Source organism: Phyllobates terribilis, unplaced genomic scaffold, assembly GCF_046119375.1.
Source record: "Phyllobates terribilis strain yellow unplaced genomic scaffold, ASM4611937v1 Scaffold_46__1_contigs__length_10046794, whole genome shotgun sequence".
NCBI lineage: Eukaryota > Metazoa > Chordata > Amphibia > Anura > Dendrobatidae > Phyllobates > Phyllobates terribilis.
Genome location: NW_027362806.1, coordinates 5,271,448 through 5,343,536, shown reverse-complemented (window position 1 = coordinate 5,343,536; position 72,089 = coordinate 5,271,448). Strand labels below are relative to the sequence as shown.

The window sequence follows — 72,089 nt, the reverse complement described above, 5'->3', positions numbered from 1 at the left end:
AGAACCGAACAGAAGCCCTCTACTTTTCGGCCTGGGATCCTCCCACTTGTCTTGATCTTTTTGCGGTCTTTTACAGACAAATTTTCTTTTATGAAATGAGTGTCTATAGGTAGACATGGATAGATTAGGGAATCCCTTTTTCGCATAGCTTGCTTTGTCCAAAATTTCATCTAGAGCCGGCCCAAAGAAATGATCTCCCTTGCATGGATAGAGCACAGTCTCGTTCTGGCCTGGATATCACCCGGCCAGCACTTGAGTTATAAAGCTCGACGAGCCGCATTGGACAGGGCAGCCGATCTTGCTGCCAACATGGCTGAATCTGCCGAGGCGTCCGCTAGGAAAGCAGCAGCTCCTTGCATCAGTGGGATGTTAGACAATATATCTTTCCTAGGCATCCTATCTTTCATATGGAATTCAAGCTGTTCCATCCATATCATCAGAGACCTGGCGGTACCTGCCACAGGTTCCCCATCAAGGACAGGAAGCCAACTGAGGCAAAGAGGGTTGCCGCCCTTTTTAAGCCTGTAGGTTTCCTGTCCTTGATGGGCGGACCCTCTCTAGTGGTGCTGTCATGGTTGACCAATAAATTACTACTAATGACTGATTGCTTAGTGAAGGCCACGAGAACGTCATCATCTATCTCTTTCTTATACAATGCAATGAGGGATGTGATGTTGGGAGTAAATCTTGAAATTTTTTTCAAACACTGGGAGAAACAATCTAATGATCAAGGCATTAGAGTAGACTTAAGAGAAGGTTGGGAAAAAAACCCTGAAAAGCAATAACTAATCAGATATGGAGGGAAACCCATTTTAAGATCATTCATAAAGGAAGATACGCCTTTGTTCTCCCCAAAACGCCCCTTAAACCTGATAGAATTACTTATTGTCCTAAATGTAAAACCCCTTCTTTAGACTTATTACATGGGCTTTCGCTGTGTCCAAAATTTCGCATCTTCTGGTGGGCTATTCTATTCATTGAAAAAATGTTGAACTTTAAAACACAACTCCCTCTTATGATGATATTGTTTCAGTACTGGCCTAGAGATAAATGAAGAACTTCCTTTTTTCGTTTTAAGATCCCCCATTATTATATGTTTTGGTTCTGTTGATTGGAACCTTCAATCCAGAAAAAAATAAGAAACTCACGAGCAAATACTTTGTGAAATGGAAAACTTTTATTGAAAAACACTGTAATCAAGAAGAAATCACACATATTGTAACGTCCTTTGTTAACTCTGTTTGGTATCACACTGAGAAACTGAGAGGGTCCCTAGGAAAACCCCTACAAGACCCAACAGTTGATACTGTAAATATTGTATGATACATAACAATCTATTGGGAAAAGTAATTAATATTAGAACACATAATGAGAAACCAACTTGCATAAAGGTGTGAAATGGTTAGACAAAGATTATAGCATGTAGATCAGGGAAAGGAAGGAGGATGAGAATACGAACAAATTAGAAAGGACGGATTGGTATGTGTAACAACGTATGGCTGAAAGCTCAAGAATCAACAGAAAGACCCATTTGGATTGATTTTTTCTTGTGTTTATGGTTGGATGTGTTTTGAATTATCTTTACAATAAAACCAATAAAATATGTTTAAAAACATAATAATAATAATAATAATGTGGGATGCCATGAAGGCGTATGTTATAGGAACACTTAGGAGATATTATTAGATACAAAGCTAAAAGTAAAGAATTCATACAAGATCTCCAAAATGGGGAGCAACAGGCTGAGGTGCAATACATCCTAAACCCATCAGCTGGTAATGGGCGAGAGCTGGAAGCAGCTCAGAGATTATTTCATGATCATCTTATCTCTAAGGCGGAAAACACGCAGTTCTTTACAGAGCAAAAGTATTTTTAACAGGGGGAAAGTGTGGAGCATCTTCTTTCTACCATAGTTAAATCACAGGAGGGTCCATCTGATGTCGCTCAGTTGATTATGGAAAATGGAGATACCATAACGGGAAACAATAATGTGCTCAATGCCTTTCATACTTACTATTCTAATATTTATGAATCAAGATTTGGAGCTAATGAAGATGAACTTGGATGGTTTCTTGATGATATAAAATTACCTAAAGTTTAAAGAGGAAAGTAGGTCCTACCTAGAAAACCCACTGACAATGTCTGAACTTGAGGATGCATTACAGTCCCTTGCTAATGGAAAGGCGCCCGGCTCTGATGGACTGTCATGTGAATTTTTTTAAAAATATAAGAATCTCCTAATCCCTAAACTATTAGATACTTTTAATCAAGCATTAGAATCGGGTCACATACCAAAATCTATCAATGACATTATTGTAGTGGCCCTTTTGAAACCAAGGAAAGACCCGCTGCACCCCGAGTCATATCGTCCCATTGCTCTTCTATAGGTAGACACTAAAATAATTGCAAAGGCCCTGGCAAATAGATTATTTCGCATTATTATGGAGATTATTCATCAGAATCAATCAGGCTTTATGCCAGACCGGTCCACAGCAAAACATTTACGACGGCTTTTTTTTGAATATTCAGAAATCAGATGTAATAATGGGGCATAAAGCTATTCTTTCTCTCGATGCGGCTAAAGCATTCGATAGCGTAGAATGGAAATACCTTTGCGAGGTTCTTAAAAGGTTTGGGGTCGGTCCCAAATTCCTATCATACATACAGGTTTTGTACTCTGGACCTCAGGCTAAAATAAGAACAAATGGTCTCTTATCTGCTTCAATCGTGTTGGGGAGGGGCACACGGCGGGGATGTCCCCTGTCTCCCCTCCTTTACGCGATCGCCATTGAACCTTTGGCCTGTATGTTATGTGCTGGTCCGGATATTGTAGGCTTTAAATATGGTAACTTAGATGAACAAGTTTCACTCTATGCTGACGATTTACTGATATATATACACTGTAGGTGATATCCAGAAGTCTATTGAACCTATTCCGATCATTATTGGAGAGTTTGGTGAATGGTCAGGACTGTCCATTAATTGGGATAAGTCGGTTATTCCACCATTTGATGATATCCCTAATTCGAGCATATTAGAACATACACGAATACAAACGGTTGAGAAATTCTAATACCGGGTATAACTATAACAAAAAGAACTCCGGATTACATTGCACTGAATCTATTTCTTCTTCTGGAAAAGTTTAAAAAGATAATCGATGCTTGGTGCAGATTACCATGATCGGCTGTAGGAAGAGGGAACGTATTAAAAATGATATTGATGCCCCAACTCTTATACATTCTGCATAATGCCCCTATTTGGATCCATAATTCCCATTTTCAGAAAATTCATAGTAAGTTTCATTCTCTTATATGGAAAAATAAATTGGCTAGGATAAAATGTGAATATCTACAAAGTGACAAGGAATCTGGTGGATTGGCGATTCCTAATGCACTAATATATTATACTGCAGCGCAACTGCAACATTTGGGTGGGTGACATAGCGCTGCAAACCCAAATAATATTAAGGGGTTAATTACCTCAGGAACACCGTGGAATATTCCTATTCATATAGTTGAACTGAATGACCTCGAGCACAAGAAATCAATATACCCTACACCTGCTCTACTCTCTACAAGGTCTGGGATAGGGGTAACCATATAATGGAAATAGGAGACTGCAGTGAATATACACCTACTAGCTATTGAACCTGTTCTACGCCCGGGTGGCGAGCATTTTTATTGGTATATGGTCTCCCATGCTGGTATGTGCTGCCCCCCTCCTTGTATTTGTGCTGCCCCCATCCTGTCCCCACCATCCAATCTTGGTATGCGTGGTACCCCTCACCCCCAATCCTCTTATGCGTGACACCCCTCACCCCCAATCCTGGTATGCGTGGCACCCCTCACCCCGAATCCTGATATGTGTGGTACCCCTCACCCCCCAATCCTGATATATGCATGGTCCCCTCACCCCACAATCCTGTTATGTGTGGTACCCCTCACCCCCCAATCCTGGTATATGCATGGTCCCATCACCCCACAATCCTGTTATGTGTGGTACCCCTCACCCCCCAATCCTGGTATATGCATGGTCCCCTTACCCCACAATCCTGTTATGTGTGGCCCCCTCATCCCTTTCACACTGTACACACATACAAAAAAAATAAACAGTTATACTCACCTCTCTTCTCTGTGCTCCAGCGCTGCTGTGTCCTCTTCTGCCGTAGGCCGGGGGAGGAGTGCGGCGCTGGAGCACTGCAAATGTGTCTTCAGTAAAATGGCGCCGGATAGTGCAATGCGCACGTGCCGGTCCGACGCCTTCACTCCGCCTCCGGTCCCAGCGAAGAGAGGCGCCGCGGCAACGCTCCTCCCGGTCAGGTAAGTATGTAAGTATGGCGCCGGAGATCGCGGTATACATTCAGTGTCTATGCATACCGTGATCTCCAGCACCATATACTCCTCTTACCTGTAACGGCTGGATGCCTGCTTCTCTCTGGAGCCAGACTGCGAATCACGCATGCGCAGTCTATAGAGGCTTCAGACAGAGACACGCATCCCGCCTTATATTATAGATATGGTTTAATAATAAATATGCTGAGTCCTATAAATTAGAGGGATTTCGCAGTTGGATGGATAAAGGTATACTGTATTTTTCGGACTATAAGATGCACCGGACCATAAGACGCACCTAGGTTTTCGAGGAGGAAAATAGAAAAAAAATGTAAGCAAAAAATGTGTTCATGATGCACTGTTATGGGGGAGGGAGTCTGCTGCTGACACTGTTATAGGGGTAATGTCCCCCAATTCTGTTAATATCACCCACCCTGGTATACTGTATATGCCCCCCTTCCTATTATGCGTGACACCCCAATGCCCTATCCTGGTATGCATGGCACCCCTCCATCCTGGTATGCATCAGGGCTGTGGAGTCGGAGCCCATTTTGGTGGAGTCGGAATAAAATGGACCCGATATATAATAAATTGGGTACAGTAGTTCAATGCAGTTTGTGTGGAATATTTTTTCATAAGAATTTGGGAAAGTTATGAAATGTCCTATAAATGTCTGTCCTATTCCTGATCTAAGGGTCTGGACTTTTAGCTGAGATGAATCTGTGCTACAGTAAATTCATCACTTAAACATGAGCCATGTATGAGGGAGTCGGAGTCGTGGTCATGGAAATTGAGGAGTCATAGTCATGGAAATTGAGGAGTCATAGTCGGAGGTTTGGCTTACCAACTCCACAGCCCTGGTATGTATGGTACCCCTTCCTTATCCCTATCCTGGCATGCAAGGCACCCCTCATCCTGGCATGCATGATACCCCTCATCCTCGTATGTATGACACCCTCCATCTTGGTATGCATGACACTCCTCACCCTGGTATGTATGGCACCCCTCCATACTAGTATACATGGCACCCCTCATCCCCATCCTAGTATGAATGGCATCCCTCTTCCTGGTATGCATGGCACTCCTCATTCCCATCCTGGTATGCATGGCCCCCTCATCCCTATCCTGGCATGCATGGCACCCCTCATCCCTATCCTTGTATGCATGGCACCCCTCATCCCTATCCTGGTATGCAAGGCCCACCTCATTCCTATCCAGGTATGCAAGGCCCCCCTCATCCCTTTTCCTGGTAAGCATGGCACCCCCAGTCCCTCTTCCTGGTATGCATGGCACCCCTCGTCCCTCTTCCTGGTATACATGGCACCTCTCACCCCCATTTCTGGTATGTGTGGCACCCCTCATCCCTATACTGGGATGCATGCCCCCCCGTATCCCTATCCTCGTATGCATGGCACCCCTCATCCCTATCCTGGTATGCATGGCATGCCTCATCCCTATCCTGGCATGCATGGCCCCCCTCATCCCTATCCTCGTATGCATGGCACCCCTCATCCCTATCCTGGTATGCATGGCATGCCTCATCCCTATCCTTGCATGCATGAACCCCCTCATCCCTATCCTCGTATGCATGAGACCCCTCATCCCTATCCTGGTATGCATAGCCCCCATCATCCCTATCCTGGTATGCATGGCATCCCTTTTCCTGGTATGCATGGCATCCCTCTTCCTAGTATGCATGGCACTCCTCATCCCCATCCTGGTATGCATGCACCCCCTCATCCCTATCCTGGTATGCATGGTACCCCTCATCCCTATCCTGGTATGCATGGCACCCTTCATCCATATCCTTGTATAAATGGCCCCTCTCATCCCTCTTCCAGGTATGCATGGCCCCGCTCATCCCTCTTCCTGGTAAGCATGGCACCCCTGATCCCTCTTCCTGGTACGCATGGCACCCCTCATTCCTCTTCCTGGTATGCATGACCCCCTCATCCCTATCCTGGTATGCATGGCACCACTCATCCTTATCCTGGTATGCATGGCACCCTTCATCCCTCTTCCTGGTATGCATGGCCCCGCTCATCCCTCTTCCTGGTATGCATGGCCCCGCTCATCCCTCTTCCTGGTAAGCATGGCACCCCTCATTCCTCTTCCTGGTAAGCATGACACCCCTAGTCCCTCTTCCTGGTATGTATGGCACCCCTGGTATGCATGGCACCCCTCGTCCCTCTTCCTGGTATGCATGGCACCCCTCGTCCCTCTTCCTGGTATGCATGGCACCCCTCGTCCCTCTTCCTGGTATGCATGGCACCCCTCATCCCCCTTCCTGGTATGCATGGCACCCCTCATCCCCCTTCTGGTATGCATGGCCCCCTCATCCCTATCCTGGTATGCATGGCACCCCTCATCCTTATCCTGGTATGCATGGCACTCAGAATCCCTGTTGGTATGCAAGGCCCCTCTCATCCCTCTTCCTGGTATGCATGGCACCCCTCCATCCTGTTATGCATGGCACCCCTCATCCCCATCCTAGTATGCATGGCACCCCTCATCCCCATCCTGGTATGCATGGCACCCCTTATCCCTATTCTGGTATACATGGCACCCCTCATCCCCCTTCCTGGTATGAATGGCCCCCTCATCCCTATCCTGGTATGCAAGGCCCCCCTCATCCCTATCCTGGTATGCATGGGATGCCTCGTTCCTATCCTCGTTTGCATGGCACCCCTCATCCCTATCCTCATATGTATGGCACCCCTCATCCCTATCCTGGTATGCAAGGCCCCCCTCATCCCTATCCTGGTATGCATGGGATGCCTCGTTCCTATCCTCGGTTGCATGGCACCCCTCATCCCTATCCTCGTATGCATGGCACCCCTCATCCCTATCCTGGTATGCAAGGCCCCCCTCATCCCTATCCTGGTATGCATGGCCCCCTCATCCCTCTTCCTGGTATGCATGGCACCCCTTGTCCCTCTTCCTGGTATGCATGGCCCCCTCATCCCTATCCTGGTATGCATGGCACCCCTCATCCCTATCCTGGTATGCAAGGCCCCCCTCGTTCCTTTTCCTGGTATGCATGGAACCCCTTGTCCCTCTTCCTGGTATGCATGGCACCCCTCATCCTCCTTCCTCGTATGCATGGCCCCCTCATCCCTATCCTGCTATGCAAGGCCCCCCACGTTCCTCTTCCTGGTATGCATGGCACCACTCATCCCCCTTCCTGGTATGCATGGCCCCCTCATCGCTATCCTGATATGCATGGCACCCCTCATCCCTATCCTGGAATGCAAGGCCCCCCTCATCCTTATCCATCTATATATGGTCCCCCTCATCCCTCTTCCTGGTATGCATGACCCCCTCATCCCTCTTCCTGGTATGCATGGTCCCCCTCATCCCTCTACTTGGTATGCATGGTGTTAGAACCTTGCTCTTAGGTTTTTTCCTTTGCTGGTCACATGACCTTGTTGGCCTATTTAATCCTGCTCCGCCCTTCTGGCTTTGCTGGACTTCATTGTATAACTACTTTCTAGCTAGCCTGTGCTCTGTATCTAACTCTGTTAGTTTGCTTGGTCTACGGACCTCAGTGTTCTATATATTTTGTTTGTTTGTCTGTCTGCTACTATTTCTGTTAGGAGGTGTCCCATTTTCCTCCCAGTCCTTAGTACTTGTATGGATTCCTTCCCCACATCTATAGGTCTCCGTACAGACTAGCTTAGGACTTTAGCAGGTCTGATCGCAGGATCAGGTCCCCTGTTACATCGTAGGGATAAAGCTGAGTTCTATCGTAGGGACAGATCTCCTCTCTTTCCTTAGCTCTGGTAGCAGAACATAACAGTAAGTCCAGCCTGCAAATTCTCTAAGGAAAGATTTTTCTGTTCCATCATGGTGTCGGTTCAGGATTTGGCTCATCGCCTGCAGGGACTCTCTCTGGAGGTGGCCGAGCTCCGTCAGCACGTGAGTAACTGTCCTGGAGCACATTTCTTGGAGCCTAAGGTATGTTTGCCGGATTTATTTTTTGGTGAACACCGAGAATTTTTTTCATTTAAAAATGCTTGCTTATTGTATTTTCGTTTGAGACCCAAGTCCTCTGGGGATGAATCCCAGCGCATAGGGTTCATAATGTCACTTTTGCGCAAAGAGCCTCAGGAGTGGGCCTTTTCTTTGCAACCTAGTGATACATGCTTCAGATCAGTGGATAGTTTTTTTTCTGCTTTGGGGCTATTATATGATGATCCTGACCGTGTCGCATCAGCTGAGACTGAGTTGAGACGTTTGAAACAGGGATCAGGTAATGTGGAAAAATATTGTACTCATTTCCGTCGTTGGTCTACTCAAACAGGGTGGAACGATTCTGCTCTGAAAAGTCTATTTCTTGCTGGGCTCAATGAAAGGGTTAAAGACCTGCTAATTGCTTATCCTACACCTGAAGATTTGCAACAGGCTATGCAATTAGCTATACGGGTGGATAGGAGACTGCGTGCAAGGGTTAATGAGAGCAAATCCTCTATGTCAGTTTCTGGTTATGAGAATGTGTGTACTAACAGTGGTGAACCGATGGAGATTGGATCGGTGGCACCTCGCTCTCAAGAAAAAGATCGCAGATTTTTTGAAGGCTTGTGTTTCTATTGCGGAAAATCTGGTCATTTGATTAAAGGCTGTGAGCTTCGTATGAAGAAAGAAAAAAAAATGGTCAGTCATGCCCGTATTGCCTGTTTAAATTCCAAGGGTGTATTTTTAGCTGCTTCCACAATTGCTCAGGAAAAATTAATGGAATTTCGGGTGTTTGTTGATTGTGGGTCTACTCTGAATGTAATTGATGGGGGATTCTTGGAAAGACTCAATTTAAAACCCGAACCTTTATCATCCCCCATTGCTGTGGTTTCTGTGGATGGTTCCCCTTTGAAGAATATTACTCTCAAGGTCTGTGAATTTCCTCTCACTATTAATGGTGTTCACCATGAGAAATTGGATTTGGTAGCTTTGAATAACTTGCCTTCTCCAGTAATATTGGGATTGCCCTGGTTAAAATTTCACAATCCTGTACTCGATTGGTCTACCAGTGAAATTAAATGCTGGAGCCATAAATGTTATGACAAGTGTTGTAACGGGCGTATTGCAGCTTTGGATAGGGGGGAATTGCCTGTTCCTATTCAGGATTTTTGGAGAGTTTTTTCTGAGAAGGAATCGCAGGTTTTGCCTCCCCATAGAGACTATGATTGTTCTATTGAATTTGTCCCTGGAGCGACTCTTCCTAAAAGTCGTTTATTTAACCTTACTATTCCTGAGAGGAAAGCTTTGGAGGAATACATACAGACAAGTTTGGCCGCCGGTCACATTAGGCCCTCTAAGTCTCCTGTGGCGGTTGGATTTTTTTTTGTAAAAAAAAAGGACGGCGGTTTACGTCCTTGTCTGGATTTTCGTGAGATTAACAAAATTACTGTACGCAATCCTTACCCACTGCCATTGATTCTTGATCTGTTTAACCAGTTAATGGGGGCCAAGTGGTTCTCTAAAATTGACCTTAAGGGGGCATACAATCTGTTGCGCATGAAGGAGGGTGACGAATGGAAGACTGCTTTTAACACTCCTGTGGGTCATTTTGAGAATCTGGTTATGCCTTTTGGTCTTACTAATGCTCCTGCATTTTTTCAGAATCTTATTAATGACATCCTTAGACCTTTGATCGGCAAAAATGTGGTTGTGTATTTGGATGACATTTTGATTTATTCGCCGGATCTGGAGTCTCATTGGCGGAGCGTACGTGAGGTATTACAGTTGTTAATGGACAATTCGCTTTTTGCTAAGCTGGAGAAATGTGAGTTCGCTGTACAGAGAATTAGTTTCTTGGGTTACATTATCTCCAGCGAAGGTTTTGAGATGGACCCGGTTAAAGTTCAAGCTGTACAGGAATGGCCTAGGCCTATTGGTTTGAAATCGATACAGAGGTTTTTAGGTTTCGCCAATTATTACAGAAAATTCATAAAAAATTTTTCTAGTATTGTCAAACCTCTGACCGATCTCACCAGGAAAGGTGCTGATGCGGTTCAGTGGTCTTCTGAGGCCATTGAAGCTTTTGTGTATCTCAAGGAGAGGTTCACCTCTGCTCCCATCCTTATACAGCCTGATGTGACTAAGCCGTTTTTGGTTGAGGTTGATGCTTCCTCTGTGGGGGTTGGTGCAGTATTGTCTCAGGATAACGGGGATGGATTACATCCCTGTGCCTTTTTTTCAAAAAATTTTTCGGAGACTGAACTGAATTACGATATTGGTAATCGGGAATTATTGGCTATTAAACTTGCATTTGAACACTGGCGCCACTTCTTGGAAGGTGCGGAATTTCCCGTTCAGGTTCTTACGGATCATAAAAATCTGATTTATCTTGATGCTGCCAAGCGCCTGAATGCCCGTCAGGCTAGGTGGGCACTGTTTTTCTCGCGGTTTAATTTCTCCGTTACTTACATCCCTGGTACTAAGAATGTTAAGGCGGATGCCTTGTCTCGCAGTTTTTCTCCCATAGTCGGTGCTGAGAAAGAGGAGAACATTTTACAAGAAGGTGTTGTGATAGCTGCTTTGGACTCCGTTTTGGAAGATGAGATTCTTAAAGCACAGGAGAATGCCCCATCTAACACTCCTCATGGGAGGTTGTTTGTGCCTGGGACCTTTAGGAGAGATTTGTTTGTTGAGTGTCACGAATCTCGGTTGGCAGGTCATCCCGGAATCTCTGAGACCAAGAGACTGGTGGGTCGCAGTTTTTGGTGGCCTGGATGGCAGAAGGAAGTCATTAAGTGGGTGCGTCAATGTACTATATGTGCTAGATCTAAGTCCTCACATACTCCTGCTGCGGGGTTGCTTTGTCCTTTGGAGGTTCCCAGTGCTCCTTGGACACATTTGGCTATGGACTTTATAACTGACCTTCCCACCTCTGAGGGTTTTACTGTCATCTGGGTGGTCGTGGACCGTTTAAGCAAGATGTGTCACTTGGTTCCCTTCGTCAAACTGCCCTGCGCTAAAACTCTCGCTAAGGCCTTTGTCAAGGAAATTGTCAGACTTCATGGCGTTCCTACTGACATTGTTTCTGATAGGGGTCCTCAGTTCGTGGCTCGTTTTTGGCGTGCCTTTTGTGACAGGTTGGGAGTTCATTTGTCGTTCTCGTCCGGATATCATCCTGAATCTAATGGTCAGACAGAAAGGAAAAACCAGGATGTTGAGCAGTTCTTGCGTTGTTTTGTGGCAGACAATCAAGAGGGGTGGTCTGAGTTTCTGCCACTTGCTGAATTTGCTCTGAACAATCATACATCTTCTTCTGCTGGTTGTTCGCCTTTTTTTTGTTGTTCTGGGAGACATCCGTCGTTTGGGTCGTTCTCCAAGTTGGGATCTGCCGTGCCTGAGGAGGAGAATTTTTCCGGTGATTTGGAGAGAGTTTGGACGGATGTGCGTGGTAATCTTCAGGAGGCCAACAGAAAATCTAAAGACTACTTTGATAGGAAACGACAGGAGGTTTTGTTCGCTGTTGGTGACATGGTTTGGTTGTCCTCTAGGAATCTGCGGTTGAGGATTCCTTCTAAGAAATTGGGTCCCAAGTTTGTAGGGCCCTTTAAGGTGCTTCAGGTTGTCAACCAATCTGCTGTTAGGTTGGAGGTTCCTACCTCCTGGAGAATTAATCCGGTATTTCATGTCTCTCTGTTAAAAAAAGCTGTTGTGTTGGATGGTGACGCCTCTGCCTCTGTTCCTCCGGTGGTGGAGGACGGGGAATATGAAATTTCTCGCATCCTTAACTCTAGACGGTATAGAGGTAGTTTGCAGTATCTTGTGGCCTGGAAAGGTTTCGGACCCGAGGATAACTCTTGGGTGAGGTCAGATGATGTTTCCGTGTCCAGACTTATCAGAGCGTTTCACAGGAGATTTCCTGATAAGCCTGGTCCTAGGGGATCCGGAGGATCCTCTTAGAAGGGGGGGTACTGTTAGAACCTTGCTCTTAGGTTTTTTCCTTTGCTGGTCACATGACCTTGTTGGCCTATTTAATCCTGCTCCGCCCTTCTGGCTTTGCTGGACTTCATTGTATAACTACTTTCTAGCTAGCCTGTGCTCTGTATCTAACTCTGTTAGTTTGCTTGGTCTACGGACCTCAGTGTTCTATATATTTTGTTTGTTTGTCTGTCTGCTACTATTTCTGTTAGGAGGTGTCCCATTTTCCTCCCAGTCCTTAGTACTTGTAGGGATTCCTTCCCCACATCTATAGGTCTCCGTACAGACTAGCTTAGGACTTTAGCAGATCTGATCGCAGGATCAGGTCCCCTGTTACATCGTAGGGATAAAGCTGAGTTCTATCGTAGGGACAGATCTCCTCTCTTTCCTTAGCTCTGGTAGCAGAACATAACACATGGCACCCCTCGTCCCTCTTCCTGGTAAGCATGGCTCCCCTCATCCCTCTTCCTGGCATGCATGGCACCCCTCGTCCCTCTTCCTGGTATGCATGGCAACCCTTATCTCCATCACGCTGCAAAAAGAAAACAAAAAACGCTTCTACTCACCTTCCTCCCCTCTGCTCCATCGCTGAATCCTGTCTACCAGCAGCTGATCTCACTGCCATGCGCCCTAACAAGGTGAGATGAGCTGCGGGAATAGTCACTGCTCCCCACACCGGAACTGTATGCATGGGGAGCTGTGACTTCATTCTCCTTAATAGCCGGCACACAGTGTAGCCGCAGCGCGGATACTGCTGCTGAGCGATCGCGTGTGCCCGCTACTAAAGACCATGAATATTCACCCCCATGGGCGTGGGGAGCAGTGAATAGTCATTTTCATTAGCACCGAGCACAGTGTAGGCTGCAGCAGGCGGCTCTTGCCTCCTGTGCCCCGCTCCTCAACCAGCCAGAGTATTATTTATAAGCCACATTCGGACTGTAAGATGCACCCCCTACTTTCCTCCAAAATTTTGAAGGAAAAAAGTGCATCTTATAGTCCGAAAAATACGGTATATACGATATAAAACATATTGTCTGAAGGGATACTTAAGTGCATTGATCAATTAAAGGGGGGATTTGGGTTGACACAATTCTATAGATATTTACAGTTTCGGCATTCATTTAATGCACAATCAAAATGGACTCCCTTTTGGATAAAACATAATACTTTTGTTAAGTTGGTATTAGAGAAGGGAAATACTAAGATTCCTATGTAACATAGGATACCGGACTGATGCTGAATGTCCAAGATGTAAAATGGATGATGCGGGCCTATTACATACGCTATGGGAATGCCGGGAGTCAGGTAAATGCTGGAAAGTTCTGTCTATTATAAAGAGGGTATATAAAATAGATATTCAACCAGACCCAAAAAATGCCTATTAGGTATATTAGAAGATTATATGGAATTTGACCCAATTTCAATAGGGATTTCACATATTTTATTTCAAACTAGGAAACATATTGCATCCAAATGGATTAACCCCTCACCCCCAGAAATTAGTGAACTCAAAAATAGGATAAATAATATTATCAGATTAGAAAAAGGGGTATATAAAAAACGAAACTCAATGAATAAATTTGAGAAAATACGAGACTTATGGTTGGATACACCGGGAATGCCATCAAGGGGGTTATTGATGGAGAGACAATTTGACTTATGGAGGAAGGGAGGCATTGACGAGGTCTAACGTTTCATTGTGTATTGGAATTCCTTAACATGTGGTCTGGGTAATATAGCACACCTATATGTGTAGAGGATTCTAATGTTTATTACAATATTATGCTTATATAAGAGATTTCAAGAATGTGGAATGTTAATTGTAAGATATAGTAACAGCAAGTTATCAGACGGTAATGGGCAAGCTGAAAGGATATATCGGAGAGAAGCATGTATGTTAGTTTATTATTGTATGTACTGGTTTCTTGTTTTGTAAAAAAAAAAAACTAATGAGAAAACCTCAAAAATTTATTGGATTTTAAAAAAAAGAATAGGAAAAAGGCTTCTACCCTGTGTGGGTTCTCTAGTGCTTAATTAAAGCTGATTTCCGGTTAAAACATTTCCCACATTCTGAACATGAAAAATGCTTCTCCCCTGTGTGAATTCTCTGGTGTCTAACAAGATCTGATTTACGGTTAAAACATTTCCCACATTCTGAACATGAAAAAGGCTTCTCCCCTGTGTGAATTCTCTGGTGGTCAACCAAAGCTGTTTTATGGTTAAAACATTTCCCACATTCTAAACATGAAAATGGCTTCTCCCCTGTGTGAGTTCTCTGGTGTCTAACAAGATCTGATTTCTGGATAAAACATTTCTCACATTCAGAACAGGAAAAAGGCTTCTCCCCTGTGTGAGTTCTCTGGTGCTTAACCAAAGCTGATTTATGGTAAAAACATTTCCCACATTCTGAACATGAAAAAGGCTTCTTCTCCCCTGTGTGAGATCTCTGGTGCTTAACCAAAGTTGATTTATGGTTAAAAAATTTCCCACATTCTGAACATGAAAAAGGCTTCTCCCCTGTGTGAGTTCTCTGGTGATGAACCAAATCTGATTTCAGGATAAAACATTTCCCACATTCTGAACAGGAAAAAGGCTTCTCCCCTGTGTGAATTATCTGATGTCTAACAAGAACTGATTTCCGGTTAAAACATTTCCCACATTCTGAACATGAAAAAGGCTTCTCCCCGGTGTGGGTTCTCTGGTGAATAACAAAAACTGATTTACGGTTAAAACCTCTCCCACATTTGGAACAAGAAAATCTATTGTCCACTGTGTGTATTTTTTGACTTATAGACTTTTCGAGGGTAAAACTATTTCCGTTTTCTGAAAGTGAAAATGTCTTCTTTGTTTTGGAAGCAGTTTGTTTTTCAATTCTTATTTTTTTATTTTGACTTTCCTTAGTAGTCGGTAATGAATCAGAAGACAGGACCTGTTTCATAGGATCAGATGACAGGTCTTTTCTATGAAGGGATGATGGTAGATCTGGAGTAATGGCATTCACTTCAATTGTATCCTGTGGAATCTCAATATCATCTGATTTAAAAATCTCCTGTCCCTCTGATCTCCTGGTACAGTCATCTGCCAAGAAAAAAAACAATTATTAATTTTGAATAAAACATCCTTGAAATTTATATTTTTGAACATTTCTACTTAAAATGTCTGTAGAAATGACAACTTATTGACAGAATGACAGTGAATGACAATTCACAGTCTAATAGAAAGATCCTAATTACTTACCGGTAACGGGATTTTACAGAGCCCATAACAGCACCACCTGAGAGAGGGTATCCGCCCACCAAGGACAGGAACCTACTGAATAAAAAGGCGGTACCTCTCTTCCACATCAGTTTTTGTTTCAGAGCATGAGAGGGCCTCCGAAAAATAGGTTAGTACATAACTGTCACCTAAACATTTCTAATAAAACACCCTAAGAAGTGCACACCATAAGTGATAAAGGGGAGGGAATTAATAGGGTGCTGTCATGGGCTCTGTAAAATCCCGTTACCGGTAAGTAACTAGGATCTTTTTGTTAGAACTCTCCTGTTATGTTTTTTTGAGTTTGCTGGTCACATGACCATTTTTGCCTATTTAATCCGGCTCCGCCCTCCTTGCCTTGCTGGACTTCATTGTATTTACTACTCTTGAGCTAGCTTGGTGCTCTGTTGCCGTTCTCTGTTAGTTTTGCTAGGTCTTCTGACTTCTATGCTTTTTGTTGTGTGTTTGTCTTTGACTGCTACTATTTCTGCTAGGAGGTGTCCAACTTATCCCAGTCCCTAGTTCTTGTAGGGATTCCTCCCTCACATCTATAGGTCTTCGTACAGACTAGCCGAGGACTTTAGCGGGTCTGATCGCAGGATCAGGTTCCCCGTTACATCGTAGGGATCTAGTTTAGTTCTATTGTAGGGACAGATCTCCTGTCTTTCCTTAGTCTCTGTAGCAGATCATAACACTTTTCCCCTTCTCCCATGACAGCACCACCTGAGAGATTTAGAGAGATCAGACACCAGAGGGAGGGATCACCGCTTGCAAAATCTTCCTCCCAAAGGACAGATCAGTAGAAGAGGAAAGGTCAAGACGGTAATGCTTGTAAAATGTAGTGGGGGATGACCAAGTTGCCGCCTTACATATGATCATATGATGTCGATGGGCACATCCGCCTTCTCAGCCCAGGAAGCAGCTACAGCTCTGGTGGAGTGGGCCTTCAGGTTCTCTGGAACTGGCAGATTGCTAGAAGAGTATGCTAAGCCATGGTGTCCCTGACCCACCTAGCTATGGTCCCCCTTGTAACCTTAAGCCCTTTCCTAGCCCCCTGAAAGGAGATGAATAAGGCGTCACTTTTCCTCCAGGCCTTCGTCACCTCCAAATACTGGACTAATACCCTCTTAACATCTAAGGTGTTGTAACATACCTGGCGGCGTCCTTGCATAGTGGTCCATCTCCCACTGTGCAGGAGCGCGCACTTGATCTCCTGTCCAGAATGTCTCTCTGGCTTCCCTCCATGCTGTCTGTTTGTGTCTGTCTCTGCTGCTTAAGGGCGGCGCCCGATCACTTCCTGCTTTTTGTACCTGCTGTGGGTCACACCCCTTGTGCGTCCTCAGCCTATTGCTGTCTGACACTTGGTATATAGCTCAGCAGCTCCCTTCTATCCCTGCCTGAGCAAAGTGTTTTCCTTCAGTGTGTGCTTGCACTCTGAAGGTGCCAGGTCCCGTCTTTGTTTCCTTGTCTGCCTTTCCTGGAGGCTGTATTTCCAGGCCTGTCTGAACTGAGTCCTGTATGTCTCCTGCTTTTTGTATCAGTTCCCGTGTCTGAACTGAGTCCTGTATGTCTCCTGCTTTTTGTATCAGTTCCCGTGTCTGAACTGAGTCCTGTATGTCTCCTGCTTTGCGGTATCAGCTCCCGTGTCTGAACTGAGTCCTGTATGTCTCCTGCTTTGCGGTATCAGCTCCCGTGTCTGAACTGTGTCCTGTATGTCTCCTGCTTTGCGGTATTAGTTCCCGTGTCTGAACTTAGTCCTGTATTTCTCCTGCTTTGCGGTATTAGTTCCCGTGTCTGAACTAAGTCCTGTATGTCTCCTGCTTTTTGTATCAGTTCCCGTGTCTGAACTGAGTCCTGTATGTCTCCTGCTTTTTGTATCCGTTCCCGTGTCTGAACTGAGTCCTGTATGTCTCCTGCTTTGCGGTATCAGCTCCCGTGTCTGAACTGTGTCCTGTATGTCTCCTGCTTTGCGGTATTAGTTCCCGTGTCTGAACTAAGTCCTGTATGTCTCCTGCTTTGCGGTATTAGTTCCCGTGTCCGAACTGAGTCCTTTCTGTGTTCTCTTGTCTGTCCTGTCTGAACTCGCTCCTAGCCTGTTCCTCCCGCCTTCTAGGGGCCGATTACCTAGACCCGCTCCTGTATCTTGTCTGTCCTGTCTGAACACGCTCCTTGCCTGTTCGTCCCGCCTCTCTGGGGGCAGTATTCCCAGACCCGCTCCTGTATCCCGCTGCAGTGTCGGTCTCCTCCGTACACTCAGTTCCAGTCTGAACTCTCTCCTATCCTTTACCTGTTTTGCCTCTATGTCCGTTCCCTTCCTTTTTCTGCAGAGTCTGAACTCGTACCTAACTCCTGCCTGTTGTCTCTGTACTCCCGTTTGTGAGTTTGTGGTCCACTCGCTACTTCACTGCAAGTACCCTGTGGGTGTCTGGCTCTGCCTTTCCCTTCCTGTCTGTTCCGTGTGAACAGAGCCCTGTCCTCCCTGCTCAGCCTTGTCTGCACTCTAGCCGTGCTTGCCTGTACCCCTTTGCCTGTATTGTTCCTGTGTCCCGGTGTGTACTGGGTCCTATCCCGCCTGTGTTCCTACCTGCTAGTGCCTTCCTGTCTGCACTCTAGCTGTGCTTGCCTTTACCCCCCTGCCTGCATACCCGCCTGCCTGCATATCAGTCGTGCCTGCCTATACCCACCAGTCTGTGTGCCAGCCTACCAGCCTGTTCCTGTATTCCCCTGTGTGGGTCAACAGCCGTGTCCGGGGTCTGTCCTGGAGTAGCACCTGGTCCCTCTGCTCGGTTCCTCCTTGGTGCACTGGCGTCGTATGCCGTCGTGCGACCCTGGTCGGATCGGGTGAATACTTAGTCACGCCCCTCCAGGCATTCACTCTCCGGCACGGTCCAGTGGAATCACTACCAATCACACGCACACGCCGCTTAGCCCGGGCGTGTGCATAACAGGTGTGAAGCTTATGTTCCTCAGAATCTCTAGGGTTAGGATAGAAGGAAGGGAGAGTAATTACTTGTGTTCTATGGAAATTGGAGGCTACCTTTGGAAGATAGGCCGGATCTGGTCTTAAGATTACTCTATCCATACACACTTGAGTGAACGGATTGTTAACTGACAGAACGTGCAGATCACTAATTCTATGAGCTGACGTTAGAGCTACCAGCATGGCTGTCTTTAAAGTTAGAATTTTTTCTGAAACTTCATCTAAGGGCTCAAAGGGAGGTTTTGTTAGCGCTTCTAGAACCAGATTAAGGTCCCAAGGAGGCATCCTTGGAGTAGGAATAGGTCTGGATCTACTGCAATCTTTAATGAATCTGATGATCCACCTATTCGCCGCCAAGTCGCAATTATATAGTGCCCCCAGAGCTGATACTTGTACCTTAAGGGTACTGGTGGCTAACCCCATGCTTAAACCCTTCTGAAGGAATTCCAGTATGGCCCCAATAGGAACCCTCCCTTTGGCGGACTGACCTGAGGTAGACAGAAATTTAGCCCAGGTTCTGCCATAGATCCTAGTCGTCACCTGCTTCCTACTCGCCAGTAGAGTAGTAACTAGATCTGGAGAAAACCCCTCTTGCGCTAGTAGCAACCTTTCAAAATCCAGGCCGTCAAATGCAGGCCCGATCTTTGGGGATGGAAGACTGGGCCCTGCCTGAGGAGATCTGGGGTGTCCGGAAGAACCCATGGATCCGCTTGGGACATTCTCTTCATCCAAGTGAACCATGGTCTCTTGGGCCAAAACGGCGTGATCAATATAACCCCTCGCCTGTTCTTCTCGGATCTTCCTTAGGATGGTAGGGATCAGCATTAGACGGGGAAAGGCATAGGCCAGGGAAAAATCCCAAGGAATTTGCAGTGCGTCCACCGCAAACGGCCTCTCTTTTGGATTCAGGGAGCAAAAGATTTTGGTTTTCCGATTGTGTTTGTTTGCAAACAGATTTATCTGAGGTTGTCCCCATCGGCCGACAATCTGCTGGAACACCGCTGGATTCATCTCCCATTCTCGTTTCAAGATGTGTTGACTTAGAAAATCGGCTTTTACGTTCTCCTCTCCTTTTATATGCAGCACCGAGAGCGTTAACAGATGACTCTCTGCAAAACGAAAGATCTGATCCGCTACTAACATCAGAGGAAGGGATCTGGTACCCCCCTGATGATTGATGTAGGCGACTGTCGTTCGGTTGTCCGACATGATCCGGATGTGATGACCCTGGAGAAAAGAACTGAACTCTACTAGTGCATTTCTGGCTGCCAACAGCTCCCTCATGTTGGAGGAGAGACCCGTCTCGCTGTCCGATCAGAGGCCTTGCACTGAATGATCTCTCAGGTGAGCACCCCAGCCTTCTGCACTTGCGTCTGTCGTAATTGTATCTGACACCTGGAAAGACCAAGGAACCCCCAGAGATAGATTTACCGGAATCCTCCACCAGTCCAGCGAGTTGATTACTACACTTGGAAGGTATATTCTCCCATCCTGTCAACCTCTTAGTCGCCTGTCTGCTGTCAGGATCTCCTGCTGAAGACGTCTGGAATGGAACTGGGCCCACTGAACTGCTGGGATACAAGCTGTCATTGTACCCAATAGAGACATTGAATTTCTCAAGGTCATGGTTGGATTGCTGATTACCCGTGATATTAGGGAACTGATCTTCAGTTTCTTGTCCTCTGGCAGAAGACAGGTCTGGTTTTCGGAGTCCAAAATGAGACCCAGGAATGATTTAACCTTTTTTGGTTCTAGTCTCGATTTTTCTAAATTTAACATCCAACCCAGGCCATTTAGACTGGCCATGACTTCCGCCAGAGTCAGTGCGCAGAGTTGCTTTGATCTGCCCACCACTAAAAAATCGTCCAGGTAAGGGATGACTAGGATATGTTTTTCCCTTAAATACGCTGTGACTTCCAGGATAATCTTTGTAAAAACCCTTGGAGCCATGGAGATGCCAAAGGGAAGAGCTGCAAACTGAAAATGCCTTATGTGCTTGCCGAACTGTACAGCTACCTTCAGAAACTGTTGGTGTGCAGGAAAGATTGGGACGTGGTAGTAAGCGTCCTTCAGATCGAGGACGTGCATATAACAGTCCGGAAACAACATTTTTATGGCCGATTTTATTGATTCCATCTTGAATGGCCTGTAGATCAAATGGTCGTTCAGCTTCTTCAAGTTGACAATGGTTCTGAAGGAACCATCCGGCTTCTTTATTAGGAAGAGAGTTGAGTAAAACCCTCTTCCTTGCTCGGGTACAGGTGTTTCTACTAGAACCCCCTTCACAACAAAAGTGAGTACTTCCTGCTGCAGGGCCATCTGCTCCCTTAGGCCTCTGGGGGCAGAAATCCTGACGGTGTTTCTGGGAATGTTTTTGAACTCCAACTTGAGCCCCCTCCTGATCATCCCTAAAATCCAAGTACTGGACGAGATTTTTTCCCAGGCAGGAAGGAAGTGGGACAACCTTCCTCCCACCTGGGGAGGTCTGTCACTTAGGGGCTTTCTTACTCTCGGAGGATGGACCCCCGAACATGAAGCCTCTGTTATTCGGCTTCCTGTCTCTCCAGCCACTTTGGTCTCTGGGAAACTTGCTCCGATTCTATTTCCTCTTCCGAAAGGAGCTCTTATATCGGGGAACAGACACAGAAACCCATGTTTCTTGTCTGCGGCTTTATCCAGGATATCATCTAAGGCCTTCCCAAAAAGAAAGTCCCCCTCGCAAGGGATTGAGCAGAGTTTAGATTTTGACTGCACATCCCCTGGCCAGCTCTTGAGCCATAATGCCCTATGGGCTGCATTAGAAAGATTTGCTGGCAGCCAGCCTAACTGAATCTGCCGATGCATCTGCAAGGAATGCAGCCGCCCCCTGCACGAGAGGAAGATCTGACAGAATTTTCTCTCTAGAGACATTCCCTTTGATCTGGTCTTCTAACTGTTGAAGCCAGATCATCATAGACCTGGCGGTGCAGGTGGCTGCCACTGCCAGTTTTAGAGCCCCTGCTGACTCCCAGGCCTGTTAAAGAAAAGATTCCGCCTTTTTATCAAGCGGATCTTTTAGGGTCCCCAAATCCTCAAAGGGCAGTGTGGATCTTTTTGAGGACTTCGCGATGGCCACATCAATTTTAGGGGTTTTGTCCCACTTAGCTGCATCCTCCTCTTCAAAAGGGTATCTCCTCTCTGTTTTTTTCCATTCTCTATCTATAAGAGACTTGATTCTCTCGTTTACTGGGAATGTGCATCTCTTCTTCTGATCTAAGCCCCCGAACATGACATCCTGAACTGTTCTGGGAGCTTTGGTATCAGCAATACCCATAGTCACTCTAATAGCCTTAACCAGTCTTTCAGTATTGTCCACCGAAAAACAAGGCCTACCCCTTCCATCATCATCCGAAGACTCTGATGACGATGATGAGGAGAGGTCAGAGGGGGAAGGATATTCTTTCGTGAAACGGGACTCTACTGATTCCTCTGAGTCCGAGGAAACCTGTTTCTGCTTCCTCTTCTTACGCGAGGTCAAGCCTTTTAAGGAATCCCTGACCTCTGTTTGGATCAAAGTTTTTAATTCCATAGAAAACCTAGGGGACTCCTCTGCTGTGGTTCTCTGGATACAATCCGAGCAAAGGTTTTTAGCGTAGGAGGTGAGAAAGTTAATTTTACATAATGCACACTCCTTATTTTTATTCTTGGAACTACACTTTTTTGGTCCCTAACAACCAGAAAGAACTGAAAGGAGAGAAAAGAGAAAAAAAAAACAGAGAAGAGCACATTACTAAGGTGAACTTTCACGAAGATCACTCACCACACTGCCGTTCAGACCAGGGTACCGGAGGCGGTGGTTGCCGTTCACATGAAGGCTCCCATCTGGCGGAGGTGGATTGACAAGATTTCTTCTGACCGGTTCTGCCGGCACTAGTACGACCCCCACTGCTGTGGCTCCGATGATGGGAAGACTCTCGATGCTCCGGTTGCTTGAGCTGTTTATGCTGCTTTGGCAGCTGTGGCTGCTGCTGTTCCTCCTGCGGCGGTGACAGCTGCTGCCCAGGTGACTGCGGCTCCTCACTCATCATGACGGGGATGCAGACACCGCCATCTCGACTGCTTCCCATCCTTAAAAAGCATAAGGGACTCCACTTCCTTTGGGCTCCTCCCCTTCCGGCAGCAGTGTGCTCTCTCTTTTCTGCTTAATGCAGGATTTTTTTTTATATATATATATATATATATATATATATATATATATATATATATATATATTTTTTTATATATATTTTTATTTTACTAAATTAAATATACTCTTTTTTTTTTTTTTAATGCCAGCTGGCGCGCTACGCCGCAGGATCCCTCATGCGCATGCGCAGCCCAGCGGCTCCCGGCGCGCTTGCAAATGGGGACAACCCGGCGCGCTATGTCACAGGGCGCGACGCAACCCTGCACATGCGCAGCCCGGAAGACCTGCCTGCCGGCGCGCTCAGCCAGGGCCACCATGTGAGCGCAGACCCAGCTGCAGGACCCAGCGCACATGGGAGAGGACCCCGGAAGGCACCCCCCCGCACGCAGACCCAGGTATCAGCAAGATGGGGCTGGGAACAGAGGACCATCTGCTGCATCTTCATGGCCTCCAGGCCGCATCGATCCCGGGATCCACGGTCCAGACCCCACGATCAGGTAGGCGAGGCACCACCTAGAGAGGCTCCCATCAAGGACAGGAACCAAAACTGATGCGGAAGAGAGGTACCGCCTTTTTATTCAGTAGGTTTCTGTCCTTGGTGGGTGGATACCCTCTCTCAGGTGGTGCTGTCATGGGAGAAGGGGAAAAACTTCATAGGATGAAGCATTGGATCGTGGTGTTCAACTGTTTGTTCATTCTGCCTCCAAAATATGAAATAAGAAGCCACCAAGCAATGTTATGTAGACAAAAATGATACCAATAATTAATTTTACTCATCCATAAACCAATCCAGCAATATCCGCTCTCCCAAAGTCAAATCTCCCCCTTGCTTCCGAGCCTTGCAGTGCGTCCAAACCACATTTATCATCCATGTATTTGGCATTACTATAGTGAGAAGAACCCTCTTCATTTACGGTGTGTGTCTCCTGGAGCACAATCTGGGCACTATGTGTTGGGTAATAAAATGGCCAATGGGCAATTTTTACTCTCCAACATCAACTGCGAGCTAATGTCCAGAAAGTGGCCGTGGAGTCAATATAGTCACTACTCCTATAAATTAATTCACTGAGGGTTATAATTTCCAAAATTCAGTCACTTTATGGGGATTTCTATTGCTCTGGTTTTCTGCCATTTTGTCATATTAATGTTTCTACAAATGTTGTGTCCCATCTCCTCTAGGATCTGCAAGATCTGCATTCAAACAGCTAAATGTCGCTCCTTCCCTTCTTACCCTGCCATGTGCCCAGACAGTAGTGTACAACCGTATATAGGGTATTGTCACATTCAAGAGTAGTTGGAAATAATTTGTAAGGTCCATTTGTTTCCTATTATCCTTTGTGAAGAATCTCACAGTTATCACCACATAAAGTGACACACGTCAGATTTGAAAAATGGTGCCTGATTAGGAACACAAAACTGGCTGCAGGAAGGGGTTAAATCAGAGAATTTTGGGAACGAACTGCTGTAGTCAAAAACTGAATATAGATAATAACACATCTACTGAAATGATCGAACTGAACAGTCTTCTCAGTAAATCGTGAGTAACTAGTGGTGAAACCTCTCTGGGGTAATTAGAGTCTGGGGCTCGGGGGCTCTTCATCATCTAAACTATCGTAAGGGACAATATTTTCTGTCAGATAAATTTCAAGAAGAAATATTAGACATTGAAGTAGAACTTTTTATAATATTGCAGAGCTGAGATGTCTTAAATTTAGGCCTCGACAGTGGAAAAAGGTAATGGAGACCTTCTTTTAAAGACCACCATGGAGTCACAGAGACACATAAGTGAGTCAGGCCGATCCCACCACAATCAAACTATCATAGAGAATGAACCTGTAAAAAAGACAGAATAAAAGATATGTTACATCCCCAACAACAACGTATATATAAGGGAGAGCTCCAACACTAAACCGGAGATGCACTCATTTATGGTGGACCATTGGAGGTATGAGGAGTCCTGACCAGGAGAGTAGAGAAAGTATTAGTGCCCCCATTTCAGGAGAGATTGTGCAGGAATCTGAATTCTTTAGGATTGAAAACATAATGGAATTGATGACGTGGAGTGAATCCATGAAACCAGGGCTCGAGCCATGCCACCACATCTCCTGCAGGTGTGAATAGATGTATATTACAGCCATCAGCCACACACAGCTTAGAGACATATCATGGCACAGGTGTAATGTTATTTATATAGATAATCGCAATCCTGTTTGAAGATAGTTTGAAAAGTCAGGATAAAAGGAAACTCCGTTGTTATTGTACAGAAATTCACACTTGGCCCTCACTGCACATTTAATGTTGTTGATCGTAAAAGCGAGGTTTGGTCATAAAGACTGGACCTGGTCTTGTAGGGACCATATGAGCACATTCAGCCGCACAGAAGGGAGAGAAGGTAGATTCATCCAATAAGATATCAGGGATCGAGGAAGCCAACAGCATCATTACTGTAGCGCCGGCGTCCCTGCCCTCTGCTAGGCAGGGACGCTGTTCCCCTCACCCCTCTGCTCCGAGCCCGGCGTCCTCCTCCCGCTCTGCTGGCAGCGCGCGCTCCTTCCCGGCCACTGTGCTTAGGGCGCGCGCGCGCTCCCTCCCTCTTAAAGGGGCCGCGCGCGCCGTCCTAAGGAGTCCCCGGCCAATGGCCGGAGGACTTCACCATATATAAGGCACCTCCTCCAAAATGGAGGTGCCCAAGCAATGTTGTTGCACTGTTCACTACTCTGCTTCAGCCCTCAGGTCCCGTTGCCAGTTACCTGCCAGATTCCTGCCAGTTTGCTGTCTGATTCCTGCCTGATATTCTGCTTACCTGCCTGCTAGCCTGAAGTCCGACGGTCTGCCTACCGACTCCTGTCAGTCTGTCTAAGGACCTGCTTGCCCGCTCACCTGGGAGCGCTCCTCTGCTACCTGCCTGCTAGCCTGAGGTCCGACGGTCTGCCCTCCAACTCCTGTCAGTCTGTCTATGGACCAGCTTGCCCGCTCACCTGGGAGCGCACATCTGCTACCTGCCTGCTAGCCTATCTGGAGGCTCCGCCGTCACGTGCTGTGACCACCTGCCATTCCAGAGACTCTTGCCCGCTCACCTGGGAGCGCACACCTGTTACCTGCCTGCTAGCCTACCTGGAGGCTCCGCTGTCACGTGCTGTGACCACCTGCCATTCCAGAGACTCCTGCCCGCTCACCTGGGAGCGCACACCTGTTACCTGCCTGCTAGCCTACCTGGAGGCTCCGCCGTCACGTGCTGTGACCACCTGCCATTCCAGAGACTCTCGCTTGCTCACCTGGGAGCACACATCAACCATCTGCCTGCTAGCCTACCTGGAGGCTCTGCCATCACAGGTCGTACCTACCCTTTACCCAGAGACTGCCCCAGTCACTTGCCGTGACCTCCTGCCCGTTCATCCAGAGACTGGCCCAGTCACTTGCCGTGACCTCCTGCCCGTTCATCCAGAGACTGCCCCGGTCACTTGCCGTGACCTCCAGCCCGCTCACTCAGAGACTGTCCCGGTCACCTGCTGTGACTGCCTGCCCGTCTTCCCTGGTCGCCACCCGCTCCCTTACAAGGACCGCCCCCTTGTATAGTAGCTCAGAGGTTCCGCCTCCCAGACCCGTTACAGTTTGCTCGGGCCATGGAACCCGGTGGCACCCAAGCTCCCTCACTCTCGGACCTGTGTCATGAACTGTCCCGTCAGAGGTCCCAACAGGAGTCCATCCTGGGTCACCTGCGGAATGTCAATACTCGCCTGGACACTCTGACTGCTCCACCAGCAACCACCGCCAGAGCCATGACTCGCAATCCGGCAGCTCCGCTGCCCACCAATACTATGGTATCCTACCCCGGACCCCGGCTTTCCGCACCTCCTCGCTTCGGAGGCGACCCCGCTCAGGCTCGGGGCTTTATAAATCAGTGCACCCTGCACTTTGAACTCCTGTCCCACCAGTTTAACTCCGACCGGGCCAAAATTGCCTTCATCATGTCCCATCTCACCGTGGAGGCCCTGGCCTGGCTAAATCCTCTATGGGAGAGAGGAGACCCCCTGGTGTCCGACTTGCCTGCCTTTCTCACAGCTTTCCGGAAAGTCTTCGACGAACCTGGACGGAAGACCTCATCCGCGTCATCTCTGCTACGCCTCCGTCAGGGAAGTCTCACCGTGGGCCAATATGCCATACGGTTCCGTACCCTTGCCTCGGAGCTGGCCTGGGATAACGACGCTCTGGTATCTGTCTTCTGGGAAGGTCTGTCCGGCCGTATTAAAGATGAACTTGCCGGTCGAGACATTCCTACCACTCTCGATGACCTAATAACTCTTGCCACCCGGATTGACCTACGGTTCCAGGAGCGTGCCAAAGAAGTCACCCGTGAGAGGAGGTTTCCACGTCTAGCTCCTACTTTTCAGAAATCCGTCACTCCCTCCGTTTCTCCCCAGGTACACTCTCCTGAGCCTATGCAGGTCGACCAGACCAAGATGGTCAAAACCCGTCAGGACTTACGCCGTGCCGAGGGGAGCTGCTTCTACTGTGGCAGTAAGGAGCACCGGATCCGTACCTGCCCGGAGAGGTCGGGAAACGCCTGTGTCTAGGTTCGCTCAGAGAGGTCGACCTAGACAAGAATAAATCCTCTCCATCTCTGCTGCTGTCAGTCGCAATTATCTGCGGGGAGAATCGTTATTTCGAACTGGCTCAACTTGACTCTGGAGCGGCCGGGAATCTTATTTCACAGGCCCTGGTAGAAAAATACCGCATTCCCACCAAACCTCTGGCTATACCATTATCTGTCGCTGCTGTGGATGGGGGCCTCTTACCACGTCCCATCCAACTCATCACCGAATCCGTAACTCTGCAGGTGGGAATGCTGCATTCTGAGAGCATCTCTTTTAATGTTCTGCCTGGACTCTCTCACGCCCTCTTACTAGGTCTACCTTGGCTCCAGAGACATGCACCCGTGCTTGACTGGCAGACCGGAGAAGTCCTTCGCTGGGGACAGGACTGTCATAAGACTTGTTTGGTTCCTGTTCATCCCGCCTGTCCTTCTCCTACCCCAACTAATCTACCTGGACTTCCGATTCCCTATTGGTCATTTGCTGATGTCTTTAATAAAAAGGAGGCAGAGACATTACCCCCTCATAGACCATACGACTGTCCTATCGACCTGTTACCCGGTACTACGCCTCCCCGTTGGCGTATTTACCCATTGTCCGCTGCTGAGACCCGGTCGATGTCCGAATATATTGAGGAGAATTTGGCCAGGGGATTCATCCGGAAATCCACCTCCCCGGCGGGAGCAGGCTTCTTTTTCGTAAAAAAGAAGGACGGCTCTCTCCGTCCCTGTATAGACTATAGAGGCCTTAACCAGATCACGGTGAAGAATAAGTACCCCCTTCCGCTCATTCCAGAATTATTTGATCGTCTGAGGGGGGCTAGAATCTTCACCAAACTGGACCTCCGTGGGGCGTACAACCTGGTCCGTATCCGTCAAGGGGATGAATGGAAGACTGCATTCAACACCCGGGACGGCCACTATGAATATCTGGTAATGCCCTTTGGTCTCTGTAACGCTCCTGCCGTCTTTCAAGAGTTGGTCAATGACATCTTCCGGGACCTTCTCTACTCCTGCTTAGTGGTGTACCTGGACAACATCTTGGTCTTCTCTCCGGATCTCCAGACTCACCGGAGAGACGTTCGTCAGGTCCTGCTCAGGCTCAGGCAGAATCACCTCTTCGCTAAATATGAGAAGTGCCTCTTTGAGCAGACCTCGCTTCCGTTTTTGGGCTACATTATTTCTCAGGCCGGCCTTCGAATGGATCCAGAGAAACTGTCTGCCATCGAGAAATGGCCCCGACTGGAGGGGTTGAAGGCCATTCAGCGGTTCCTGGGCTTCGCCAACTACTACCGCCTCTTCATTCCGCACTTCTCTTCCCGGACTGCCCCAATTTCCGCGCTCACCCGTAAGGGCACTAATCCCAGAGAGTGGCCGTCCGAAGCAGAGGAGGCCTTTCTTTCCTTAAAACAGGCCTTCTCTTCCGCCCCGGTGCTGCATCGCCCAGATGGCAACAAGCAGTTCTTCCTGGAGGTTGACGCCTCCTCCTCTGGAGCCGGAGCGGTACTTACCCAAAAATCATCTTCCGGGAGAATGGTAACTTGTGGCTTCTTCTCCAAACTCTTCTCCTCTTCTGAGCGCAACTATTCCATAGGAGATCGAGAGTTATTGGCCATCAAGCTGGCATTGGAGGAGTGGCGTTACCTGCTCGAAGGGGCTCTTCACCCGGTAATAATTTACACTGACCACAAGAACTTGGCTTACCTCCAGCATGCCCAGAGACATGCCCGCGCCAAGCTCGGTGGTCCTTGTTTTTTGCTCGCTTTGATTTTATTCTTCATTTTCGCCCGGCTGACAAAAACATTAAGGCGGACGCCTTGTCCCGATCCTTTCTGGTGTCTGATCTCGAGGAGGAACCGAAACACATCATCGATCCCGCCAGAGTAATGCAGGTGGCTCCCGTGAGTCTAAATCGTCTCCCTCCCGGTAAGACGTTCGTATCAGTACCTGATCGGGAGAAGATCCTACACTGGGGTCACTCGTCTAAACTAGCTGGCCACGCCGGTCAGAAAAAGACCCTCCAGCTTATTACCCGGCACTACTGGTGGCCTACCCTGCACAAGGACGTAATAGACTTTGTTTCTGCCTGTGTGTCCTGCGCCCGCAACAAGGTTCCGAGACATCTGCCAGCCGGTCGCCTCCTTCCGCTCCCAGTACCTGCTGCCCCCTGGCAGCATATAGCAATGGACTTTATAACTGATCTCCCCGTCTCTGCCGGTTGTACGGTCATTTGGGTGGTCGCTGACCGCTTTTCCAAGATGGCTCATTTCGTTCCCCTGCCAGGCCTCCCGTCTGCACCCGAGCTGGCTAAAGACTTTATCCGCCACATCTTCCGTCTTCATGGCCTGCCCCTCCACATCGTGTCGGATCGTGGGGTACAGTTCACGTCACGCTTCTGGAGAGCCACTTGTAAACTGCTAGACGTCACCCTGGACTTCTCCTCCGCTTACCACCCACAGTCTAATGGTCAAGTGGAGCGGATCAATCAGAACCTGACCAGTTACCTCCGGCACTTCGTTAATGCCCACCATTCAGACTGGGTGGATCTCCTGCCATGGGCCGAATTTTCTTACAACAATCACGAGAGCGAATCTTCCTCCAAATCCCCGTTTTTTGTTGTCTTCGGTCAGCATCCTCGGATCCCATTTCCCGTCTCCACCTCGGTGGACAATCCGGCTGCGGAATCTCTTGTTAACAAATTTTCCTCCATATGGGAGAGTACCCGATCCGCACTCCTTCTGTCATCCGAGCGTATGAAAAGACATGCTGACAAAAAACGTCTGGATCCTCCTCAATTCCGTCCAGGAGATAAGGTCTGGCTCTCGTCCAAGTATGTCCGGCTCAAGATTCCTTCCTATAAGTTAGGGCCTCGGTTCATCGGTCCTCTGGAGGTCATCAGTCAGATCAACCCGGTGGCCTATAAATTGAAACTCCCGGCCAACTTGCGGATCCCTAACTCCTTCCATGTATCTCTCCTCAAACCTGTGGTACTTAACTCTTTTTCTAAGTCTACAGGTACGCCTCCTGCTCCGGTTTCCGCTGAAAACGAATTTGAGGTAGAGAACATTCTGGCCACCAAAAGGGTAAGAGGGAAGACCTTTTTTCTAGTAGATTGGAAGAGGTTTGGTCCTGAAGAGAGAACGTGGGAGCCCCGGGAGAACATCCATGCCCCTCTCATCCTAGCTAAATTTCTCTCTGGCCTAAAAAAGGGGGGGCCTAAAGGGGGGGGTACTGTAGCGCCGGCGTCCCTGCCCTCTGCTAGGCAGGGACGCTGTTCCCCTCACCCCTCTGCTCCGAGCCCGGCGTCCTCCTCCCGCTCTGCTGGCAGCGCGCGCTCCTTCCCGGCCACTGTGCTTAGGGCGCGCGCGCGCTCCCTCCCTCTTAAAGGGGCCGCGCGCGCCGTCCTAAGGAGTCCCCGGCCAATGGCCGGAGGACTTCACCATATATAAGGCACCTCCTCCAAAATGGAGGTGCCGGAGCAATGTTGTTGCACTGTTCACTACTCTGCTTCAGCCCTCAGGTCCCGTTGCCAGTTACCTGCCAGATTCCTGCCAGTTTGCTGTCTGATTCCTGCCTGATATTCTGCTTACCTGCCTGCTAGCCTGAAGTCCGACGGTCTGCCTACCGACTCCTGTCAGTCTGTCTAAGGACCTGCTTGCCCGCTCACCTGGGAGCGCTCCTCTGCTACCTGCCTGCTAGCCTGAGGTCCGACGGTCTGCCCTCCAACTCCTGTCAGTCTGTCTATGGACCAGCTTGCCCGCTCACCTGGGAGCGCACATCTGATACCTGCCTGCTAGCCTATCTGGAGGCTCCGCCGTCACGTGCTGTGACCACCTGCCATTCCAGAGACTCTTGCCCGCTCACCTGGGAGCGCACACCTGTTACCTGCCTGCTAGCCTACCTGGAGGCTCCGCCGTCACGTGCTGTGACCACCTGCCATTCCAGAGACTCCTGCCCGCTCACCTGGGAGCGCACACCTGTTACCTGCCTGCTAGCCTACCTGGAGGCTCCGCCGTCACGTGCTGTGACCACCTGCCATTCCAGAGACTCTCGCTTGCTCACCTGGGAGCACACATCAACCATCTGCCTGCTAGCCTACCTGGAGGCTCTGCCATCACAGGTCGTACCTACCCTTTACCCAGAGACTGCCCCGGTCACTTGCCGTGACCTCCTGCCCGTTCATCCAGAGACTGCCCCGGTCACTTGCCGTGACCTCCAGCCCGTTCACTCAGAGACTGTCCCGGTCACCTGCTGTGACTGCCTGCCCGTCTTCCCTGGTCGCCACCCGCTCCCTTACAAGGACCGCCCCCTTGTATAGTAGCTCAGAGGTTCCGCCTCCCAGACCCGTTACAATTACCCTCCGCTTTCTCTTACAGTCCCATCAGAATATTTTTCTTCAAGTGATTTTCTCACTTGTCAACACTTTCTACGTCATTTGGTTTGTAATTTACAGATCTGGGCAGGTAAAGGTCAGCGTCTACTAATCCCAGGGGGCAGGTGGATCCTCCAGGTTGTAAGTTCTATAGAAAAAAGCTTTTACAATTACACAAAGTAATGTGAACATTTTTGGATGGAGGAAAATGTTGTGGTCTAGAGGGAAAATGGTGATCACACGATTGTGATACGGCCGGACTACACCACCGATAAAGCAGCCACAGCCGGTGACTGAGAAGAATCTGTGACTTCTCTGCATTTAGTGGTCACTACTCACCTGGGTAGTCATATGTAGGAATCTCCTCCTTATACCGCTCATCACCCCTCACATATGTCTCTGTAGAATTAATATGGGTCAGATCTTCACCCTGAAACAAATATTATAAAAGTCACAGACAGATGGAGAAGTCCCATCTATGATCAGCTCTAATCCTGCCATCTCCACTGGTCTCATTACACAAGTATAAAACATATAATACTGGTGGATAAAACAATACTGAGCACAAGACCTTCACAGCCGCCTACACATCATAGGGGAGATCTCAGGACACCTTCTCTCCACCTACCTGATGATCCTGAGGAACATTGGGATCTTCTTGTTTACAGTCCTGTGGAAGAAGAGGACGGAGACATCTCTCTGGTGTTGTCCTCTTACTGGATAGATCTGGAAGAAACACATACAGGGACTGAATTCATTCTTTACATAGAGATAATTATAGGCCGTGTGCATTTAGTCCTGTCTATTACCTGGTGATGTGAGCGGCTGGGGAACCTCCATCATGATGTCCTTGTACAGATCTTTGTGTCCTTCTAAATACTCCCACTCCTCCATGGAGAAATAGACGGCGACATCCTGACACCTTATAGGAACCTGACACATACAATGATACCGTCATCCCCTCGATCCCTCCATAGCGTTACTGTATAATGTCCCAGCATTCCCAGCAGTGTCACCTCTCCAGTCAGCAGCTCAATCATCTTGTAGGTGAGTTCTAGGATCTTCTGGTCATTGATGTCCTCGTGTATCAGGGGGTGAGGTGGAGATCCTGTGATTGGGCTCAGGGGTCTTCCCCATCCCTCAGACACAGGGTCCTGACAGCGCTCACTAGAGGTCTTCCTCACTACTGTGTAATCCTGGTTATGGAGAGACACATTAATAAATCTCACTACAGACATTTCCAGAGTCCTCACCTCTCCAGTTCTGTCCATCTGTTATTCCCATAGATAAGAATGATGTAATGTGACGTCATCAGAATCTCTCACCTCTCCAGTAAGCCGGAAGAGGATCTCTAGGGTGAGGTGCATTATCCTCTCCGCCATCTTGTCTCTGTCCATGCCCATCCTTGATAGGTGATTCAGAAAAATTCTCTTAATATAGAAGATCTTCACTGAGAGGATCTGATATTGTAGAAACCTGAATGAGAAGAAGATGAGCCGATGTAACATCATAAAGAATCCTGTGTAATAATACAATTACTGGAGATAATAAGGGAAATATATCAGGAGATAGAATGTGTAGATGTTGTGTTCTCTAGTTTTTATGGACTGGAACATAAGTTGAATTGCTGACTTAGACATCTCCTCCATACTTCCAATCACTGGCTAAGTTGGCCACTGCTTCAGTAAGAATCACCCAGAAACCCAAGCAGCAATGGTATTTTTATTATTTTACAACATTCTGCTTTTGTCCCTGACGTACTAATAAAACCTTTATATTTTAGGCCACAGACAACAAGCAGTTTCTTCCTCGGAGTCGGCAGCTGAATACGTTTCTTATAGACTCATCTTCCATAACGCTAATTCTCGTCATATACATTACACATGGCATGAGAAATAACAACTTCATGATGAGGACGACATCTTCATCTTCTAATACGGCTCTAGAAACAGATATGGCCAGAGTCCGTCACTGACTCCATCATCACCGACCGTCTGTATGAATGTTTCCCGTCTTCCCCAGGTTGTAATCTTTTATCACGTTAGATCTCATTTATAAGAGCGTGTTTGTAAGAACAAGACAGTTATTTGATGCTAATGTCTCCATGTACAGTGGCTTTATTCCTGGATATTAGGTTTCTTTTAGCATTTTCCTGTAGGCTTCCATATATTACATGAAAAACACCAAAAAAAGAAAACCAAGTGTTAAAACCTAAAATAAAATTGGGGATGGTGGCACTGTGGGAACACTATACTGTATGTGGGGGGGATGGTTGTAATGTGGGAATATTATACTGTATGTGGGGGGATGGTGGTACTGTGGGAACATTATACTGTATGTGGGGGGGATGGTTGTAATGTGGGAATATTATACTGTATGTGGGGGGATGGTGGTACTGTGGGAACATTATACTGTATGTGGGGGGGATGGTTGTAATGTGGGAATATTACACTGTATGTGGGGGGATGGTGGCACTGTGGGAACATTACACTGTATGTGGGGGGGATGGTGGTAATGTGGGAATATTATACTGTATGTGGGGGGATGGTGGTAATGTGGGAACATTATACTGTATGTGGGGGGATGGTGGTAATGTGGGAACATTATACTGTATGTGGGGGGATGGCGGTACTGTGGGAATGTTATATTGTATGTGGGGAGATGGTGGGACTGTGACAACATTATACTGTATGTGGGGGGATGGTGGTAATGTGGGAACATTATACTGTATGTGGGAAGATTGTGGAACTGTGGGAACATTATACGGTGTGGGGGGATGGCGCAACTGTGGGAACATTATACTGTATATGGGAGGATGGTGGTACTGTGGGAACATTATACTGTATGTGGGGGGATGGTGGTAATGTGGGAATATTATACTGTATGTGGGGGGATGGCGGCACTGTGGGAGCATTATACTGTATGTGGGGGGATGGTGGTAATGTGGGAACATTATACTGTATGTGGGGGGGATGGTGGTAATGTGGGAACATTATACTGTATGTGGGGGGATGGTGGTAATGTGGGAACATTATACTGTATGTGGGGAGATGGTGGGACTGTGACAACATTATACTGTATGTGGGGGGATGGTGGTAATGTGGGAACATAATACTGTATGTGGGGGGATGGCGCAACTGTGGGAACATTATACTGTATATGGGAAGATGGTGGTACTGTGAGAACATTATACGGTGTGGGGGGATTGCGGAACTGTGAGAACATTATACTGTATGTGGGGGGGATAGTGGTACTGTGAGAACATTATACTGTATGTGGGAAGATGGCGGTACTGTGAGAACATTATACTGTGTGTGGGAAGATGGCGGTACTGTGAGAACATTATACGGTGTGGGAAGATGGCGGTACTGTGGGAATATTATACTGTATGTGGGAAGATTGCGGAACTGTGGGAACATTATACTGTATGTGGGGGGATGACGGTACTATGAGAACATTATACTGTATGTGGGGGGATGGCGGTACTGTGAGAACATTATACTGTATGTGGGGGGATGGTGGTACTGTGGGAACATTATACTGTATGTGGGAAGATGGCGGTACTGTGAGAACATTATACTGTATGTGGGGGGATGGCGGTACTGTGAGAACATTATACTGTATGTGGGAAGATGGCGGTACTGTGAGAACATTATACTGTATGTGGGAAGATAGCGGTACTATGAGAACATTATACTGTATGTGGGGGGGATGGTGGCACTGTGAGAACATTATACTGTATGTGGGGGGGGTGGCGGTACTGTGAGAACATTATACTGTATGTGGGGGGATGGCGGTACTATGAGAACATTATACTGTATGTGGGGGGATGGCGGTACTGTGGGAACATTACACTGTATGTGGGGGGATGGCGGTACTGTGAGAACATTATACTGTATGTGGGGGGGATGGCGGTACTGTGAGAACATTATACTGTATGTGGGGGGATGGCGGTACTGTGGGAACATTACACTGTATGTGGGGGGATGGCGGTACTGTGGGAACATTATACTGTATGTGGGAAGATGGCGGTACTGTGAGAACATTATACTGTATGTGGGGGGATGGTGGTAATGTGGGAACTTTATACTGTATGTGGGAAGATGGCGGTAATGTGACAACATTATACTGTATGTGGGGGGATGGTGGTAATGTGGGAACATTATACTGTATGTGGGAAGATGGCGGTACTGTGACAACATTATACTGTATGTGGGGGGATGGGGGTACTGTGAGAACATTATACTGTATGTGGGAAGATGGCGGTACTGTGAGAACATTACACTGTATGTGGGGGGATGGCGGTACTGTGAGAACATTATACTGTATGTGGGGGGATGGCGGTACTGTGAGAACATTATACGGTGTGGGGAAATAGAGGTACTATGAGAGCATTATAGTGAGAGGCTTAATGACCGCAGTGGCTCCTGCGACCGACCCCTACTTCAGCTGGATGTGTGTTCTCGGACTGACATTCAGCTGAAGTGCCACAATACACGCTGCTGACCAATCAGAGGCCAGCAGCTGACATCGGCATGTACGCCATTAGGGGGCGCATGGAAGTAACATCATGCTCTCCTGTCACTTGTAGCTGAAGTCAGCGGCAGCTCCAGAAAAAAGACACCGAGCGGCGAGGGAGCAGAGAGAAGGCGAGTATAATGTTCTGTTTTCTTTAAATCAGCGAGTACACGGTGCCCTTGGCCATAATACTACATGTATGACTGTGGGCTGTGCATTATACTACATGTAAGAGTGTGGGCTGTGCATTATACTACATGGATGACTGTGGGCTGTGCATTATACTACATGTACAGACTATGGGCTGTGCATTATACTACATGTATGAGTATGGGCTGTGCATTATACTACATGTAAGAGTGTGGGCTGTGCATTATACTACATGTATGACTATGGGCTGTGCATTATACTACATGTATGGACCATGGGCTGCGCATTATACTACATGTAAGAGTGTGGGCTCTGCATTATACTACATGTATGGACTATGGGCTGTGCATTATACTGCATGTATGACTATGGGCTGTGCATTATACTACATGTATGGACTATGGGCTGTGCATTATACTACATGTATGGACTATGGGCTGTGCATTATACTACATGTATGAGTATGGGCTGTGCATTATACTACATGTATGACTGTGGGCTGTGCATTATACTACATGTATGACTATGGGCTGTGCATTATACTGTATGGAGGATTATGGGCTGTGCATTATACTGTATGGAGGATTAAGGGGAGTGCATTATACTTCTGTTATGGGGCCCCATCACTTCTATGTTCGCCCCTGGTGAGTGTAATAGTTTATTTTTTTCTATACACTAAAGAACAGAGGCAGAACGGGGGACATATACTAGGTTGAGGCCCAGGATAAAGGACATACATATACAGGGGGTACGGGAAGTATTCAGACCCCTTTAAATTTTTCACTCTTTTTTTTTCAACATCATTTTTATTTTATTTTTCAAAACATAAATACATAACATACATCTAATCTGGTACATAGAGAGGTCAGAGTGCCCGTACGCAGACTGGGTCTATAACAACTCTATTCACATATTTAATTGGTATAACAGTAAATTTTTCACTCTTTGTTTCATTGCAGCCATTTGGTAAATTCTAAAAAGTTCATTTTTTTCTCATTAAAGTCCACTCTGCACCCCTTCTTGACTGAAAAAAAACAGAAATGTAGAAATTTATGCACATTTTTTAAAAAGAAAAACTGAAATATCACATGGTCATAAGTATTCAGCCCCTTTGCTCAGTATTGAGGAGAAGACCCCTTTTGAGCTAGTACAGCCACAAGTCTTCTTGGGAATGATGCAACAAGTTCTTCACCCCTGGATTTGGGGATCCTCTGCCATTCTTCCTTGCAGATCCTCTCCAGTTCCGTCAGGTTGGACGGTGAACGTTGGTGGACAGCCATTTTCAGGTCTCTTCAGAGATGCTCAATTGGGTTTAGGTCAGGGCTCTGGCTGGGCCAGTCAAGAATGGTCACAGAGTTGTTCTGAAGCCATTGCTTTGTTATTTTAGCTGTGTGCTTAGGGTCATTGTCTTGTTGGAAGGTGAACCTTCGGCCAAGTCTGAGGTCCAGAGCACTCTGGAAGAGGTTTTCATCCAGGATATCTCTGTACTTGGCCGCATTCATGTTTCCTTCAATTACAACCAGTCGTCCTGTCCCTGCAGCTGAAAAACACCCCCATAGCATGATGCTGCCACCACCATGTTTCACTGTTGGGATTGTATTGGGCAGGTGATGAGCAGTGCCTGGTTTTCTCCACACATACCGCTTAGAATTATCACCAAAAAGTTCTATCTTCATCTCATGAGACCAGAGAATCTTATTTCTCACAGTCTGGGAGTCCTTCATGTGTTTTTGAGCAAACTCTATGCAGTCTTTCATATGTCTTGCACTGAGGAGAGTCTTCCGTCGGGCCACTCTGCCATAAAAGCCCGACTGGTGGAGGGCTGCAGTGATAGTTGACTTTGTGGAACGTTCTCCCATCTCCCTACTGCATCTCTGGAGCTCAGCCACAGTGATCTTGAGGTTCTTCTTTACTTCTCTCACTAAGGCTCTTATCCCACGATTGCTCAGTTTGGCTGGACGGCCAGGTCTTGGAAGATTTCTTGTGGTCTCAAACTTCTTCCATTTAAGAATTATGGAGGCCACTGTGCTCTTAGGAACCTTAAGTAATGCAGAAATTCTTTTGTAACCTTGGTCAGATCTGTGCCTTGCCACAATTCTGTCTCTGAGCTCCTTGGGCAGTTCCTTTGAGCTCATGATTCTCATTTGGTCTGACATGCACTGTGAGCTGTGAGGTCTTATATAGACAGGTGTGCGCCTTTCCAAATCAAGTCCTATCAGTTTAATTAAACAGAGCTGGACTCCAATGAAGGAGTAGAACCATCTCAAGGAGGATCACAAGGAAATGGACAGCATGTGACTTAAATATGAGTGTCTGAGCAAAGGGTCTGAATACTTATGACCATGCGATATTTCAGTTTTTCTTTTTAATAAATTTGCAAACATTTCTACATTTCTTTTTAGTCGAGATGGGGTGCAGAGTGTACTGTAATGAGAAAAAAAAGAACTTTTTAGAATTTACCAAATGGCTGCAATGAAACAAAGAGTGAAAAATGTAAAGTAGTCTGAATACTTTCCATACCCACTGTATATATCAGGATGGGGGGGTGGTCGAAATCTCGCAACGGGTCCCATCAGACCCTAGTTATGCCTCTGATTGTACTGTGTGGGGGGATGGCGGTACTATGGGAACATTACACTGTGTGGGGGCATCATACATACTGCATAACGGGGGCATTACACTGTGGAGGTCCTGTACTATGAGAACAATACGTTTCCTGTCTCCATAGTTGGGTCGTATGTATCTATTACAGGAAACAGAACAGAAACCTTATGATTCTTATAAAGGGGCAACACAAGACCCCAAAAGAGCCTCCGTGCTGAAGGGGTTATTGCCCCCTGCCCCAGTAATGGGGGTCTCCACATACCTCCACCTGCAGAGCCGCCACCACATATATGGCTGTTGTGTGCGCACAGGAGCTGTGATGAGGTCACAGGAGGGGAGGAGTCAGGGGTCACATGATCAGGGGCCTCAGTGGATGCAGGACTCTGCTGTGCTGGTTGTCATGGTGCTGGATGAGCTGAAGTTTATGTGTGGGGTCAGGAGGGGTTTACAGTGTGGATGTAGCAGAGCTGCGTGTGTACGAGGTGTACGGAGCGGAGCCGCGTGTGTACGAGGTGTACGGAGCGGAGCCGCGTGTGTACAAGGTGTACGGAGCAGAGCCGCGTGTGTACGAGGTGTACGGAGCGGAGCCGCGTGTGTACGAGGTGTACGGAGCGGAGCCGCGCGTGTACGAGGTGTACGGAGCAGAGCCGCGCGTGTACGAGGCGTACGGAGCAGAGCCGCGCGTGTACGAGGCGTACGGAGCAGAGCCGCGCGTGTACGAGGCGTACGGAGCAGAGCCGCGCGTGTACGAGGCGTACGGAGCGGAGCCGCGCGTGTACGAGGCGTACGGAGCGGAGCCGCGCGTGTACGAGGCGTACGGAGCGGAGCCGCGCGTGTACGAGGCGTACGGAGCGGAGCCGCGCGTGTACGAGGCGTACGGAGCGGAGCCGCGCGTGTACGAGGCGTACGGAGCGGAGCCGCGCGTGTACGAGGCGTACGGAACGGAGCCGCGCGTGTACGAGGCGTACGGAGCGGAGCCGCGCGTGTACGAGGTCTACGGAGCGGAGCCGCGCGTGTACGAGGTGTACGGAGCGGAGCCGCGCGTGTACGAGGTCTACGGAGCGGAGCCGCGCGTGTACGAGGTGTACGGAGCGGAGCCGCGCGTGTACGAGGTCTACGGAGCGGAGCCGCGCGTATACGAGGTCTACGGAGCGGAGCCGCGAGTGTACGAGGTCTATGGAGCGGAGCCGCGCGTGTACGAGGTGTACGGAGCGGAGCCACGCGTGTACGAGGTGTACGGAGCGGAGCCGCGAGTGTACGGAGCGGAGCCGCTCGTGTACGAGGTGTACGGAGCGGAGCCGTGTGTGTAAGAGGTGTACGGAGCGGAGCCGCGTGTGTACGAGGTGTACGGAGCGGAGCCGCGTGTGTACGAGGTGTACGGAGCGGAGCCGCGTGTGTACGAGGTGTACGGAGCGGAGCTGCGTGTGTACGAGGTGTACGGACCGGAGCCCTGTGTGTACGAGGTGTACAAAGCGGAGCCGCGTGTGTACGACGTGAATCCTGTCTACCAGCAGCTGATCTCACTGCCATGCGCCCTCACAAGGTGAGATGAGCTGCGGGAAGAGTCACCACAGAGTTTGCCGGAACTGTGTGCATGGGGAGCAGTAACTTCATTCTCCTTAATAGCCGGCACACAGTGTAGCCGCGGCGCGGATACTGCTGCTGCTGAGCGATCGCGTGTGCCCGCTATTAAAGACCATGAATATTCACTCCCATGGGTGTGGGGAGCAGTGAATAGTCATTTTCTTTAGCAGCGAGCACAGTGTAGGCTGCAGCAGGCGGCTCCTGCCTCCTGTGCCCCGGTCCTCAACCAGCCAGAGTATTATTTATATATATATATTGGGTTTAGGTCAGGGCTCTGGCTGGGCCAGTCAAGAATGGTCACAGAGTTGTTCTGAAGCCATTGCTTTGTTATTTTAGCTGTGTGCTTAGGGTCATTGTCTTGTTGGAAGGTGAACCTTCGGCCAAGTCTGAGGTCCAGAGCACTCTGGGAGAGGTTTTCATCCAGGATATCTCTGCACTTGGCCGCATTCATGTTTCCTTCAATTACAACCAGTCGTCCTGTCCCTGCAGCTGAAAAACACCCCCATAGCATGATGCTGCCACCACCATGTTTCACTGTTGGGATTGTATTGGGCAGGTGATGAGCAGTGCCTGGTTTTCTCCACACATACCGCTTAGAATTATCACCAAAAAGTTCTATCTTCATCTCATGAGACCAGAGAATCTTATTTCTCACAGTCTGGGAGTCCTTCATGTGTTTTTGAGCAAACTCTATGCAGTCTTTCATATGTCTTGCACTGAGGAGAGTCTTCCGTCGGGCCACTCTGCCATAAAAGCCCGACTGGTGGAGGGCTGCAGTGATAGTTGACTTTGTGGAACGTTCTCCCATCTCCCTACTGCATCTCTGGAGCTCAGCCACAGTGATCTTGAGGTTCTTCTTTACTTCTCTCACTAAGGCTCTTATCCCACGATTGCTCAGTTTGGCTGGACGGCCAGGTCTTGGAAGATTTCTTGTGGTCTCAAACTTCTTCCATTTAAGAATTATGGAGGCCACTGTGCTCTTAGGAACCTTAAGTAATGCAGACATTCTTTTGTAACCTTGGTCAGATCTGTGCCTTGCCACAATTCTGTCTCTGAGCTCCTTGGGCAGTTCCTTTGAGCTCATGATTCTCATTTGGTCTGACATGCACTGTGAGCTGTGAGGTCTTATATAGACAGGTGTGTGCCTTTCCAAATCAAGTCCTATCAGTTTAATTAAACACAGCTGGACTCCAATGAAGGAGTAGAACCATCTCAAGGAGGATCACAAGGAAATGGACAGCATGTGACTTAAATATGAGTGTCTGAGCAAAGGGTCTGAATACTTATGACCATGCGATATTTCAGTTTTTCTTTTTAATAAATTTGCAAAAATTTCTACATTTCTTTTTAGTCGAGATGGGGTGCAGAGTGTACTGTAATGAGAAAAAAAAGAACTTTTTAGAATTTACCAAATGGCTGCAATGAAACAAAGAGTGAAAAATGTAAAGGAGTCTGAATACTTTCCATACCCACTGTATATATCAGGATGAGGGGTGGTCGAAATCTCGCAACGGGTCCCATCAGACCCTAGTTATGCCTCTGATTGTACTGTGTGGGGGGATGGCGGTACTATGGGAACATTACACTGTGTGGGGGCATCATACATACTGCATAACGGGGGCATTACACTGTGGGGATCCTGTACTATGAGAACAATACGTTTCCTGTCTCCATAGTTGGGTCGTATGTATCTATTACAGGAAACAGAACAGAAACCTTATGATTCTTATAAAGGGGCAACACAAGACCCCAAAAGAGCCTCCGTGCTGAAGGGGTTATTGCCCCCTGCCCCAGTAATGGGGGTCTCCACATACCTCCACCTGCAGAGTCGCCACCACATATATGGCTGTTGTGTGCGCACAGGAGCTGTGATGAGGTCACAGGAGGGGAGGAGTCAGGGGTCACATGATCAGGGGCCTCAGTGGATGCAGGACTCTGCTGTGCTGGTTGTCATGGTGCTGGATGAGCTGTAGTTTATGTGTGGGGTCAGGAGGGGTTTACAGTGTGGATGTAGCAGAGCCGCGTGTGTACAAGGTGTACGGAGCAGAGCCGCGTGTGTACGAGGTGTACGGAGCGGAGCCGCGCGTGTACGAGGCGTACGGAGCGGAGCCGCGCGTGTACGAGGCGTACGGAGCGGAGCCGCGCGTGTACGAGGCGTACGGAGCAGAGCCGCGCGTGTACGAGGCGTACGGAGCGGAGCCGCGCGTGTACGAGGCGTACGGAGCGGAGCCGCGCGTGTACGAGGCGTACGGAGCGGAGCCTCGCGTGTACGAGGCGTACGGAGCGGAGCCGCGCGTGTACGAGGCGTACGGAACGGAGCCGCGCGTGTACGAGGCGTACGGAGCGGAGCCGGGCGTGTACGAGGCCTACGGAGCGGAGCCGCGCGTGTACGAGGCGTACGGAGCGGAGCCGCGCGTGTACGAGGCGTACGGAGCGGAGCCGCGCGTGTACGAGGTCTACGGAGCGGAGCCACGCGTGTACGAGGTGTACGGAGCGGAGCCGCTCGTGTACGGAGCGGAGCCGCTCGTGTACGAGGTGTACGGAGCGGAGCCGTGTGTGTAAGAGGTGTACGGAGCGGAGCCGCATGTGTACGAGGTGTACAGAGCGGAGCTGCGTGTGTACGAGGTGTACGGAGCGGAGCTGCGTGTGTACGAGGTGTACGGACCGGAGCCCTGTGTGCGGAGCCGCGCGTGTACGAGGTCTACGGAGCGGAGCCACGCGTGTACGAGGTGTACGGAGCGGAGCCGCTCGTGTACGGAGCGGAGCCGCTCGTGTACGAGGTGTACGGAGCGGAGCCGTGTGTGTAAGAGGTGTACGGAGCGGAGCCGCATGTGTACGAGGTGTACAGAGCGGAGCTGCGTGTGTACGAGGTGTACGGAGCGGAGCTGCGTGTGTACGAGGTGTACGGACCGGAGCCCTGTGTGTACGAGGTGTACAAAGCGGAGCCGCGTGTGTACGACGTGAATCCTGTCTACCAGCAGCTGATCTCACTGCCATGCGCCCTCACAAGGTGAGATGAGCTGCGGGAAGAGTCACCACAGAGTTTGCCGGAACTGTGTGCATGGGGAGCAGTAACTTCATTCTCCTTAATAGCCGGCACACAGTGTAGCCGCGGCGCGGATACTGCTGCTGCTGAGCGATCGCGTGTGCCCGCTATTAAAGACCATGAATATTCACTCCCATGGGTGTGGGGAGCAGTGAATAGTCATTTTCTTTAGCAGCGAGCACAGTGTAGGCTGCAGCAGGCGGCTCCTGCCTCCTGTGCCCCGGTCCTCAACCAGCCAGAGTATTATTTATATATATATATATACATACATATACAGTACAGACCAAAAGTTTGGACACACCTTCTCATTTAAAGATTTTTATATATTTAGGAGGTGTGATGGTGTGGGGGCGCTTTGCTGGTGACATTGTTGGGGATTTATTCAAAATTGAAGGCATACTGAACCAGCATGGCTACCACAGCATCTTGCAGCGGCATGCTATTCCATCCGGTTTGCATTTAGTTGGACCATCATTTATTTTTCAACAGGACAATGACCCCAAACACACCTCCAGGCTGTGTAAGGTCTATTTGACCAAGGGGGAGAGTGATGGGGTGCTATGCCAGATGACCTGGCCTCCACAGTCACCAGACCTGAACCCAATCGAGATGGTTTGGGGTGAGCTGGACCGCAGAGTGAAGGCAAAAAGGCCAAAAAGTGCTAAGCATCTCTGGGAACTCCTTCAAGATTGTTGGAAGACCATTTCCGGTGACTACCTCTTGAAGCTCATCAAGAGTGTGCAAAGCAGTCATCAAAGCAAAAGGTGGCTACTTTGAAGAACCTAGAACATAAGACATATTTTGAGTTGTTTCACACTTTTTTGTTAAGTATATAATTCCACATGTGTTAATTCATAGTTTTGATGCCTTCAGTGTGAATGTACAATTTTCATAGTCATGAAAATACAGAAAAATCTTTAAATGAGAAGGTGTGTCCAAACTTTTGGTCTGTACTGATATATATATATATATATATATGCCACATTCGGACTGTAAGATGCACCCCCTACTTTCCTCCAAAATTTTGGAGGAAAAAAGTGCATCTTATATTCAGAAAAATATGGTATAAAACATTAGAAAAAGGGGTATATCAAAAATGAAACTCAATGGATACATTTGAGAAAATACGAGACTTATGGTTGGATACACCTGGAATGCCATCAAGGGGGTTATTGCTGGAGAGACAGTTTGACTTATGGAGGAAGGGAGGCATTGACGAGGTCTAATGTTTCATTGTGTATTGGAATTCCTTAACATGTGGTCTGGATAATATAGCACACCTATATGTGTATAGGATTATAATGTTTATTACAATATTATGCTAATAAGAGATTTCAAGAATGTGGAATGTTAATTGTAAGATATAGTAACTGCAAGTTATCAGACGGTAATGGGCAAGCTGAAAGGATATATCGGAGAGATGCATGTATGTTATTTTATTATTGTATGTACTGGTTTCTTGTTTTGGAAAAAAAAAACTAATGAAAAAAACTGAAAAATTTATTGGATTAAAAAAAAAAAAGAATAGGAAAAAGGCTTCTACCCTGTGTGGGTTCTCTGGTGCTTAATTAAAGCTGATTTCCGGATAAAACATTTCCCACATTCTGAACATGAAAAAGGCTTCTCCCCTGTGTGAGTTCTCTGGTGTCTAACAAGATCTGATTTCTGGATAAAACATTTCTCACATTTTGAACAGGAAAAAGGCTTCTCCCCTGTGTGAGTTCTCCCGTGAATAACAAAATATGATTTCTGTTTAAAACATTTCCCACATTCTGGACAGGAAAAAGGCTTCTCCCCTGTGTGAATTATCTGATGTCTAACAAGTTTGGATTTCCAGTTAAAACATTTCCCACATTCTGAACATGAAAAAGGCTTTTCCCCGGTGTGAATTATCTGATGTCTAACAAGTTCAGATTTCCGGTTAAAACATTTCCCACATTCTGAACATGAAAAAGGCTTCTCCCCTGTGTGGGTTCTCTGGTGAATAACCAAAACTGATTTACGGTTAAAACATCTCCCACATTTGGAACAAGAAAATCTATTGTCCACTGTGTGTATTTTTTGACTTATAGACTTTTCGAGGGTAAAACTATTTACATTTTCTGAAAGTGAAAATGGCTTCTTTGCTTTAGGAGCAGTTCGTTTTTCAATCCTTATTTTTTTATTTTGATTTTCCTTAGTAGTCGGTAATGAATCAGAAGACGGGACGTGTTTCATATGATCAGATGACAGATCTTTGATGTGAAGGGATGATGGGATATCTGGAGTAATGGCATTCACTTCAATTGTATCCTGTGGGATCTCAAGATCATCTGATATAAAAATCTCCTGTCCCTCTGATCTCCTGGTACAGTCATCTGCCAAGAAAAAAAAACAATTATTAATTTTGAATAAAACAACCTGGAAATTTATATTTTTGAACATTTTTACTTAAAATGTCTGTAGAAATGACAACTTATTGACAGAATGACAGTGAATGACAATTCACAGTCTAATAGAAAGCTTCATAGGATGAACCATTGGATCGTGGTGTTCAACTGTTCATTCTGCCTCCAAAATAAGGAATAAGAAGCCACCAAACAATGTTATGTAGATGAAAATGATACCAATAAAAACAATCCAGCAATAGCCGCTCTCCCAAAGTCAGATCTCCCCCTCTCTTCTGAGCCTTGCAGTGCGTCCAAACCACATTTATCATCCATGTATTTGGCATTACTATAGTGAGAAGAACCCTCTTCATTTACGGTGTGCGTCTCCTGGAGCACAATCTGGGCACTATGTGTTGGGGAATAAAATGGCCAATGTGCAATTTTTACTCTCCAACATCGACTGCGAGCTAATGTCCAGAAAGTGGCCGTGGAGTCAAAATAGTCACTACTCCTATAGATTAATTCACTGAGGGTTATCATTTCCAAAATGCAGTCACTTTATGGGGATTTCTATTGCTCTGGTTTTCTGCCATTTTGTCATATTAAGGTTTCTGCAAATGTTGTGTCCCATCTCCTCTGGGATCTGCAAGATCTGCATTCAAATAGCTAAATGGCGCTCCTTCCCTTCTTACCCTGCCATGTGCCCAGACAGTAGTCTACAACCGTATATAGGGGATTGTCACATTCAAGAGTATCTGGAAATAATTTGTAAGGTCCATTTGTTTCCTATTATCCTTTGTGAAGAATTTCAAAGTTATCATCACATAAAGTGACACACGTCAGATTTGAAAAATGGAACCTGATTAGGAACAAAAAACTGTCTGCAGGAAGGAGTTAAATCAGAGTATTTTGGGAACGAACTGCTGTAGTCAAAAACTGTGAGTATAGACAGTAACACATCCACTGAAATGATCAAACTGAACAGTCTTCTCAGTAAATAGTGAGTAACTAGTGGTGAAGCCTCTCTGGGGTAATTAGAGTCTGGGGCTCGGTGGCTCTTCATCATCTAAACTATCGTAAGGGACAATATTTTCTGTCAGATAAATTTCAAGAAGAAATATTAGACATGGAAAGAGAACTTTTTATAATAGTGCAGAGATGAGGGGTCTTAAATCTAGACCTCGGGCATTGGGAAGACGTATTGGAGACCTTCTTTTAAAGACCACCATGGAGTTACAGAGACACATAAGTGAGTCAGGCCGATCCCACCACAATCAAGCTATCATAGAGAATGAACCTGTAAAAAAGACAGAATAAAAGATTTGTTACATCCCCAACAGGAACGTATATATAAGGGAGAGCTCCAACACTAAACCGGAGTCGCACTCGTTTATGGTGGGCCATTGGAGGTATGATGAGTCCTGACCAGGAGAGTAGAGAAAGTATTAGTGCCCCCATTTCAGGAGAGATTGTGCAGGAATCTGAATTCCTTAGGATTGAAAACATAATGGAATTTATGACGTGGAGTGAATCCATGAAACCAGGGCTGGAGCCATGCCACCACATCTCCTGCAGGCGTGAATAGATGTATATTACAGCCATCAGCCACGCACAGCTTAGAGACATATCATGGCACAGGTGTAATGTTATTTATGTAGTTTATCGCAATCCTGCTTGAAGATAGTTTGAAAAGTCGGGATAAAGGGAAACTGTTGTTATTGTACAGATATTCACACCTGGCCCTCACTGTACATTTAATGTTGTCGATCATAAAAGTGAAGTTTGGTCAGAAAGACTGGACCTGGTCTTGTAGGGACCATATGAGCACATTCAGCCGCACAGAAGGGAGAGAAGGTAGATTCATCCAATAAGATATCAGGGATCTAGGAAGCCAACAGCATCATCACCCTCCGCTTTCTCTTACAGGCCCATCAGAATATTTTTCTACAAGTGATTTTCTCACTTGTCAGCACTTTCTACGTACGCTGTCATTTGACTTTGTAGTTTACAGACCTGGGCAGGTAACGGTCAGCGTCTTCTAATCCCGGGAGGTAGGTGGATCCTCCAGGTTGTAAATTCTACAGAAAAGGGCTTTTACAATTACACAAAGTAATGTGAACAGTTTGGGATGGAGGAAAATGTTGTGATCTAGAGGGAAAATGGTGATCACCCGATTGTGATACGGCCGGACTACACACGACTGATAAAGCAGCCACCGGCTGTGACTGAGAAGAATCTGTGACTTTTCTGCATTTAGTGGTCACTACTCACCTGGGTAGTCATATGTAGGAATCTCCTCCTTACACCAATCATCACCCCTCACATATGTCTCTGTAGTATTAATATGGGTCAGATCTTCACCCTGAAACAAATATTGTAAAAGTCACAGACAGATGGAGAAGTCACATCTATGATCAGCTCTAATCTTGCCATCTCCACCGGTCTCATTACACAAGTAGAAAACATATAATACTGGTGGATAAAACAAGACCGAACACAAGACCTTTACAGCCATCTACACATCACAGGGGAGATCTCATGAAACCTTCTCTCCATCTCCCTGATGATCCTGAGGAACATTGGGATCTTCTTGTTTACAGTCCTGTGGAAGAAGAGGACGGGGACATCTCTCTGGTGTTGTGCTCTTACTGGATAGATCTGGAGAAAACACATACAGGGACTGAATTCATTCTTTACATACAGATAATTATAGGCCGTGTGTATTTAGTCCTGTCTATTACCTGGTGATGTGAGGGGCTGGGGAACCTCTATCATGATGTCCTTGTACAGATCTTTGTGTCCTTCTAAATACTCCCACTCCTCCATGGAGAAATAGACGGCGACATCCTGACACCTTATAGGAACCTGACACATACAATGATACCGTCATCCCCCGATCCCTCCATAGCGTTACTGTATAATGTCCCAGCATTGCCAGCAGTGTCACCTCTCCAGTCAGCAGCTCAATCATCTTGTAGGTGAGTTCTAGGATCTTCTGGTCATTGATGTCCTCATGTATCAGGGGGTGAGATGGAGGCCCTGTGATTGGGCTCAGGGGTCTTCCCCAACCCTCAGACACAGGGTCCTGACAGCGCTCACTAGAGGTCTTCTTCACCACTGTGTAATCCTGGTTATGGAGAGACACATTAATAAATCTCACTACAGACATTTCCAGAGTCCTCACCTCTCCAGTTCTGTCCATCTGTTATTCCCATAGATAAAAATGATGTAATGTGACGTCATCAGAATCTCTCACCTCTCCAGTAAGCCGGAAGAGGATCTCTAGGGTGAGGTGTAATAACCTCTCCGCCATCTTGTCTCTGTCCATGTCCATCCTTGATAGGTGATTTAGAAAAATTCTCTTAATATAGAAGATCTTCACTGAGAGGATCTGATATTGTAGAAACCTGAATGAGAAGAAGATGAGCCGATGTAACATCATAAAGAATTCTGTGTAATAATACAATTACTGGAGACAATAAGGGAAATATATCAGGACATAGAATGTGTAGATGTTGTGTTCTCTAGTTTTTATGGACTGGAACATAAGTTGAATTGCTGACTTAGACATCTCCTCCATACTTCCAATCACTGGCTAAGTTGGCCACTGCTTCAGTAAGAATCACCCAGAAACCCAAGCAGCAATGGTATTTTTATTATTTTACAACATTCTGCTTTTGTCCGTGACGTACTAATAAAACCTATATACACTGCTCAAAAAAATAAAGGGAACACTCAAATAACACATCCTAGATCTGAATGAATGAAATATTCTCATTGAATACTTTGTTCTGTACAAAGTTGAATGTGCTGACAACAAAATCACACAAAAATCATCAATGGAAATCAAATTTATTAACCAATGGAGGCCTGGATTTGGAGTCACCCCCAAAATTAAAGTGGAAAAACACACTACAGGCTGATCCAACTTTGATGTAATGTCCTTAAAACAAGTCAAAGTGAGGCTCAGTGTTGTGTGTGGCCTCCACGTGCCTGTATGACCTCCCTACAACGCCTGGGCATGCTCCTGATGAGGTTGCAGATGGTCTCCTGTGGGATCTCCTCTCAGATCTGGACTAAAGCATCCACCAACTCCTGGACAGTCTGTGGTGCAACGTGACGTTGGTGGATGGAGCGAGACATGATGTCCCAGATGTGCTCAATCTGATTCAGGTCTGGGGAACGGGCGGGCCAGTCCATAGCTTCAATGCATTCATCTTGCAGGAACTGCTGACACACTCCAGCCACATGAGGTCTGGCATTGTCCTGCATTAGGAGGAACCCAGGGCCAACCACGCCAGTATATGGTCTCACAAGGGGTCTGAGGATCTCATCTCAGTACCTAATGGCAGTCAGGCTACCTCTGGAGAGCACATGGAGGGCTGTGCGGCCCTCCAAAGAAATGCCACCCCACACCATTACTGACCCACTGCCAAACCGGTCATGCTGAAGGATGTTGCAGGCAGCAGATCGCTCTCCACGGCGTCTCCAGACTCTTTCACGTCTGTCACATGTGCTCAGTGTGAACCTGCTTTCATCTGTGGGGACTTTGCCAATCCTGGTGTTCTGTGGCAAATGCCAAGCGTCCTGCACAGTGTTGGGCTGTGAGCACAACCCCCATCTGTGGATGTCGGGCCCTCATACCACCCTCATGGAGTCGGTTTCTAACCATTTGTGCAGACACATGCACATTTGTGGCCTGCTGGAGGTCATTTTGCAGGGCTCTGGCAGTGCTCCTCCTGTTCCTCCTGGCACAAAGGCGGAGGTAGCGGTCCTGCTGCTGGGTTGTTGCCCTCCTACGGCCCCCTCCACATCTCCTGGTGTACTGACCTGTCTCCTGGTAGCGACTCCAGCCTCTGGACAGTACGCTGACAGACACAGCAAACCTTCTTCCCACAGCTTGCATTGATGTGCCATCCTGGATGAGCTGCACTACCTGAGCAACTTCTGTGGGTTGTAGAGTCCGTCTCATGCTACCACGAGTGTGAAAGCACAACCAACATTCAAAAGTGACCAAAACATCAGCCAGAAAGCATTGGTACTGAGATGTTGTCTGTGGTCCCCACCAACAGAACCACTCCTTTATTGACTGTGTCTTGATAATTGCCAATAACTTCCATCTATTGTCTATTCCATTTGCACAACAGCATGTGAAATTGATTGTCAATCAGTGTTGCTTCCTAAGTGGACAGCTTGATTTCACAGAAGTTTGATATACTTGGAGTTATATTCTATTGTATAAGTGTTCCCTTTATTTTTTTGAGCAGTGTATTTTAGGCCACAGACAACAAGCAGTTTCTTCCTCGGAGTCGGCAGCTGAATACGTTTCTTATAGACTCATCTTCCATAACGTTAATTCTCGTCATATACATTACACATGGCATGAGAAATAACAACTTCATGATGAGGACGACATCTTCATCTTCTAATACGGCTCTAGAAACAAATTTGGCCAAAGTCCGTCACTGACTACATCATCACCGACCGTCTATATGAATGTTTCCCGTCTTCCCCAGGTTGTAATCTTTTATCACGTTAGATCTCATTTATAAGAGCGTGTTTGTAAGAACAAGACAGTTATTTGATGCTAATGTCTCCATGTACAGTGGTTTTATTCCTGGATATTATGTTTCTTTTAGCATTTTCCTGTAGGCTTCCATATATTACATGAAAAACACCAAAAAAAGAAAACCAAGTGTTAAAACATAAAATAAAACTGGGGATGGTCGTACTGTGGGAACATTATACTGTATGTGGGGGAGGATGGTTGTAATGTGGGAACATTATACTGTATGTGGGGGGATGGTGGTAATGTGGGAACATTATACTGTATGCGGGGGGATGGTGGCACTGTGGGAACATTATACTGTATGCGGGGGGGATGGTGGTAATGTGGGAATATTATATTGTATGTGGAGGGATGGCGGTACTGTGACAACATTATACTGTATGTGGGAAGATTGCAGAACTGTGGGAACATTATACTGTATATGGGGGGGATGGTGGCACTGTGGGGACATTATACTGCATGTGGGGGGAATGGTTGTAATGTGGGAATATTATATTGTATGTGGGGGGATGGCGGGACTGTGACAACATTGTACTGTATGTGGGAAGATTGCGGAACTGTGGGAACATTATACTGTATGTGGGAAGATGGCGGTACTATGAGAACATTATACTGTATGTGGGGGGATGGTGGTAATGTGGGAACATTATACTGTATGTGGGGGGATGGCAGTACTGTGAGAACATTATACTGTATGTGGGAAGATGGCGGTACTGTGAGAACATTATACTGTATGTGGGGGGATGGCGGTACTGTGAGAACATTATACTGTATGTGGGGGGATGGTGGTACTGTGAGAACATTATACTGTATGTGGGGGGATGGCGGTACTGTGGGAACATTATACTGTATGTGGGGGGGATGGTGGTAATGTGGGAACATTATACTGTATGTGGGGGGATGGCGGTACTGTGAGAACATTATACGGTGTGGGGAAATAGAGGTACTATGAGAGCATTATATTGAGAGGCTTAATGACCGCAGTGGCTCCTGCGACCGACCCCTACTTCAGCTGGATGTGTGTTCTCGGACTGACATTCAGCTGAAGTGCCATAATACACGCTGCTGACCAATCAGAGGCCAGCAGCTGACATCGGCATGTATGCCATTAGGGGGCGCATGGAAGTAACATCATGCTCTCCTGTCACTTCCAGCTGAAGTCAGCGGCAGCTCCAGAAAGAAGACACCGAGCGGCGAGGGAGCAGAGAGAAGGCGAGTATAATGTTCTGTTTTCTTTAAATCAGCGAGTACACGGTGCCCTTGGCCATAATACTACATGTAAGAGTGTGGGCTGTGCATTATACTACATGTAAGAGTATGGGCTGTGCATTATACTACATGTATGGACTATGGGTTGTGCATTATACTACATGTATGAGTATGGGCTGTGCATTATACTACATGTATGAGTATGGGCTGTGCATTATACTACATGTATGGACTATGGGCTGTGCATTATACTACATGTATGGACTATGGGCTGTGCATTATACTACATGTATGAGTATGGGCTGTGCATTATACTACATGGATGACTATGGGCTGTGCATTATACTACATGTATGACTGTGGACTGTGCCAGGGGCGGAACTACCGCCCGTGCAGCCGGTTCATTGAACGGGGGCCCCGAGGGAGAGGGGGCCCCTTCAGCCTCCAGCAGGGCCGCCATCAGGGCATGACTGCCCTGACTCCAGTATGGGGCCCAGCCGGTAGGGGCCCCCTTGGGGGCCCCCCTCTTGTGCGTCTCTCTCCTCATGGGGCCCCCGGCCCCATGCTAAGCGCCGGGGCATCTCAGCGCTGCGCTGCTTCGGCAGCGCTTTCATGATTCCCCTGACTTCCGGTCATGTGACGGCACCGTCACATGACCGGAAGTCAGGAGAACCTGGTGTCAGCGATTTGGACGAGCGCCAGGATTCTGCAGGGATCGCATGGGGGTAAGTATAACAAGTTTTTTTTTTTTTTAAATACAATTTACTAGGAGTGGGGGGAATGGGAGATGCACATGTGGTGGAGGGGGATGAGAGAGGTGCACATGTGGGGGAGGGGGATGAGAGAGGTGCACATGTGGGGGAGGGGAATGAGAGAGGTGCACATGTGGGGGAGGGGGATGAGAGAGGTGCACATGTGGGGGAGGGGAATGAGAGAAGTGCACATGTGGGGGAGGGGGATGAGAGATGTGCACATGTGGGGGAGGGGGATGAGAGATGTGCACATGGGGGGATGAGAGAGGGGCACATGTGGGGGAGGGGAATGAGAGAGGTGCACATGTGGGGGAGGGGGATGAGAGAGGTGCACATGTGGGGGAGGGGGATGAGAGAGGTGCACATGGGGAGGGGGATGAGAGAGGTGCACATGTGGGGGAGGGGAATGAGAGAGGTGCACATGTGGGGGAGGGGGATGAGAGAGGTGCACATGTGGGGGAGGGGGATGAGAGAGGTGCACATGTGGGGGAGGGGGATGAGAGAGGTGCACATGTGGGGGAGGGGGATGAGAGAGGTGCACATGTGGGGGAGGGGAATGAGAGAGGTGCACATGTGGGGGAGGGGGATGAGAGAGGTGCACATGTGGGGGAGGGGGATGAGAGAGGTGCACATGTGGGGGAGGGGGATGAGAGAGGTGAACATGTGGGGGAGGGGGATGAGAGAGGTGCACATGTGGGGGAGGGGGATGAGAGATGTGCACATGTGGGGGAGGGGGATGAGAGATGTGCACATGGGGGGATGAGAGAGGGGCACATGTGGGGGAGGGGGATGAGAGATGTGCACATGGAGGGGTGAGAGCTGCACATGGGGGAATTGGGAGAAAATGAGCTGCACATGGGGGAATTGGGAGTAGGGGGGATAATGAGCTGCACATAATGAATGTGGGGTGGGGGACAGTAAATGATAAATGATGATGGGGTGGGGAGAGCAGGACATGATATAATGAATTGGGGCAGGGGGTGCATGTAAATAATGAATGCGGGGAGCAGGAAGTATAGAGTAGGGGGCGTTGCGGATGCAGGAGTGTAACTGGTAACAAATTGGCGGAAAGAGTAGAGGTTCTAATTAAATTATATATTAAGTGCCTATTTACAGTTAATGGGGGCACCGTGGTGGATTACAATTTATATTTGGAATGGTAGGTTGTATAATAACTAACCATATATTGATGGTGGATGCACGTCTGTATTCAGCTGCGTAATGTAAAAGTTGGGGAATGTGCTCTAGATAACTGTGTTATTTTATGCAGAGACGAGTCCTGGCTGGAAGACGTAATGGCGGTCTGTGCTGGATGAAGGAGAAAAGTGACGCGCCCCCTGGGCCAGTGCTGTTAGGGATACCCGGAGCCGGATCAGATGGGGGTTGTAGTCTCCGAGTGGCTGTGACCCGGTCCGTGCCCAGGGTGTCAAGCTCAGTGTGTGGCAGTCCTTACTGATGTTACTAAAGTTCTTTATGTCGACTACGCCACCCGTTGAATTGCGGTCACTACGGCCGCCGCTGCAGCAGGGTCCGCTGAGGCTGATGGTGTTTGTGCAGCTTAGGTGGTATAACCCCCAACGGGAGGGGTATAGCCTCAGGGGGTCAGGTGCAGAGGATGGTGGTTGTGGAAGTGCAGGGATGATGGTAATGAGAGTCAGAGTCGGGTTGTGCAGTTCAGGGTTCTTTACTTACTGCAGATGTTCCGGTCACTCCGGCCTTGAGTGACCACCCGAGCCGTGCTGCGTCCACCAGGTCCTGGACTCGGCCAACCCCCAAGCAGTTCTGGAGCGTGGTTCTGAGCTCCCTTTCTGTCCTGTCCTCGTCTCTGGCCTTCCCCACCAGGGATCCACCTATGTCCGGCTCCCTCGGGCCTTCTGTTGGTAACCCTTGACTCTGGGTTCCCTGACCCTACGCGTGGTCTGCCTTCCGGGTGGATATGGTGGGTGGCCGTGGCAGATGCTGCCCACGGCCTCCGGTCTCTGGCTGAGGTATGCTGTAGCCCCCACCAGTTTGGGATCCGGTAGCCTGTTGCCAACTCTTCACCCTGTGATTGTATTTGGGTTCTCAGAGTTCCTTCTTTCTCCCCCTCTGGGTCTTTCGTTCTCTCCTCTCTCACTCTGGCTCTGGGGCTGCTCTGCTCCTCTGCTCTCTTCCACTCCTCTGCAAAGACTGATGTCTCTCTGACTTCTCACAGACTGACCCTGATCTTAGATGGTGCCCACCTTAAATACTCCCTCTATGTGTGAGCTCAGGTGACCAGCACCCAATGAGCTCCTAACTTTACCCAGGCTGCTCCCCCTATCTGCCCCTACACTACTGGGATGTACCACCCCCCTCCCACTCCAGCCAAGGACAGACTCGGTCGTACCTGCACATTTCTAAGTGGGAGTACCGTTGGTCTGCCCTCCGGAAATGGGATGTGTGTAGTGCATGCAGCCAACTGAGCTCAGTTCCACACTCCATCCCTACCCGGGAGTGGAATATCACACCTCTGGGTTGAGGTGCAACACCCCTGTAGCAGCCGAATCCTCAGGGTGCTACAAAAGCGTAGCTGAAGGACTTCACCTAGAGACGTCACCAGTGAGTCAGTGTATTACATGTACACTTACACTATATACTATGTACCGGGCTCCTGTGTATAATGTCACTGGTGATCACTGTATTACCTGTACACTGACACTATATACAGAGCTCCTGTGTATAATGTCACTGGTGATCACTAGATTACCTGGACACTTACATTATACATACCATGTATAGAGCTCCCGTGTATAATGACACTTATGGTAATATTAGTAATGTGGTGGTAATATTAGTAATGTGGTGGTAATATGTGGTCTGGTCATGGTGTGGCAGTTTTTCCCCCTTCTGTGTGGTATTATTCGGTCACTATGTTGTGGTAATATGTGGTCTGGTCATGGTGTGGCGGTATTCCCTGTATGTGGTATTATTGGTCATTTTAAAAAAAAATGTATATGACACATTCCCTTAAAGAAAACTAAATAAAAATATATCTAAAAAGAGTATTGGATATTTTAAGAAAATTTTAATAGGTTAGAGTAGGGCCCTGCCAGAAGAGTCTACCTTATCGTGGTGTATGAGTATGGGCTGTGCATTATACTACATGTATGAGTATGGGCTGTGCATTATACTACATGTATGAGTATGGGCTGTGCATTATACTACATGTAAGGACTATGGGCTGTGTATTATACTACATGTAAGGACTATGGGCTGTGTATTATACTACATGTATGAGTATGGGCTGTGCATTATACTACATGTATGAGTATGGGCTGTGCATTATACTACATGTATGAGTATGGGCTGTGCATTATACTACATGTAAGGACTATGGGCTGTGCATTATACTACATGTATGAGTATGGGCTGTGCATTATACTACATGTAAGGACTATGGGCTGTGCATTATACTACATGTATGAGTATGGGCTGTGCATTATACTACATGTATGAGTATGGGCTGTGCATTATACTACATGGATGACTATGGGCTGTGCATTATAGTACATGGATGAGTATGGGCTGTGCATTATACTACATGGATGACTATGGACTGTGCATTATACTACATGGATGACTATGGGCTGTGCATTATACTACATGGATGACTATGGGCTGTGCATTATACTACATGTATGAGTATGGGCTGTGCATTATACTACATGGATGAGTATGGGCTGTGCATTATACTACATGGATGAGTATGGGCTGTGCATTATACTACATGGATGACTATGGGCTGTGCATTATAGTACATGGATGAGTATGGGCTGTGCATTATACTACATGGATGAGTATGGGCTGTGCATTATACTACATGGATGAGTATGGGCTGTGCATTATAGTACATGGATGAGTATGGGCTGTGCATTATAGTACATGGATGAGTATGGGCTGTGCATTATACTACATGTATGGACTATGGGCTGTGCATTATACTACATGTATGGACTATGGGCTGTGCATTATACTACATGTATTGACTATGGGCTGTGCATTATACTACATGTATGGACTATGGGCTGTGCATTATACTACACGTATTAGTATGGGCTGTGCATTATACTACATGGATGACTATGGGCTGTGCATTATACTACATGTTTGGACTATGGGCTGTGCATTATACTACATGTATGAGTATGGGCTGTGCATTATACTACATGGATGACTATGGGCTGTGCATTATACTACATGTATGAGTATGGCCTGTGCATTATACTACATGGATGACTATGGGCTGTGCATTATAGTACATGGATGACTATGGGCTGTGCATTATACTACATGTATGACTGTGGGCTGTGCATTATACTACATGTATGAGTATGGGCTGTGCATTATACTACATGGATGACTGTGGGCTGTGCATTATACTACATGTACGGACTATGGGCTGTGCATTATACTACATGTATGACTATGGGCTGTGCATTATACTACATGTATGGACTATGGGCTGTGCATTATACTACATGTAAGAGTATGGGCTGTGCATTATACTACATGGATGACTATGGGCTGTGCATTATACTACATGTATGGACTATGGGCTGTGCATTATACTACAGGTATGAGTTGGGGCGCGCCACCTTCATCATCACCAGTGGCGGGGGGGTCCTATTGACGTGGGGATCGTGTGGGCACCTAACTTGGGTGAGTTCTACATGTGATGCTACTCTGACCTGTGTGGGATGGGCTGGACCGCGAATGGGACTGTCTGCATATCTTACTATTACTCTTTACTATCTGCATAAGCAGTCTAGCATTTTGCTGTGGTTTTTGTTACCATAATCCCTTTGGATGAATGTCCTCATGCCCACCCTGAATCTATATATGCAGCCACTTACACATATAGCCCGGTTGCCACACTATCCGTGGGACCCCCCGGCATCCGGCACTCTGCACCTTACTTCCCTTGTGTTGTGATTTATATGAAATAATTTTGTATGTGCTATTTTGTAAATTTTACCTAATAAAATCATGTTCTTTATGCTGTAAAACAAATTTTTTCTCCTTTTTTTCGAACCATTTATTATATGAGTAGGCAACAACCGGACGATTTTTGCTCTCATTTGAGAGCTTGAGGAAGGTGAGCTACAATGCTCCCTTCTTGTGGTGTTGGTGCAGTGTGTCGGCCATTGTTGCTGTCGTTTTGTGCTTGTGGGGCGGCGTGGCCTGGGGTCATGGGGACTAGGTCTTGCAGCATGGGTGCTGTGAGGCACCAGGCCGCCCGCCCTGCTGGTGCATTGTCGCTGTGGTGGTGGTTGGCGCACGGCTCCGCTCCCGTTCAGGTAGGAAATGTAGGAACCCACTACGAGGTTTGCCGTGACGTGGCAGTGGGCTTCATACAGTCTGATCAGAATGTAAAACTAAGAACCTCATGTTCAGTTATATACATTTTTGCCGAGAGGCATTAGATCAAATGTATGATTTTTGGAGGTGCGGTCCATGCTCCTTTTTTTTGCATTGCATATTCTTTCCCCTTTCTTGGACCAGCACTCCTCCCATTTGGCACAGGTGATTTTAATTAGCAGGAGACTGCAAAGAGGGTCTAGCCTATTTTTGCTCTCATTTGAGAGCTTGAGGAAGGTGAGTCACAATGCTCCCTTCTTGTGGTGTTGGTGCAGTGTGTCGGCCATTGTTACTGTGGTTTTGTGCTTGTGGGGCAGCGTGGCCTGGAGTCATGGGGACTCTGTCTTGCAGTATGGGTGCTGTGAGGCACCAGGTCGCCCGCCCTGCTGGTGCATTGGTCGCTGTGGCGGTGGTTGGCGCACGGCTCCACTCCCGTTCAGGTAGGAAATGTTAGGACCCGCTACGAGGTTTGCCGTGACGTGGCAGTGGGCTTCATACGGTTTGATCAGAATGTTAAACTAAGAACCTCATGTTCAGTTATATATATTTTTGCCGAGAGGCATTAGATCAAATGTATGATTTTTGGAGGTGCGGTCCATGCTCTTTTGTTGCACTACATGTACAGACTATGGGCTGTCCATTATAGTACATGTATGGACTATGGGCGGTGCAATATACTACATGGATGACTATGGGCTGTGCATTATACTACATGGATGACTATGGGCTGTGCATTATACTACATGGATGACTATGAGCTGTGTAATATACTACATGTATGGACTATGGGCTGTGCAATATACTACATGGATGACTATGGGCTGTGCATTATACTACATGGATGACTATGGGCTGTGCAATAAACTACATGGATGACTATGGGCTGTGCAATATACTAAATGGATGACTATGGGCTGTGCATTATACTACATGGATGACTATGGGCTGTGCATTATACTAAATGGATGACTATGGGCTGTGCATTATACTACATGTGTGGGCTATGGGAAGGTGCATTATAATACATGTGTGGACTATGGGCGGGTGCATTATAATACATGTGTGGACTATGGGCGGTGCATTATAATACATGTGTGGACTATGGGCGGTGCATTATACTACATGTGTGGACTATGGGCGGTGCATTATACTACATAGATGATTATGGGCTGTGCAGTTTACTACATGTATGGACTGTGGGCTGTGCATTATACTACATGTACAGACTGTGGGCTGTGCATTATACTACATGTACGACTATGTGCTGTGCATTATACTACATGTACGGACTATGGGCTGTGCATTATACTACATGGATGATTATGGGCTGTGCATTATACTACATGTATGGACTATGAGCTGTGCATTATACTGTATGGAGGATTATGGGGAGTGAATTATACTTCTGTTATGGGGCCCCATCACTTCTATGTTCGCCCATGGTGAGTGTAATAGTTTATTTTTTTCTATACACTAAAGAACAGAGGCAGAACGGGGGACATATACTAGGTTGAGGCCCAGGATAAGGGACATACATATACAGTGGGTACGGAAAGTATTCAGACCCCCTTAAAATTTTCACACTTTGTTTCATTGAAGCCATTTGGTAAATTCTAAAAAGTTCATTTTTTTCTCATTAAAATACACTCTGCACCCCATCTTGACTGAAGAAAACAGAAATGTAGAAATTTTTGCAATTTTATTAAAAAAGAAAAACTGAAATATCACATGATCATAAGTATTCAGACCCTTTGCTCAGTATTGAGTAGAAGCCCCCTTTTAAACTAGTACAGCCATGAGTCTTCTTGGGAATGATGCTACAAGTTTCTCACACCTGGATTTGGGGATTCTCTGCCATTCTTCCTTGCAGATCCTCTCCAGTTCTTTCAGGTTGGATGGTGAACGTTGGTGGACAGCCGTTTTCAGGTCTCTCCAGAGATGCTCAATTGGGTTTAGGTCAGGGCTCTGGCTGGGCCAGTCAAGAATGGTCACAGAGTTGTTCTGAAGCCACTCCTTTGTTATTTTAGCTGTGTTCTTAGGGTCATTGTCTTGTTGGAAGGTGAACCTTCGGCCAAGTCTGAGGTCCAGAGCACTCTGGAAGAGGTTTTCATCCAGAATCTCTCTGTACTTGGCAGCATTCATGTTTCCTTTGATTGCAACCAGTCGTCCTGTCGCTGCAGCTGAAAAACTGTCACGGGTGTGTCGCCACGAAGATCGTCGCGATTACACAGCCTGACTTCTCGCAGCTGAGTTTTTGGTGCTTGGTGTTTTTCGGCAGGGAGGGAGTTAATTCTCTCTCTCTGTGCTAGACGAGGCCCAGCCTCGCCCAGCTGCAGTTAATTCTGCAGTATTGGGACTCCTTCAAATACCTGCCGTTCTGATAGGGTGGTTGTCGGTGAAAGCTTTTCATGCAGACTATCGGAGTGATACGTGGTATTGTTAAGTAGGAGCGAAGTGTACTCGGTGTGGTTTTTTCCCTTCCTCGCTTTATTCTTTATCCCCTTACCTGTTGGTGTTCCCTCCGTTGTAGTGGTGTAAGTTTTTTGTATGCAAGGTGGTTTTTGGTTTGCCCCTTGTACTGTCTCGTTCGTCTTGTACTGTGTTTGCCATATACGGTCCTGTCCCCAATTGTTGTGATCGGGGTCCTTCTCAGGACTAGATTACTGAGGTTCAGGGATTCTCAGGAGGTAGGTTTACGCTGGCGGCCTGGACCTCTGTACCATCAACAGTACCTCCAGGTAGAGGGATTAGGCAGGGCCTCAGTGTAAGGTCAGCATAGGCTCCTGACCTCCTGAACGCCGAGACAGCGTGACATTTTCACCGACCCACTAAAAGATTCTCTCCAGCCACCACGGATCCAGTAGCCAATATAGCTCGGCAGTTGCAGAGTTTGTCCTTGGAGCTGCCGGACGTTAAGTCCAAGGTTTTGTATCCCCTGGAGCAAGCCGGATCAGAACCCAAAGTAGCTCTCCCTGACAGGTTCACGGTGGGGCGGGACAAGTTTTTTGTTTTCCGGGAGGCATGTAAGTTGTACTTTCGGCTGCGACCTCGGTCATCGGGGAGTGAAGAACAAAGGGTGGGAATAGTCATCTCGCTCCTTCAAGGGGACCCCCAATCTTGGGCGTTCTCTCTTCCCCCGGGCTCTCCGGACAGTGGATGGGTTTTTCTCTGCTCTGGGTCTTGTATATGATGACCCGGATCGGATCTCCCTTGCTGAATTTAAGTTACGTAGGATCCAGCAGGGAGATCGTCCAGCGGAGGAATTCTGTTCAGAGTTCCGTAGGTGGGCCACGGACACCCAGTGGAATGACCCGGCTCTTCGGAGCCAGTTTTGTCAAGATTTATCTGACAAATTAAAGGATATGTTGGCACAGTATGACTCTCCCGCGTCGCTGGAAGCCGCTATGGCCCTTGCTATTCGCATTGACAGACGGCTTCGGGAGAGGTGCGGGATAACTCCACCCCCTGTGATGACTCCACCTTCTACAAGGGTCCCTTTTATGGAGGTTCCCCTGGTCAGTCCAGAGGAGCCTATGCAGTTAGGAGGGACATCCTTTCGGTGGAGGGGACCGGCGGTGCGCCACAAGACAGGAAGATGTTTCTTCTGCGTGAGAAAGGGACATTTTATTGGGGGGTGTCCTTCCCGTCCTTCGCAGAGCAAAGAGTCGTCGGAAAACTATTGATCCCAGGTTGTGTGGTGGACGGCAATCTGGGAGTAGGTATTTCGTCCCTAGGTTCGTCTCAGTTTCTTGTACCGGCGGAGGTGGTGGTGGGTACGAGAACTGAGAGGTTATCTGTTCTTCTGGATAGTGGGGCCGGGGCTAATCTGGTGGACGCTCGGTTTGCTCGGGTTCAAGGTATGCGATTGAGTGTGTTGGCTAAACCCATCCCCATATTCTCGATCGACGCCAGGCCTCTCGGTCAGGGAAGTTTTTCGCAAGCCTGGATTTCCGTGAACTTAATCGGATTACTGTCCGAGATCCGTATCCGCTCCCACTTATCCCCGATCTCTTCAATCAGATCATGGGCGCCAAATGGTTCTCTAAATTGGATCTCAGGGGGGCATACAATCTGATAAGGATGAAGGAGGGGGATGAGTGGAAGACGGCTTTTAACACTCCGGAGGGACATTATGAGAACCTGGTCATGCCATTTGGTCTGACTAATGCCCCGGCGGTGTTCCAACACTTTGTTAATGACATTTTTCGCTGCCTGGTAGGTCAGTTTCTTGTTATTTATCTGGATGACATCTTAATTTACTCGCCTGATCTTGTGTCTCATCAGGAGCATGTTAGGCAGGTGTTACAGATCTTGCGGGATAATAAACTGTACACCAAGTGGGAAAAGTGTGTGTTCGCCGTTCAGGAACTCCAGTTTCTAGGCTTCCTGGTGTCAGCTTCTGGTTTTCGTATGGACCCTGGGAAAGTGCGGGCAGTTCTTGAGTGGGATCTGCCAGAGAATCTTAAGGCACTACAACGTTTTCTGGGGTTTGCTAATTATTACCGGAAATTCATTCGTAATTTCTCGTCCATGGTTAAACCTCTCACAGACATAACAAAAAAAGGGACGGATTTTTCTAGGTGGTCTGACAAGGCTTGTCAAGCTTTCTCCTCCTTGAAAAAATGTTTTGCCTCGGCACCCATACTCATTCAACCTGATGCGTCACAGCCATTCATTGTAGAGGTAGACGCTTCTGAGGTAGGGGTAGGGGCAGTATTATCACAAGGTTCGTCTCCTGGTAAATGGCGTCCGTGCGTTTTTTTCTCTAAAAAATTGTCGTCCGCTGAGAGGAATTACGATGTCGGCAATAGGGAACTCTTGGCCATTAAGTTAGCTTTTGAGGAGTGGCGCCATTTTTTGGAGGGGGCTATCCATCCGGTCACCGTCATCACCGATCACAAGAACCTGCTATATCTGGAGTCCGCAAAACGTCTGAATCCCAGACAAGCTAGGTGGTCATTGTTTTTTACCAGGTTTAATTTTGTCGTCACATATCGTCCTGGATCAAAAAATGTAAAGGCGGATGCCTTATCTTGTAGTTTCCCTGGGGCCGGGAATACGGATGACCCAGTTCCTATCCTTCAGGAGGGGGTGGTGGTGTCGGCAGTATTCTCTGAGCTTGAGGAGGAAGTATTGGAGGCTCAGGGGGATGCCCCTGTTGGACCTCCTGGGAGACTGTTTGTTCCAGATCAGTTGCGACAAAAGGTGATCGAGGCACACCATAACTCAGCTTTGGCAGGACACCCAGGGAGTAAAGCAACTGTGGATCTCCTTTCGCGTCGGTTTTGGTGGCCTAATTTACATAGGGAGGTGGGAACTTTTGTTGCGTCCTGTGGGGTTTGTGCGCGCTCTAAGACCCCACGTACCCATCCGTCTGGGGCTCTCTTACCTTTGAAGATCCCGGAGCGTCCTTGGACTCATCTGTCTATGGACTTTATTACGGATCTCCCGCCATCTTCGGGTAAAACGGTCATACTCGTTGTAGTGGACAGGTTCAGCAAGATGACACATTTTATCGCTCTTCCTAATGCTAAAACTCTTGCGCAGGTGTTCATTGGGGAGATTGTAAGGCTTCACGGTGTACCCTCTGATGTGGTGTCTGATCGGGGGTCTCAGTTTGTGTCCAAATTCTGGAGGGCATTTTGTACACAGCGGGGGATGCATTTATCGTTTTCTTCGGCTTTTCATCCTCAGACCAATGGTCAGACGGAACGTCTGAACCAGAGTTTGGAGACATATCTCCGGTGTTTTGTGTCAGAGAACCAGGAGGACTGGGCTTCTTTCTTACCTCTGGCGGAGTTTGCTCTTAATAATAGGCGGAGTGAGTCCACTGGTAAGTCCCCGTTTTTTGGGGCATATGGTTTTCACCCCCAGTTTTGTACTTTCAGTAGGGGGGGCTCTTCGGGGGTTCCTGAGGAGGAACGATTTTCGTCATCACTCGCTTCGATATGGAAAGGGTTGCTGTATAATCTAAGTTCTATGGGGAACCGATACAAACGTATGGCTGATAGGAAGAGAGTGTCTGGTCCGGACCTAAGTGTGAACGATCGGGTATGGTTGTCTACCAAGAATATAAAACTTAAGGTTCCCTCCTGGAAACTGGGTCCCAGGTTCATTGGGCCGTATAGGATCTGCTCTATAATTAATCCAGTGGCATTTCGTCTTGACCTCCCCTCTACTTTTAAAATTCACAACGTGTTCCACAGATCTTTGCTTAAAAGGTATGTGGCGCTGGTGATACCGTCACCTTTACCTCCTCCTCCTGTGGTGGTCAATGGTAACCTGGAGTTTCAGGTATCGAAGGTCGTCGATTCACGTTTTAATCGACGGTCCCTTCAGTACCTGGTTCATTGGAAGGGGTATGGTCCTGAGGAGAGGATGTGGGTTCCTGCATCGGATATTAACGCAGACCGATTAATTCGGGCCTTCCACACGACTCACCCGGATAAACCTAGCCCTGAGGGTCCGGAGGCCCCTCGTAGAAGGGAGAGTACTGTCACGGGTGTGTCGCCATGAAGATCGTCGCGATTACACAGCCTGACTTCTCGCAGCTGAGTTTTTGGTGCTTGGTGTTTTTCGGCAGGGAGGGAGTTAATTCTCTCTCTCTGTGCTAGACGAGGCCCAGCCTCGCCCAGCTGCAGTTAATTCTGCAGTATTGGGACTCCTTCAAATACCTGCCGTTCTGATAGGGTGGTTGTCGGTGAAAGCTTTTCATGCAGACTATCGGAGTGATACGTGGTATTGTGAAGTAGGAGCGAAGTGTACTCGGTGTGGTTTTTTCCCTTCCTCGCTTTATTCTTTATCCCCTTACCCATTGGTGTTCCCTCCGTTGTAGTGGTGTAAGTTATTTGTATGCAAGGTGGTTTTTGGTTTGCCCCTTGTACTGTCTCGTTCGTCTTGTACTGTGTTTGGCATATACGGTCCTGTCCCCAATTGTTGTGATCGGGGTCCTTCTCAGGACTTGATTACTGAGGTTCAGGGATTCTCAGGAGGTAGGTTTACGCTGGTGGCCTGGACCTCTGTACCATCAACAGTACCTCCAGGTAGAGGGATTAGGCAGGGCCTCAGTGTAGGGTCAGCATAGGCTCCTGACCTCCTGAACGCCGAGATAGCGTGACAAAAACACCCCCATAGCATGATGCTGCCACCACCGTGTTTCACTGTTGGGATTGTATTGGGCAGGTGATGAGCAGTGCCTGGTTTTCTCCACACATACCGCTTACAATTATCACCAAAAAGTCTCATCAGACCAGAGAATCTTATTTCTCATAGTCTGGGAGTCATTCATGTGTTTTTGAGCAAACTCTATGCAGGCTTTCATATGTTTTGCACTGAGGAGAGGCTTTCGTCGGGCCACTCTGCCATAAAGGCCCGACTGGTGGAGGGCTGCAGTGATAGTTGACTTTATGGAACTTTCTCCCATCTGCCTACTGCATCGCTGGAGCTCAGCCACAGTGATCTTGGGGTTCTTCTTTACCTCTCTCACCAAGGCTCTTCTCCCATGATTGCTCAGTTTGGCTGGTCTAGGAAGACTTCTGGTGGTCCCAAACTTCTTCCATTTAAGGATTATGGAGGCCACTGTGCCCTTAGGAACCTTGAGTAATGCAGAAATTCTTTTGTAACCTTGGCCAGATCTGTGCCTTGCCACAATTATGTCTTTGAGCTCCTTGGGCAGTTCCTTTGAGCTCTTGATTCTCATTTGGTTTGACATGCACTGTGAGCGGTGAGGTCTTATATAGACAGGTGTGTGCCTTTCCAAATCCAGTCCTATTAGTTCAATTAAACACAGCTGGACTCCAATGAAGGAGTAGAACCATCTCAAGGAGGATCACAAGGAAATGGAGAGCATGTGACTTAAATGAGTGTCTGAGCAAAGGGTCTGAATACTTATGACCATGTGATATTTCAGGTTTTCATTTTTAATAAATTTGCAAAAATTTGTACATCTGTTTTTTTTCAGTCAAGATGGGGTGCAGAGTGGACATTAATGAGAAAAAAATGAACTTTTTAGAATTTACCAAATGGCTGCAATGAAACAAAGAGTGAAAAATTTAAAGGGGTCTGAATACTTTCCGTACCCACTGTATATAAGACAAAGCTACTCCCCTGATTTTTTGGTAATTGCAATTTTTCTGTCTTTATTCTAAGGGTCCCTCTCTTCTACACAAAGTCTCTAAAGCTGTTGTGCATTTGCCTAAACCAGTATTTAGGAATCCAGAGAGGTGGCTTATGTACAATGTACAGAATGCATGGCATTAAGTACATGTGACGCGCCCCTGGGCCTGTGTCGCGCTGCGTTGCGCATGCGGGAGCTTACCCGGAGCCGGATCTCTTGAGGGTTGTAGTCTCGTGGCGGTGATCCGGTCCGTGCCCAGGGAGTCAGACTAAGTGGCGCTGTATTAGCGGTAGATGTTGGACGACTACGCCACCCGTTGAGTACAGCTAAGGAGCTGCTGCTGCAGGGCAGACTGCTGAGGCCGGTGGTAGGATTGTGCAGCGTGATAGTATAACCCCCAACGGGAGGGGTATGGCCTCAGGGCAGCTGACGTGGATGATGGGGGTAGCAGGAACCACTCAGAGACGATGCGGTGTAGTTCAGGGTCTTTACTGGTGACAAAGATAGACCCTCCCGGAGTACTGGCTAGCGGTTGGGGCCTGGTCAGTCCTTGAGCAGATGGGATCTCCCCTGGCCAGGCGGAGTTGTAGGCCTCCCAAACTAACAATACTCTTCTGGCTACCTTGCTAGAAGCGAGTATAAGTAGCCCACGTCCCTGAGTGTACCGTGTGGTGCTCACCCGTATGGCCGGTGACTCGGGGCCTTCTAGTAGCTTCCGCTCCACGACGGCGGTGCTGGTCCCATGCGTGTGACCGTGCCTTCAGGTTTCTTGGCCAGAGGACCTGAAATCCCCTGCCTGACGGATTCTGCTGCTGGGTAGGAGTTAGTCCCCACAGCCTCGGACTCCGGGTCCGGTAAGAAATCTTCTCAGTCAGGGCGAGCTCTGCAGCTGCCAGCCCCTGACTCCTTGTAACACTGCTCCCACAGAGCTCCTGTTGTTTCTTCCCATAGCTGCTTCTCTTCTCTGTCTCTACTTCTGGCATGGCCCAGGAGCTGGGCCCAGCCGGAGCCACAGCTCCCTGTCAGCCCTCCTGGCTCAACTCTCCCTCTGAACTCCCTAACCCTGCCTCAGCCCCAGGTTTATACAGGGGAAGTCCTTCCCCTCCCAGGACTGGGCAGGAGGTGTGGCATGCATAGGATTCCTGACCAAGAGACCTCCCACCTGCTCTCAGACATAACATTGCATTACTGTGGAAACCAGACCCCTGGGGTGCCACGGGGGGAATGTGGCTTGTAGCAGGCTCCTGACCACTGGGTCGGTGCTGCCTGACTCTCCCTCCATCTCCGGGTAGGCTTTCTCTGGACTCCTCTCCAGACTTCTTGTCTCCGGGTGCGCTCTCTCCAGACTCCTCCAGGCTGCACCCATCTTTGTTCTTTTCTTCAGTCTCCGCCCACATTGAAGGTGGTCCCGGGGCAACTTTGTGATTGTTAGTTCCAGGGGCAGTTCTCTTACGCTGATGGACACTTCCAGCATCACAGTCTCTGTTGGTGGGCGCGGTTTCCGCTTTTGGCGCCATTCTTCGACCTGGCCCACGATGGGAGGTGACCTCTTGCCACCCTCTGGCACGCCCATAATGGCGTCCGCTCTTCCAAGGCGGGAAATCTTTGGAAATGGCGGGAATCGTCTCCCAGTGGCGGGAAACTCCATGGATGGCGGGAAAAAGCTGCAAATGGCGGACAACCGGCGGGAAACGACTTGTGATGGGGTCCGTTGGCGGGGACCCTCCGGAACCGGCGGGAGACTTCTTTTTAAGGTAACGGTGAACTTTTCTTCAGGCACGCAGTACCCGGTTGTTGCGGGCATGTAATCCTGCCAACTACGCCAAAGTTGACGCACCCCCTGGGCCAGTGTTGTTTGGGGGAAACCCGGAGCCGGATCAGATGGGGGTTGTAGTCTCCGAGTGGCGGTGACCCGGTCCGTGCCCAGGGTGTCAAGCTCAGTGTGTGGCAGTCCTACAGATGTTGCTGGATGTTCTTTTAGTGTCGACTACGCCACCCGTTGAATTGCGGTCAATACGGCCGCCGCTGCAGCAGGGTCCACTGAGGCTGGTGATATGTGTGCAGCTCAGGTAGTATAACCCCCAACGGGAGGGGTATAGCCTCAGGGGGTCAGGTGTAGAGGATGGTGGTTGTGGAGGTGCAGTGAGGATGGTAATGAGACTCAGAGTCGGGCTGTGCAGTTCAGGGTCTTTACTTACTGCTGTTATGCTGGTCACTCCGGCCTTGAGTGACCGCCCGAGCCGTGCTGCGTCCACCAGGTCCTGGACTCGGCCAACTCCCAAGTAATTCTGGAGCGTGGTCCTGAGCTCCCTTTCTGACGTTCCTTCTCTCTGGCCTTCCCCACCAGGGATCCACCTAAGTCCGGCTCCCTCGGGCCTCTTGTTGGTAAACCCTTGTCTCTGGGTTCCCTGACCCTATTCTTGGTTTGCCTTCCGGGTGGATTTAGTGGGTGGTCGTGGCAGATCCTGCCCACGACCTCCGGTCTCTGGCTAAGGATTAGGGCCCTCCACCAGCTTGGGATCCGGTACCCTTGTGCCAACTCTTCACCCGCTGATCTAATCTTGGGTTCTTGGAGTTCTCTCTTCTCCCCCTCTGGGTCCTTCTTTCTCCTCTCTCTCTGGGCCTTGGAGCTGCTCTTCTCCTCTGCTCTCTTCCTCTGACTCACTCTACAAAAGACTGACAGACTGACTGACTCTGATCTCAGATGGTTCCCACCTTATATACTCCCTCTATGTGTGAGCCCAGGTGACCAGCACCCAATGGGCTCCTAGCACTACCCAGACTGCTCCCCCTATCTGCCCCTACACTACTGGGATGTTCCACCCCCCTCCCACTCCAGCCAGGGACAGACACTGTCGTACCTGCACATTTCTCTAGTGGGAGTACCATTGGTCTGTCCCCCGGAAATGGGATGTATGTAGTGCATGCAGCCTACTGAGCTCAGTTCCACACTCCATCCTTACCCGGGAGTGGAATACCACACCTCTGGCTTGAGGTGTAATACCCCTGTAGCAGCCGAATCCTCAGGGTGCTACACATGTTAATGAGGTTTACTCTGCCCAAGGCTGACACAGGTAGTGTTTCCCATATACACACTTTGTTACTCAATTTAATAACCAGTGGACTTAAGGTCCCATCACACATAACGAGATCGCTAGCGAGATCGTTATTACGTCACGGTTTTGGGATCGCTGGGGAGCTGTCAAACATGCAGAACTTCCCAACGATTTCGGCCACCCCAGCGATCTAACTAACGATCTCGGCGGTCGTTGGGACGCTTTCACACAGCAGCTATTTCAACGATCCACACCTTGATAGGGACTGTACTGTGTCACAAAGGCATGCATAAAATCACTTTTTCGCGCCCCCTCATCTCCGATTGGTGGACGCTACTGCGTTCTGATTGGGCGGCCTTGGTTTAAAAGAAGGCCACGTTGTAGCAATTCCGTCCCTTTGTTCCTGTCAGCGTCCTGATTTTCGGATTGTAGTAGCGTTCTCTGGCTGTGACTCCAGATGTACAGCCAGTCACAGCCGGAGAACGCTAACGATCCGCAAAATCAGGACTCAGTCGAATGAACGGATATCAACAGGCCGGAGAATCCTGCTAGGATCTGCAATCCAGCACGTATGAGGATGGGGGGAGGTCGAAATCTCGCAACGGGTCCCATCAGACCCTAGTTATGCCTCTGATTGTACTGTGTGGGGGGATGGCGGTACTATGGGAAAATTACACTATGTGGGGCCAAGAACGGGGCCCTGTACTATGAGAACAATACGTTTCCTCCCTTCCTGTCTCCATAGTTAGGTCGTATGTATCTATTACAGGAAACAGAACAGAAACCTTATGATTCTTATAAAGGGGCAACACAAGACCCCCAAAGAGCCTCCGTGCTGAAGGGGTTAATGCCCCCTGCGCCCAGTAATGGGGTCTCCACATACCTCCACCTGCAGAGCCGCCACCACATATATGGCTGTTGTGTGCGCACAGGACCTGTGATGAGGTCACAGAAGGGGAGGAGTCAGGGGTCACATGATCAGGGGCCTCAGTGGATGCAGGACTCTGCTGTGCTGGTTGTCATGGTGCTGGATGAGCTGAAGTTTATGTGTGGGGTCAGGAGGGGTTTACAGTGTGGATGTAGCAGAGCCGCGCGTGTACGAGGCGGACGGAGCGGAGCCGCGCGTGTACGAGGCGGACGGAGCGGAGCCGCGCGTGTACGAGGCGGACGGAGCGGAGCCGCGCGTGTACGAGGCGTACGGAGCGGATCCGCGCGTGTACGAGGCGTACGGAGCGGATCCGCGCGTGTACGAGGCGTACGGAGCGGATCCGCGCGTGTACGAGGCTTAAGGAGCGGATCCACGCGTGTACGAGGCTTACGGAGCGGATCCGCGCGTGTACGAGGCTTACGGAGCGGAGCCGAGCGTGTACGAGGCTTACGGAGCGGAGCCGCGCGTGTACGAGGCGCACGGAGCGGAGCCGCGCGTGTACGAGGCGTACGGTGCGGAGCCGCGCGTGTACGAGGCGTACGGTGCGGAGCCTCGCGTGTGCGAGGCGTACGGAGCGTTGCCATGCGTGTAGGAGGCGTACGGAGCGGAGCCGAGTGTGTACGAGGTGTGCGGAGCCGCGTGTGTACGGAGCCGTATGTGTTCGAGGTGTACGGAGCAGAGCCGAGTGTATACGAGGTGTACGGAGCGGAGCCGAGTATGTACGAGGTGTACGGAGGGGAGCCGAGTGTGTACGAAGCGGAGTCGTGTGTATGAGGTGTACGGAGCGGAGCCCCGTGTGTATGGAGCCGTATGTGTGTGAGGTGTATGGAGCAGAGCCGCATGTGTACGAGGTGTACGGAGCGGAGCCGCACATGTACGAGGTGTACGGAGCAGAGCAGAGTGTGTGCGAGTTGTACGGAGCGGAGCCGTGTGTGTACGAGGTGTACGGAGCGGAGCCGCACGTGTACGAGGTGTACGGAGCAGAGCAGAGTGCGTGCGAGTTGTACGGAGCGGAGCCGTGTGTGTACGAGGTGTACGGAGCTGCGCGTGTACGAGGTGTACGGAGCGAAACCGTATGTGTATGAGGAGTACGGAGCGGAGCCGCGTGTGTACGGAGCCGTATGTGTGCAAGGTGTACGGAGCCGTATGTGTGTGAGGTGTATGGAGCAGAGCCGCGCGTGTA

The 72,089-nt window shown here is 48.3% G+C and overlaps 2 protein-coding genes across 2 annotated transcripts; both read right to left on the bottom strand.

The window, feature by feature from the left end:
- Window positions 1-14,157: 14,157 nt before the first annotated feature.
- Window positions 14,158-70,937, bottom strand: LOC141191459 (uncharacterized). Its single transcript, XM_073661351.1, has 9 exons — window positions 70,862-70,937; window positions 49,154-49,304; window positions 48,845-49,024; window positions 48,639-48,762; window positions 48,443-48,555; window positions 48,169-48,259; window positions 45,072-45,885; window positions 44,714-44,720; window positions 14,158-14,685 (listed from the first exon to the last, which is right to left on the bottom strand). Exons 1-9 carry the CDS (start codon window positions 70,885-70,887, stop codon window positions 14,287-14,289), a joined length of 1,905 nt encoding a protein of 634 aa, XP_073517452.1. The 5' UTR covers window positions 70,888-70,937; the 3' UTR covers window positions 14,158-14,286.
- LOC141191474 (gastrula zinc finger protein XlCGF66.1-like) lies at window positions 32,419-39,213 on the bottom strand. The gene is made up of 4 exons (XM_073661376.1): window positions 39,161-39,213; window positions 32,952-33,102; window positions 32,643-32,822; window positions 32,419-32,559 (listed from the first exon to the last, which is right to left on the bottom strand). The coding sequence occupies exons 1-4, from the start codon at window positions 39,184-39,186 to the stop codon at window positions 32,419-32,421; spliced, it is 498 nt and encodes a 165-aa protein (XP_073517477.1). The 5' UTR covers window positions 39,187-39,213.
- Window positions 70,938-72,089: the final 1,152 nt, after the last annotated feature.

Excerpts from the sequence above, each read along its gene's own strand:
- LOC141191474 (XM_073661376.1), bottom strand. The coding sequence starts at position 39,186 with ATGTGGTGGCGGCTCTGCAGGTGGAG. Across the intron at positions 33,103-39,160 it reads TGGCGGCTCTGCAGGTGGAG|GTTTCTACAATATCAGATCC; the intron begins GTATGTGGAGAC and ends CTTCTCATTCAG. Across the intron at positions 32,823-32,951 it reads TCTTCCGGCTTACTGGAGAG|GATTACACAGTAGTGAGGAA; the intron begins GTGAGAGATTCT and ends CTCCATAACCAG.
- LOC141191459 (XM_073661351.1), bottom strand. The coding sequence starts at position 70,887 with ATGTGGTGGCGGCTCTGCAGGTGGAG. Across the intron at positions 49,305-70,861 it reads TGGCGGCTCTGCAGGTGGAG|GTTTCTACAATATCAGATCC; the intron begins GTATGTGGAGAC and ends CTTCTCATTCAG. Across the intron at positions 48,763-48,844 it reads TTGAGCTGCTGACTGGAGAG|GTTCCTATAAGGTGTCAGGA; the intron begins GTGACACTGCTG and ends TGTATGTGTCAG.